The following is a 72,089-nucleotide window of genomic DNA, read 5'->3' on the forward strand; positions in this document are numbered from 1 at the left end:
GCTGGAGCTTCTTCTGTCATAGCTGCTTGCCTTGGAGATGGACATTGACGCTTAAAATACCTGATATTGAAGGAATATGGTCTCTCTCTGTCTCCCTCTCCCATTCTCTGTCGGTTTGTCTCTCTCTCTCTCTCTCTCTCTCTCTCTCTCTCTCTCTCTCTCTCTCTCTCTCTCTCTCTCTCTCTCTCTCTCTCTGCATGTGCTTTGAGATAATGCACTGTTCACCATCAGTGAGAGATTTTACTGGGCATAATTTACCTAATTCAATATAGAGAATTCTTAAATTCATCAGTTTCTATTAATATAACTTATAATGTATTATAGTTTGGTAGTACACATGGAAGATTGTTTGTAACTAGATTTAATGCGTAAAGTGGTTTACGTATTAACCTTTGGTTTATTTTACGTGAGAGTCAATATTTATTTAATTTTTAAGTATTCGCTTAGATTCCTCGTTTACTTAAAGGGTTTTAGAAGGGTTAAACACAAGTAAAATACTTCCTCATTAATTTCTTTTATTTTGAAAGAGAGATAACTGAACTATACAACAGTAATGTTCACACATGGAAATCGAGAATCATGGCTTTTCAATTTTACCTGTACCAAAGTATCCAAAGTAAAATTATATTGTATTTTGTAATAAAAGATGCATACTGTAACATTAATGTGGTAATAACAGGAGAGAGAGAGAGAGAGAGAGAGAGAGAGAGAGAGAGAGAGAGAGAGAGAGAGAGAGAGAGAGAGAGAGAGAGAGAGAGAGAGAGAGAGAGAGAGAGAGAGAGAGAGAGAGAGAGAGAGAGAGAGAGAGAGAGAGAGAGAGAGAGAGAAAGAGAGAGAGAGAAAGGGATGGAGCGTATAAGAGAGAGAATGTGAGAAAATTTACAGATTTTCTACTGCATTACATTTCACAATTCTATACAAACACGTCTGTTAAATATCAAATGCAAAATACGCGGGAAAAAGGTATTTGCGAAGAAATATTGTGGAAGTAAGAAAGTGGCAAGCTCTCCGAAAGCAAATATGAGACGGAATGAGCAAATTAGGTAGTACTATTGTTTCCTTATGTCATAAGCCTAGTTTGAGAACCCCTGCTGAAGCACGCAGAAAGCTCGAAAAAGTGATGTCAATGGCGCGTGATTGGATGAATGGATGGATGACACTTCTTGAAGGTGATGTTAACAAAGGTCACCTCAAGAAGGCCGGGAAGGTGGTGACGGGGGCTGTGTAGGCTCTAGGGCACACAGGTGTCCGGGAAGGTGGTGACGGGGGCTGTGTAGGCTCTAGGGCACACAGGAGGCCGGGAAGGTGGTGTCGGGGGCCGTGCAGGCTCTAGGGCACACAAGAGGCCGGGAAGGTGGTGTCGGGGGCCGTGCAGGCTCTAGGGCACACAAGAGGCCGGGAAGGTGGTGTCGGGGGCCGTGTAGGCTCTAGGGCACACAGGAGGCCGGGAAGGTGGTGACGGGGGCCGTGCAGGCTCTAGGGCACACAGGAGGCCGGGAAGGTGGTGTCGAGGGCCGTGCAGGCTCTAGGGCACACAGGAGGCCGGGAAGGTGGTGACGGGGGCCGTGTAGGCTCTAGGGCACACAGGAGGCCGGGAAGGTGGTGATGATAGAGTGTGGGTGACACTCCTGGTGAGTGGTATTCTTGCGATGTCCGAAGACCTGGCAGTCATACGCGAGCTGTTCAAGCAAAAAGAAACAGACACATTAACGTCGGAATTTTCTCATCCTGGAGATAATAATAAGACATTTTAGGCAATCAAGTTTTTCTTGCTACAATAATGCTCGTTAATATAATTTATTAATCAACGTTACTTGTATATATTACTTCAAAGTTGTGTTATATTTGAATTGGTTAATGAAATTAACAAAATGGGATATTTCTCAGCTCCTGTGAAATCCCTTAAGTGAGGTCAGTTATACTCACAGGCAGTGTGACGCTCCTGGTCGCCTTGCATGTGTCCTTGCACACTGGTGTGGCGTCTATCGTTCTGCATTTATAGTCTCCGTAAAACCGTTCGATGTATTGCCATGCCGTGCAGTCATATATAACTGAGTGAAGGAATAACATAATTGTCATTAGATACCAAATCAACATGTAGATAATACGTATTCACATCATATAAACCTAATAGTTTCTATAAAACCTGTGATAACACATAACATGATGTTTAATACCTAAGTCAATTAAATATCTGTATATCTACTGATCTTTTACAATGAATAAATATACTTAAGTAATTCCCTGAGTGTAACGGGCCACCCAGTGAGTGACTGAGTGATCACCCAGTCAATCTCTCAAGCTATGCAACTTACCATTGGGGTGGGAGACACCGGTGGGGACATGGGACTCGCGGGGACACACCTCCTGGAAGTTCTCCACCGCTCGCTTCTTAGCCCGAAGGCTGAACTGGGCGCAGCCATCACCTTTGGTTGTCCAGGCCAAGGCGAAGAGTTTGGGGTCGGTGTAGATGCATCCTTGAGGTCCTACCAGGTCACCGGTCCTCTCTCCGTCCATTCTCCCACACAGTCCGTCAACTGATCCTCGCGCCATGTACGGATACTGCAGAATATATATATTAATTAAGATAAATCTTGCCTAACGAGCTTACCTTCGTAAGCCAATAAATTAGTAGTTGGAAGGCTTTGATAATTCCCTGATAAAAATTTAACTCAAATCAATGAAGAACGAACATCGAATATATTTCATAATATATCATACCGATTACATAATCCCTTCCTGGAAAAAAAATGACGTTTTCATTGTCAAATCCCAAGAAAAACATTCGTTTGCATTATTTAGATCGATAATAGAACTTTTGAACAAAATTAATACCATTGATATGGTCTTTCATTTTGTTATAATCTATACACTGTTAAACAGGCTGGATATGTGAATAACTAAGTACAACAATAAAATGTATAAAGAAGCTTATACTGCCATTCCATTTTGCTCTGAGGGACTTCATGATGACAAAAAGCTTGGCCTTAGGTATGATGATTTAGTTTGGTGTTGGGCTTAAGGTCTGTCAACCTTTGCATGGTCATTAAGGCCACCATAATTGATTAATGACCAGCCAGCAAGAATACTTTAGTTCATAATCCTTGACTAATGTAAATTATATATATATATATATATATATATATATATATATATATATATATATATAAACTTACCAGGACTTCAATTTTATCGGAGACTTTAATAGATAATGTGGCGCTCTTCAACATGAAGTAACTGGCATCCTCCAGTACGATGAACCTAACGTTATCGTCTCCTCCTTCCGGACACGGCTCCCCATTCACCTGTTGGCAAGGTGGTAAGGTAAACAGAACATTTTATTTTTATATTACGTAAAAACCACTTGACACCATACAATATTACTGTCACATGTCAAGAATAAATTTCTAAGAAATCTACAGTATTTTAATTGACATTCATCGAATACTTACCAAAATCGTCTATTCTTTAAATGCATTAATATATTTATGCAAAAAAATAAAATACTAAATTCAATCCAATACTGCTTATCAAACTTACCAGTAGCTGTGATTTGGTGAATTCGTAGAGGTAACCTCCAAACTTCCAAACTATGCGCACCTCCCACTCCTCTGTAAACCGAGCCGAGACAACAGCATTTAGAGGCGCTTCCTCCTCAGACAAAGGATGGAAATAGCTGAGAGTCGTCCAGCAGTTGTCTGGGTGATATGGGAACTTCACACCATCATGCGTCCTCACCTGAAAAACAGTAAAAAAAACAATATAATCTGCCTTGTCTCTCCCATATGGTGACAGAATTTGCTGCTGTTCATTCCTCTTCAATAAACTAACACTCTCTTGTTTTAGGGAAAACTTTACTACCGTTACCTACAGTTTTAAGTTAAAGATGTTTAGAAATTCCTTTTTCTAAAGGAAGGTATGAGTAAAAGGAATTAAAAATGGGAATGCAGTCTTGAATTAGTGTACAAACCTTGGTAGTCTCGACAGTACATTGGAATGAAGTACGTCCTTGTACGAAGTTGTAGAAGAATACGTTACGTATTTCGGCTGGACCTAAAAATTCGTTTAGAATGACTGGTGGTGATAGACCTTTGGTAACAGAGACCAATTCTGGTCTTTCGTTCCTTATGGTCCACTTGTTGCAGTTTAAACATCTGGAAGAAGGACAGAAAAGTAATTATGAAATATGAAAACAATGCGCGGTTCCAATATAATATGTAGCAATTGAAGGAAATACTTTTAGGAGAAGAAACTGAGATATGATTAAAGTACAAAAATCCCTACAAGAATCAAGGTGGTCGCTCTACCGATCAGCGTAATTCAGTAATTGAAAGTAGATACATATATTGAATTTCATAATTTATCAACAGTTTATATCAATAGTATCTGTCATACGGCAATGTATGAAACTTAGGTACAATTTGATTTTGTAATATATCATAATTTTGTTATAACTTCTCAGAAGAAGCATTAAATTGTACCGGTGAATGAGAATAGAGGACCAGATTACCGTATCCTGTCGAGAGGGCAGCCACCTCCTACCTACCTTGAGGTGCTTCCGGGGCTCAGCGTCCCCGCGGCCCGGTCGTCGACCAGGCCACCTCACCCTCAGTTCACATGCAAGAACTATGCATTGCAAAGCAGGTCTGAGCAAAACGAATCATAAACTTAAAATTAATTTTGGAGACTTAAATTTCCATGTTTCCCAAGTGAACAAGAACTTAGACAATATATAATAGATTCGTTCCAGAATTAGTGACTTAACCATTTCGGTAATATTAAGTAATACTTATCGACAAGAACCTTGGTCTCTAAAACATACATACATGCACATATTCAAGTACACATACTTATTAATCATTTACGAATGCTTACTTAGTGGCATCAATATCAATGGTGTTCTCAGGGTTGATGACGGTGTGGTCGTAGGTTGTGAAGGGGTAGAGGCAGTGCCGTATGATGTCATCAATGTGATAAGTCAAGTTCTTCAGGATAACTGGATAATCCTGTGCCGGAAGGAAACAATAATGTTACTTAAAACTAGCATTTAGTTTAGAGAATAAACGGAACCACCTTGAAGTTGATCAGATCATTTAACACTCAGTTATGTTGCATATGCAATGATAGTCCCATACCTCAGTCCATTTTGCTGTGAAGTGGGCGTGGTCGTAGAGAGGAGAGGTGATGACATCTATGGGCAGGAGATTGGAGTCTGCGAGGTCACAGTCCTTGGCCACTTCCTCCCTCAGGCGACGGATGACCTCGTCGCTCACGTCTAAGGTGCCCTGAGTGATGATCCAGGCATAAGTGCAAGTTGTATTGCTAATGACAGGTAACACACACACACACATACAGAAGATTTAGGAAAACTATTAGAATAACTTGCAGGCGATGAGTCACAATAAGGTGGCTGAAGTATGTTGACCAGACCACACACTAGAAGTTGAAGGGACGACGACGTTTCGGTCCGTCCTGGACCATTCTCAAGTCGATTGTGCATATTAGAATATTAGAATAACTTATGATTCTGCAGAATAATGATTCTGCATATTAGAATAACTTGTTATTATGAAAACCGTAGAGTGGGAAATATATTAACGAAGGAATTAAAGGAGGCGTTAGAGAATTGTAGGCATTATTTATAATATTTAGCTCATCGCAAAAGATCAGCCCCAGACTTTAAAATTGTATACAAGAAAGAAGGAAAAAATTATCCACCTATCTAATGACCAGTATCTTTAGCACGTATCTCCTGTAAGTTACTAGTGACTGATCTGGAGCAGACTCGCAGAATACAGTGTGTGTGTGTGTGTGTGTGTGTGTGTGTGTGTGTGTGTGTGTGTGTGTGTGTGTGTGTGTGTGTGTGTGTGTGTGTGTGTACTCACCTAGTTGTGCTTGTGGGGTTGAGCTCTGGCTCTTTGGTCCCGCCTCTCAACCGTCAATCAACAGGTGTACAGGTTCCTGAGCCTATTGGGCTCTATCATATCTACACTTGAAACTGTGTATGGAGTCAGCCTTCACCACATCACTTCCTAATGCATTCCATTTGTCAACCACTCTGACACTAAAAAAGTTCTTTCTAATATCTCTGTGGCTCATTTGGGCACTCAGTTTCCACCTGTGTCCCCTAGTACGTGTGCCCCTTGTGTTAAATAAACTGTCTTTATCTACCCTATCAATCCCCTTCAGAATCTTGAATGTGGTGATCATGTCCCCCCTAACTCTTCTGTCTTCCAGCGAAGTGAGGTTTAATTCCCGTAGTCTCTCCTCGTAGCTCATACCTCTCAGCTCGGGTACTAGTCTGGTGGCAAACCTTTGAACCTTTTCCAGTTTAGTCTTATCCTTGACTAGATATGGACTCCATGCTGGGGCTGCATACTCCAGGATTGGCCTGACATATGTGGTATACAAAGTTCTGAATGATTCTTTACACAAGTTTCTGAATGCCGTTCGTATGTTGGCCAGCCTGGCATATGCCGCTGATGTTATCCGCTTGATATGTGCTGCAGGAGACAGGTCTGGCGTGATATCAACCCCCAAGTCTTTTTCCTTCTCTGACTCCTGAAGAATTTCCTCTCCCAGATGATACCTTGTACCTGGCCTCCTGCTCCCTACACCTATCTTCATTACATTACATTTGGTTGGGTTAAACTCTAACAACCATTTGTTCGACCATTCCTTCAGCTTGTCTAGGTCTTCTTGAAGCCTCAAACAGTCCTCTTCTGTTTTAATCCTTCTCATAATTTTAGCATCGTCCGCAAACATTGAGAGAAATGAATCGATACCCTCCGGGAGATCATTTACATATATCAGAAACAAGATAGGACCGAGTACAGAGCCCTGTGGGACTCCACTGGTGACTTCACGCCAATCAATGTGTGTGTGTGTGTGTGTGTGTGTGTGTGAGGGTACATAACAATAAATATACACACCTGCACTTCAAGAACTGGTGCAGATGAGCATGATTCCCCGTCGAAAACTGTGGCTTCGATGGTGGTGTGGAAATTGACGTTCAGCACTTCTTCAAGCGTTGGCATAGGAAGGAATGCTGGCTTCACAAGCTGAACGTTGAAGCATGTCTAAAGGAAAGTTGTAGAAATTGTTGATTAGAGATGCGAAATATCTGCCACAATTCAAAATGGAGTCATGCTTTGATTGTATAATTAATATTTGACTCTGAAAGGGTACAGAGTCTTGATACTGTACTTCATTTTCCTGTTGTGAAATATATGACTATGAGAAAGGAAGAACAATTAACAATAAATTGGAGTTATCACGAGGAACACGACAGAATAATACAGGCAAATTTCACAGTAGCTTGGAGACTTCACACAAAGGCAAGCTTAGGAAAAGGATCTTACAGCGTGAGGTTCTTCAAGAGTGCCCTCTGCGGGGTTCTTGATTAACGAGAGCTGGACCTTGGTGAAGATCTCGCCGGCGGTCTTGCTAATGACCCACGTTACCACCGACTCATAGCTCCTTTTCTTTGTGGCTGCCTGGAGCTCCACTCCCACGCTCACGGTCCTCACAATTCCACCTGTAACTGCAGCAGGGAGTTAGTCTTCACTCCTACATAAACATTTAACCTCCAGTTGGAGCAAGCCCATACAGTCCACAGGAATGCAGGTATATATAGGTATATATAGGTATATATATATATATATATATATATATATATATATATATATATATATATATATATATATATATATATATATATATATATATATATATATATAGGTATACATATATATATATATATATATATATATATATATATATATATATATATATATATATATATATATATATATATATATATATATATATATATATATATATATAGGTATACAGCCCTGAAGGGGAAGGGAACTATCAGTCATTAAGACTACATAGCACTTGAAAGGGCTCAGGATAAGGATTTGGGATGGGACGGGGGCAAGGAATGTTGTCCAACTACTTGGACGGTCAGGAATTGAACGCCAACCTGCATGAAGCGAGACCGTCGCTCCACCGTCCAGGCCAAGTGACAAGTGGTTGGGCATACATACAAACAGCCCAGAGTGCAAGTAGCGGTAAAAACCTCTTAATATTTCAAAAAATTCACCATAAACCACAGAGAATATTCATGTTTTCAATGTTAAAATCCACTTTAATTTATTTAAAAAAATAACAAGCAGGAAGACTCAAGATATATTCAGGGATGACAACACAGACAAGTGAAGACAAGATTCACCAGACAATATAATTATACAATCAATTAGAAAGAGATAACATGTAATAGTCACATTACAAATAATAAAAATGGTACGTGAGTATAGAAGAAAATGCATGCTTGCAAGAATCAGGCAGGTGATAACAAATAGTGGAATGGGTAAAATAAGGACTTAAAAAGGTATCACAGATAACAATGATCAGCTCAGGGATTTAGGAGAATATCTGCCCTTATTTGTACGAATTGCATCTAAATGCTAATTTATTGAAATGCATTAGAAATACTCTCTTCTAAAGGATTAGCAGCCTTGACAACTTAGATGGGTTAGTGTAGGGCCCAAAGTTCGAGTAAGGTACAAAAATACAATGAAAACAACAAGAGGAAAGAAGGAAAATGTAAAGAATACCACGAGTTATGGATTATTAATGCCAGTTACGGGACAAATCTTATTATTGTGAAACATATTCTTCTATTATAGAGTAGATAAATTTTTAGGGTCTATTTAATTATGATATGTTGCCTATAAAGAATATAGGATATCTAACGATAGAACGAAAAGCAGGCATATAGCTGAGCGAAAATGGTGCACACATCATGATCAGAGATAGTTAGAGAGAGAAGTATGACTTACCAGGCATCAGTTCCTCCTGTAATTTCACAATGCGCTGTCGCGATTGCGACTCTAGTTGTTGCTGCTGTCCAAACGAGTCTGTCTCGCCTTGACCAAGCTGTGGAAAGAACACCCGGGATTGTCAGTTACTAATCTCAGTTGTGTGTAAATACAGTTGTAGTGTTCCTCCAATAACTTATTTTGTAGTGTTCCTCCAATCACTTATTTTGTCCTGGTCATTTTTGAAGGCAATCATCTGGTTTTGATGTATACATCCCACTCCTCCAATGTGTTCTAACTTCTATAAGATTCTCTTAATAAGATCATTATCGAAGTCTTCTTTTAAGTCCGGGTTTATGTAATCTGACCAACCATGTCTTTCTTGCAGTATTTATTTATTACACCTATCACCTGACTTATCTTTATATGCTTAGTTTATTGACTCATCTCCTCACTCTACCTCAACTCATTTTTTTTTCCTTTCACATTTCTCCTGACTTAATTTTGAGTGTACCTGACCTCTCAGTGCTCTAAATCAGATGTTCCCTCATATCTTGTCTCATGGGCTATTCATGCCCATGCCACCTCTTGGGTGGCTTCATCTTCATCAACCAATATCTTGTTACTTTTAACTTGAGAATGAACTTTGTAGGCTCGAAATATTGAGAAAATTATAATAAGTACAATATATTATACAGTAATTTACTGGTTCCTTTAGTCGCCTTGAAAATATGACATTTGCAGAACTACTCTTCAATTAAACCAAAACGCAAGAACACTAGCCAGAGGGATAGAAGCCCTAATAAACACAGAATATGCAGTCCTATTCAGTGAAACATATCTAAAAGAACACCAGCATCAATATATATATATATATATATATATATATATATATATATATATATATATATATATATATATATATATATATATATATATATATATATATATATATATATATATATATATATATATGTCGTACTTAGTAGCCAGAACGCACTTCTCTGCCTACTATGCAAGGCCCGATTTGCCTAATAAGCCAAGTTTTCACGAATTAATTGTTTTTCGACTACCTAACCTAACCTAACCTAACTTTTTCGGCTACCTAACCTATAAAGATAGGTTAGGTTAGGTAGGGTTGGTTAGGTTCGGTCATATATCTACGTTAATTTTAACTCCAATAAAAAAAAATTGACCTCATACATAATGAAATGGGTAGCTTTATCATTTCATAAGAAAAAAATTAGAGAAAATATATTAATTCAGGAAAACTTGGCTTATTAGGCAAATCGGGCCTTGCATAGCAGGCCGAGAAGTGCGTTCTGGCTACTAGGTAGGACATACATATACATATATATATATATATATATATATATATATATATATATATATATATATATATATATATATATATATATATATATATATATATATATATATATATATATATAACTTGTGACAGGATCCTACTTGGAATTCTAAAGATCCTCCTCCAACATGTGACTGTGAAGCAAAGTCAAAATAGTCTGCCTCCTGTGTTTCTTGGGTTAACTGCTCCGAGGTTTGACCCTGCGTTTCATCTTCTAACTTCTCCAAGGTCACTGCAAGAATAATAGAGAAATGATGCATTTAAGTTGTCAAATCAGACTGAGCAATTCCTTGAGAAGTTTTCAGTAATCCAGAGAAAATTATATATATGTATATATATAAATATGTATATATATATATGTGTGAATATATATATATGTATATTATATTTTATTAAATATGACCGAAAAAGTAAGACTAATAATTCTAACTCGAATTTTGTCAATATTTCTTAAGTTTCTTTTCACTGTCGAAGGTAATTAAAAAATCAATTCTCCAAAATTCATTTTTATTTCTAGTCTGACGCGACGCTTGAACGCGTTTCGTAATAACTTATTACATTTTCAAAGACTTCAGTTAACACACACACAACTATAACCTGCAAACACTAAACAGAGTTCTTCTATGCTATAATTTTAAACAGCTTTCATCTTATATACCTGCATTTGGGTGAGGTGATACGTTACAACAGTTTTGGACGAGGTGAACAAAACTTCCAACACAAGACAGAACACGAAACAATGGGTATATATCGGGTAAATTAAAGGGAAGAATGGAAGTAACTGCAAAGGGCCTATTGGCCCATATTTCTTGATGCTTCTATATTGGTGCGGAGTCTTGAAGTGGGTAGAATATAGTTGTGCATTAATTGGCTGTTGATTGCTGGTGTTGACTTCTTGATGTGTAGTGCCTCGCAGATGTCAAGCCGCCTGCTATCGCTGTATCTATCGATGATTTCTGTGTTGTTTGTTAAGATTTCTCTGGTGATGGTCTGGTTGTGGGAAGAGATTATATGTTCCTTAATGGAGCCCTGTTGCTTATGCATCGTTAATCGCCTGGAAAGAGATGTTGTTGTCTTGCCTATATACTGAGTTCTTTGAGGCTTACAGTCCTCTAGTGGGCATTTGAAGGCATAGACGACATTGGTCTATTTTAAAGCGTTCTGCTTTGTGTCTGGAGAGTTTCTCATGAGTAGGTTGGCCGTTTTTTTAGTTTTATAGTAAATCGTCAATTGTAACTTCTGATTTTTGTCTATAGGGATAACCTTCCTATCAACAATATCTTTCAGGACCCTTTCCTCCGTTTTATGAGCTGTGGAAAAGAAGTTCCTGTAAAATAGTCTAATAGGGAGTAAATGTGTTGTGTTAGTTGTCTCTTCAGAGGTTGCATGGCGTTTCACCTTCCTTCTTTTGATGTCTTGAACGAAACCGTTGGAGAAGCAGTTATTGACTAGGACCTGCCTTACCCTACAGAGTTCTTCATCGACTTGCTTCCATCCTGAGCTATGACTGAGAGCACGGTCGACATAAGCGTTTACAACACTCCTCTTGTGCCTGTCTGGGCAGTCACTGTTGGCATTGAGGCACATTCCTATGTTTGTTTCCTTAGTGCAGACTGCAGTGTGGAAACTTCCGCTCCTTTCCATGACTGTTACATCTAGAAAGGGCAGCTTCCCATCCTTCTCCATCTCGTAAGTGAAACGCAACACAGAATTCTGCTCAAATGCCTCCTTCAGCTGCTGCAGATGTCTGACATCAGGTACCTGTGTAAAAATGTAGTCAACATACTTGCAGTATATGGCCGGTTTCAAGTTCATGTCAACTAAGACCTTCTGTTCGACGGTACCCATGTAGAAGTTTGCAAACAGGACACCTAGGGGAGAACCCATGGCGACCCCATCTACTTGCTTATACATGTGCCCATCCGGGCTCAAGAAGGGTGCCTCTTTAGTACAAGCTTGGAGTAGTTTCCTTAGAATGTTTTCTGGTATATCAAGAGGAATACAGGCCGGATCACGATACACTCTGTCCGCTATCATCCCGATTGTTTCATCCACAGGTACGTTGGTAAACAGTGATTCTACGTCCAACGAGGCCCTAATCCCTGCGGCCTGTGTTCCCCGCAGTAAGTCAACAAATTCCTTTGGAGAATTCATGCTAAAGGCACAAGGGACATAAGGGGTCTGCAAGCCGTCTAGTCGCTTTGCCAGTCTGTACGTGGGTGTGGATATCTGGCTGATGATTGGCGGAAGTGGGTTTCCAGGCTTGTGTGTCTTGACATTTCCATATGCATATCCAGGATTGTATTCCCCAATAATCTTTGGCCGGTGGAGTCCGGATTTCTTGGCGTTCACAGTTTCGATCAACTTGTTAACCTTTGCTTTCAATTCGGCTGTAGTGTCCTTGGTTACCCTTTGGAATTTAGTTTGGTCAGAGAGTATGAGGTTCATTTTCGCCAGATATTCGTCTTTTTTAAGAATGACGTATATTGGCGACTTGTCACCTCTCCTGACGACTATCTCCTTATTCTCACGAAGGCTCTTAGCTGCCGCTTTGAGCTCGGAGGACGGTATGGTGCTTCTGTAGTTGCCTCGATTCTTTCCTCCTTCTGTGATAAATTCTGCTTGTAAGGTGTCTTTGGTGGTGACCTTTTTTTGTGTCTCGAGGTCGAATATGTTCTCCAACAGGATCTCCAACTCCACTTTCCGTATATTATATTATATATATATAATATATATATATATATATATATATATATATATATATATATATATATATATATATATATATATATATATATATATATATATATATATATATATATATATATATGGTGTCTTCCAGTCTTCCCTTTAACTTACCCAATATTATACCCATTGTTTCGTGTTCTATCTTGTGTTGAAAGTTTGTTTTCACCTCATCCAAAACTGTTGTTACATATCACCTCACCCAAATGCAGGTATATAAAATGAAAGCTGTTTAAATTATAGCATAGTGTTTGCAGGTTATAGTTGAGTGTGTGTAAACTAAAGTCTTTGAAAATGTAATAAGTTATTACGAAACGCGTTAAAACGAAAGAAAATTCGTGTTAGAATTATTAATCTTACTTTTTCGGCAATATTTTGCCGGAAAAGTAAGATTAATAATATTTAATAATATATGTTTACAAGAAAGACTGCTACCAAAATATACTAATAATATATATATATATATAATATATATATATATATATATATATATATATATATATATATATATATATATATATATATATATATATATATATATATATATATATATATATATATATATATATATATATATATATATATATATGCATGCGATCAAGTTTGAATGGTCCAATATGCATCTGAAAACTCCACACCCCACAAGGATTCGAACCCAGACAGCCAGTAGCACTATGCACCTTGGCGTACCTGGTACCTTAACCACTCACCCACCGTGACAGTTAAAAGAAAAGTCATTGGTAGCCGAGGCTGTATCCCCAACGACCCAACAGCACTTGGTGGTAAGCTTGGGCATTGATATTTCATCGAATCACCTCATTTTGTGTGGCCACGTGAGCTACACAAATTTATGTTGCTCATCTATTTAGAGTGTCACTGGAACTGAAAATTTTCCCATTTTACATCCTCTGATTATTAACCAATATAGATGCATACTGTACACACTAATCATGCAGTGCTTACCATATGTGAAGGTGAAAGTGAAGCTCTTTGTGGTGCTGGCAGCCGGGTCATACAGAATGGTGTAGTCCCAAGCCTTGTACGCTGGGATCAGTGGATCAAAATCATCGCTGAAAATAACAAGTGAATTTTCTCATACAGAATTGATAATCGTTTCTGCCCGAAACGCTGTGCGTACTAGTGGCTTTACAAGAATGTAAATACTGTACTATCCAATGTTTTCTCACAAACCCAATGTACCTTCTTGTATATATATAAATAAATAAATAAAATAAATAAAAAAATAAAAAAAATATAGATATGCAAATAGAACAATATACGAAATAAATAAGTTTGATTAATATGCTATTAAAGTTGTGTTTTTCCCAATTTTGCACTCGGAATTGAAATACAAAATTTTGTTCGTTGAAATTGAAATACAAAAGTATGTAAGTGGCTCATTCCTTGATCAAAAGTATATATACAAACCCACCTAACTAATCGAGGTTTATGTTGATATGCTGCGAAAAACTATTTCCAATGTTGCATTCAAATTAAATAGCATTCATTGTACACACTAATATCCCAAGAGAAAATATAAATGTGAATTTAGTGAAAATATGGATTTAAGCTATTTTGAGTTGTTAGTATCGTTAACTGCCAAGTGTACTTTTTTTTCAACCTGAGAATAATTGGAGACACAAATTACCTCAAAAAGGTTGCCAGGTCTGGTTGGAATACAAAGTCTGCTGTCCAGTGGGTCTCAACGGAGAGGCCAGCGATAGCTGGAAGCACCTGATGCTTATGCTGTGAAGGAAAGAACAAATTTATGTAGAGAGAATTATAATGACTACAATTGCTCTGAGAGCATCGAAATTTCCTAATGTACATATGCCAAAAAATATAAAAGAAGCCGCACATTCGTGTGTAACATATTCTGAGAATCATAGGTTCTTACCACTAAGGTTTCTAGGGGAAAAGCGGTGATCTTCTTGTACTCAGCTTGTTGGGTGTGGACAGCGGTGGGGAAGGGGCCAGTCACCACAGTGAATGGGTAGTTGTGAGAGTTGAACAACTGAACCTGAGATGCAGAAGTGTATGATGGATGATGAAATCTTAATGTGAAATAACTATTATCATGGCTCAGAGAAAATCAATCAGGTATTAGTGCTGATATGGAACTGCAAGTTAGGAATTTATAAAATAGTTCCTGGAATTTGCATTGCTGTTGCTTAAGTGGATTTGTTAAAACTATTAGTTAATACTTCTTAAATTCTGCTAAATTCTAAAACGACAATAGGTAATAAATTTCAGACGTTAAGTGATACAAACGTCACTATCGTTCACTTAAACAGTTAAACAGTTCCTCATTGCTACATTTACACATTAACCAAATTAACCATTAACTTGATTAATGGGTTGTATAAATAACTAATTACATATCCCCAGATTATCTATCATATCATTTCACTCCCATTCTGGGAAACAGAAAGTTTAGTGTGCTGCGGTTGCCTCTCTCTCTCAACCATCACTGTATCATCTGCTGAAATGCTCATCTTACCTGGCTGCCGTCTTGAGGCTCGATGGTCACTTTCACTTCCGTGCGTTCATTATCTATTTTTGTGTGGACAGAAAGAGGGAAAATGAAGGAGGCTACATTATGTAGTCCAGCTCCAACGCCGAACTTTGTCGACCATGGCAGTAGCGTCTTGACCTCCAAGGTGCTTTCCAGGCTCACGCTGAAGAGGAAGATTAACATGCATACAGTATCAACAATGCCCCTCAAAACTTTTATTTACTAATATTTATTTTTTTCGTGTCTTACGAGAGATCGTAGTAGAATGGGTGGAAGAGTGAGGCCAAGAACGAGGTGGAAAGATGGTTAGAGAACATGAAGATGAGTAGAGAGTAAGAATGAAGGTGAAGATGGAAGCTAAACAGTGTTCTAGCCTGGACTGCAAAGAATAATCATCCATGAATAATAGTAGATTGTCATCATCTGTTCATCATCATCATCTCTCTTTCCACTTTAGCTTTTGAATTGGGTAGGGAGGCATCAATGAGGAGGAAAAAAGAGAAAACAAATGAGAAATGACATTCTTCTCCTTTCTTATATTCTTAAATTTTAACTCATATTCCTGGATGCGTAATATTCTCGAACCTATTCTTGCGAATTCGTTTATAGCAGCGAACAATGATTATCTTGTATGCATGTTGAAAGTTATGATAATTGAATACAATGTTATAAAGTATAAAGACTATTTTGTGTTCAATCCATACCCTTTAAATATCGGAAATAAGCTGTCTCTAAATAAAACTTATCAAACTTGCGAATCAAAAGAACATAACAAAGAAATGAATACATACTCAAAGATGACATTTACTAAGTCTTTTCGCTTAGTGGGGATCGACTGGGTCTCCGTCACCTTCCAGTCAAACCAGTACGCGACTTCTTCAGCGAACTGTGAATATAGATGGGAGAAAATATTTCCATAAGAACTTGTTTATATTTAATAAAATATATATTGTCTTACAGATATTATGTGTTATGTTATTATTATGATGTTCTCTTAGGTTTTTTGACCAGACCACACACTAGAAGGTGAAAGGACGTCGACGTTTCGGTCCATCCTGGACCATTCTCAAGTCGATTGTGGAACGACTTTATCAAGTCATTGTCATAATCGACTTGAGAATGGTCCAGGACGGACCGAAACGTCGTCGTCCCTTCACCTTCTAGTGTGTGGTCTGGTCAAACCACTTCAGCCACGTTATTGTGACTCATCGCTTCTCTTAGGTAAATACCGTGCTGTAAATTTATGTGCAATCAACATTATCAACAAAAGGTAACCAAACTAATGAACTTTATTCATTAACATCCGTTAATGAATAAAGTATTTTAATTTTAAAATCAATAGTAACTCAGGTTGCAAACTGTAGAAGTCAAAATAAGTAGCCTTTACCGTGACGTACATAATAATATATGAAGAATTCAATATTTCATTACAATGATACTCATGAATTAAGATCGACTTTTATACAAATATAATTCAAAGTTTTCTAATGTTGGACAAATTACAAAATTTTATTACAAAATTTCAGTTAGGATTGAAAAGTAATGTAACTGTGATTAAACTTATTCATTGCGCCACGATACACAGTAAACCACTCAAATAGTCAATATCTTAGTTTGCCTGAATACCAGCAGTAAGATATTACCAATAAGCACCTCACAAGACAGTAAAATGTCTTGTGAGTGAAGGAGATACTTAAGTCACGCCTCACAGGTTCAGTGGATGGTTTAGTGTTGGGCTTAATGCCTATAAAGCTTTGGAGGATTATTAAGGCCACAATATGTTCTTACTGACTAACCAGCATGAATACTATAATCCTGAACATAGTTAAATGACAAAATGAAACTCTCCTTTAGTATCAACAGAGATGTATACTGTATTTAATATACACAGATGCATACACCGAGAAGCGGAGGTATACACAGCTCTGTGCATATATCACTGTATTTAATGCGGAATGATGTATTCCTAAAGCAAAGACGTGAAATAATCTTTCAAGACCATATAGGTATTTTTATTTTTGTCAATATTTGAATTGATTATATAAAACCAATATTACTATTATTCATTAAGATAATTATATGAACAACAACTCACTTTGGTATAAAATTAAAATGCATTCCATATATATTGAGACTATTGGTGCTTTACATGTTGACTTCATCTGCGAAGTTATTGGTCTAATTCTCAAATCATGTCCAACTTTAATACTGAAAGGACTGTGAATATCTTATTTAAACTTTTAACTACATAATTATAAAACTGGCTGTAGCTATATGAAATACTTATTATTGACTAAAATATGAAAAATACAATGAAAATCATCTTCACCACATGAACGATTAAATGTTAGTTTTGTGAATATATTTAACTTAAAAAGTCTTAACTGCAAATCATCCTATAGCTATTCATTTACAAAAATATTTGCATTTTCATGTTTTCAGGGTCACAGATACTTCTGACGGGAGTAGACTCCAGTAATATTCTCTCTCACATCAGATATGTAATATGTGTCGCTTAAACATATGACACCGACGCCATACCTGAACCAAACTTGATGGTGAATTGGTAAATTATAATTGAATAATCGAGGAAATAGTAACCCGACAGACAAAGACACTAATGCAACAGATCGTTAAACTATCATAAGGCAATAATTAATGTTTCCATAATAAATAACGTCATAATTCTTCTTTTTTTATAAGTTTAAATTAAAGAGTGATAAATCTGCTTTAACAACAACTTAGAGATAAATAATTGTTATTATAAAAATTATTGTTATCAGTTTAGGAATAAAGATGACAGTTCTTGACTACTATTGACGTGAATTTGGTTTCGTTATTCACAATAAAATCTAAATATATGCGAGACGAGAAGTGCAAATGACTCCAGTGAGTGCGAGGGCCACTCACCGAAGTAGACTGATTTAGTTGAGCCAAAGAAGAGAACTTACATGTATCGTGAAGGGAAGACCGAGATCAGTAGGGAACACCTCCGAGTAGTCCACTTCGCGGTCGATGTGAGGAGTGCTCAACCCGATGTCTTCTTGCGTGAGAGCCGTCAGAATGTTCTCTGCCAACAAACAAACATTAGTTATCTATAGAATGAAAAATATAAACAGTCATATGAGTGAATTACTTACGTTGCAGTAGAGACAAAAACAGAGAGTCATTGCAAGTGGATAAAAGGTATTTTATAAGCTGTTGTTCTTCTACTGTTAAATAATCAAGTAGTTTTGTTTTAGATAATATAGAGATGCGTGTATACTTTATGTAGGGAAATTATATATACCGAATATCTTATCTTAATTATATTTTTTGCCCAATTACTTTGATTTTATTTACCAAACACAAGTGAGTCTCAAGCCCTACTGATGGTATATTCAGGTGGAAGAGAGTATAGGTTTTAATTCTTATGATATATACATGAGAATAAATGAATACATATACATATATATGCTTCGTTGTCTGAGCTGCCGATAATGCTATACAAATTAATTCCTAGCTAGACCAATGTTACCAAACTCTCAAAAAGAATCGCGTATTCAGAAAATTCTGATAAGAGTAAAAAAAATGGTCAAAACGAATGATCCAACAACATAATTGGGATTTTGACTTACTTTTACCATTAAAATGCTACAAAAACTAAAAAAAAAAATAGTTGTAAACATGGACAAGAGGCAGTGGTGTCCTTAATCAGGATCCCTAGAGCAAACTGAGAGCGTGCCAGAGTGAAAATATCGATGAAAGTCTGTAATAAAACATTTCATACCTGGGGAGTCGAGCACAGGAGGAACCAGACTAATGTAATCTGTCAGTAGTAAGTAGAAGCTCGAGTCTGATGGCTTCTCGGTGTGGATGAGACCCAGCTGATCCTGTCATGGCAGTATCAAAATAATAACAATTGTCATCCACACTTCTGTGGAAATAAGGATTCTATTCACCTGTACTGTATGGGTCTTGTACCGTGGACCCCACTCGTGTAAGGGGTCCACGATAATGCTCGTCGTAGCATTATCGACTCTGCTATGAGCAGTCTTAAAAAAGAAAAGATTCCAGAAGCAGTTTCCAGAAATTTCACATGAGTGGGGTACACGGTTCGAGACCCATGCAGCCCAGGTGAGTTGAATCAAAATAATATTCATAATGCTAAACCAAATGATTAGATATACATCAGAAACAATTGTCTTATGCATCAAATTCCTTAGTTTTATGGGCCGTTCAGAAGACGTGTGTGTACTAGTGTCCTGAAGGACAAAATGAACAGAAACGTGTCACCTGTTATCACTATCCAGAAGTTACAGTTCACCATCTACTGCAAGGTTAACAAGACCGCCAACTTGCCCAAGAAGATTTTTTTTTTCCAACAAATTATTTTCTTAACAATTTTCCTAATTTTCATTAACTTTTCTATCTTTCCACCCAACCAAACTATCCGCCATGATAGAGATGATTGTCTTCTATGTCATCAAATGTGCATTTAGGGACTGTCAGCCCCAAAGACAGCAAGCTGCCTAACAATGTCCCAACAAAATAGATACTTTCCAATATGACATAATTGCAACACAAAACTAGACCATCACCAAAGATATCCTGACTTGAGGAAACACCTCAGTTCACCTCATCTTATATGGTCACTAATACTGCAACTTCTGCTCATTTAGCTACTCACGTTACGTCCAATAAAAATCTTAAGTTATTCATCGAGAGCTAATTTTATGCTTCCTTCTTAAGTATATAAACCCTTAACAAACAGAGAAACTTTGTGCTAGAATCGTTAACTTATCCCTCTACGTAAAAAGGAGTTAATTGTAACATATACATATATATATATTTTAATATGTTTCCTTTCCAAAATTCACTTATTTTTACAACCAAACATTTTCGAATTATACTTACCACGATCTCATCAAACATTTCTTGGACGGTCTCTGCATCACTGCTCTTAGTTGTTTTAGCTTTACTCATGACGAAAGTTATGTAAGCTTTCTTTATAATTTTGTTTATTTCTTCTTGACCGAAGGTAGACTGGAAAGAAAATTGGCCACTTATATACAAGTTCAAGTTCAAGTATGTTTATTGAGATAAGCAATACATCTCAAAGGGATAGAGTAGCTTAGGCTATTTCTACCCCCCGGACACTTATATACAAATGTCCAGAGATTTCTCCATGAATTATGCCACCGTAAATTGTATAAGTCATGCACCTAGTAATGGGTGAAAGATATATTGATTAACAATAACAGAAATTATGAATTTAAATCACATGTGTTTACATATGAAGAAACAAACTCATAAATATATTCTCTCGCATGCGTTTGACATTGTTCAACCTACTTCCTACTTCACCCTCCCCACACACACACACACACACACACACACACACACACACACACACACACACACACACACACACACACACACACACACACACACACACACACTCTTTTACATACAAAGACACACTAAAAAGAAAAACTTTTTTAGAGTGAAGGTGGGTCGGGATTCGAACACACAAGAGGAGTACGTAAAGGACGCACACTCCAAACACATGTTCACTTGCAAACGCACTTCTAGATTATTAGAAATATGTTTGCAAATAAGTGCAAGGAATACAAGAGCTAAATCATGGAAATATTAGTGAATAAAGAAGGAGAGCAAACAGCTAAACGAGTACACAAACATTTGTATATACACAATTTATACTTTTATGTTGCCATAACTTACTTTGAATTCTGTGGCGAACCCAAGGAAGGTTTTAAATTGCAAGCGCAAGATGATCTTTGAGGGGAAGAGTCCTTTAGTGCTGGCAAACCACCCGAAGCTCAAGAAGTGTTGTGACTGTGAATAAAAGTCAAACAAATAAACACCTATTGCAAGTAATTTAACATACATAGTTTTTTTGCTGCAATCTAATATATGATGTCGCTATCTGGTTATGCAAAATCATCATCTATTTCAACATAATCATATTCGCCGGCTTTCCATGTGCCATTTACTGACTCTAGGATATTTTCTTAAGATTCTGTCGTCCTAAATTAATTAGATAATATCATCAGTCCTCTCTCTTTGCAAATTTAATATTTCTGAATACGTTTCATCATACCTTGCAGTTGTAGAGGTAATCGTTGAGGTAAACCATAGCGGAGTGAGTGAGGGAGACGTGGGGTGCAGGCTTGACTAGGTGAACCACTCGACTAGCAATTTTGGACCTGCAAAGCAACACATTATTTGCGTTTGTCTTCAATAGGCCTCTGTCCTGCACTGACATGAGAATCCTTTTCGGTTCTCAAGGATAATAAGGAAATATCTAGACTAATCTTTTCTTGTTTCACTATCTTTGTAATAATAGCTGTATGATGGAAGTCTCTGTTTGCCTACTTTCAGGCTATGTTTTCTCTTGGAGCTCCTTATTTATGACGAGAATGTATCTAAGAGAAACTTCCTGACACTGCAAATTCCTTGAGATGTTTAAAACATATCAGTGTTTGCTAAAGCTTTCTACATATCCGTCTTATTACCACATAACTGAAACACTTTCTTGCACGTACAAATTTTGATGAAATTTACTTTCTCTGCTTCCCTGATATTTTCCATGATAGATCTTACGAGTGAGACCCGACACTCGGAACATATAATTGTAAGCAGACTTACAGGGGATGGTTACAAAATTATGAAATTATTTCATTCACAAGTATAATTCCCACCAGTCTGGTATTCAGTATATCTTAGACAAATATGTTTATTCAGCTTTGAGTAATAACCTCCTTTCTAGTGTGTTAATGAGATCACATACATTATATTAAAAATATTCTACTGTGTTATTGTCTTCGGTGTTTGACTAAGAGTGCCCCCTGTATGGCTCTATACCGTGACTCAGATTCCTCCTGCACTGAGGCCCAGCGGTAATCTGTGATTGCCACACAGATATACACTCTGTGATAACTTGAGTGTTTATCTTAGAGATTGCCACTCTAAGATAAACACTCTAAAAGTATTAAGGTAGGCTGTCTTGACAAATAAGAAGTGCGAAAGGACTCACAAAGGATAATTGCTATTAGCGAGAGAGGTGAATGTGGAGGAGACGAAGGAGGCCACTTGAGAGGAAGGATCACGCCAGGTGGATATCGCTATCCGTTCCCACCATGCGAGGCTGGGTTCATAGGTCATCATAGCCAGGAAGGCAACGTTACGGACTTCGAAGTGTTCCGCGGTGTTCTCAAACACTGGTATCAGGAGGCTGAACACCTGAGGCACGAACATCTTTATTAAATCCCTAACGTATACAACCGATACTATAGAATTGCAATTTATATGGCTTAAAATTGGCATGAATGGCAGAAAACAGACCAGGAAACATTCATCATAAGATGAGGGAAATACTTACCGTACTCTTGGCTGTTTTAGGCAGGTAAATGCCGCTAATACCGAAGATGGCAGTGGTCCTCAGGACTTGAATACTGGTACTTGGCTTGTCGCCAACAACGAAATGCTTAAGAACATCAATGGTCTGAGGCAGGCCCAGGTTGGCAAGAGCTTGGATGTAAACCAGTTTTACCCAGAGAGGAGACTCATCATCCTGATGATGAAGGATTATTTCAGATTCTTAAGAGGGATACATATTTTTTCAGTTTGTTGCTTGTTAATGCATGCATGTTATTTCCAGCTTGACAATTTACAGAGTGAGGAAACCAAATTAAATCACTTTTGCAAGGAAGTCATGCAATGAACGAGATGAAAATCTATGAAAGAAACTTTATACCAATGTTTTTTTTCATAAGAATAAGTAAAGGAACATCTGTGAGTGCCATTTAGCTGCTTATTTAGTCCCTGTATTAGGAAGCCCAGTTACTCCTTATTACTGATGAACAACAACAGCGAGGATGACAGCTCACCTGAATACCTTGTACCAACGAAGGGAGGAAGTTTTCTATGATGCTATCAGGGGTACAGGTGTACTCAGGGTCACAGGTATTGTACCCAAACGTTTCCCACTTTTCAGACGAAATACACAATTGTTTGGCGAGTGAGGCTAAGTTTAGCAGCACTGATATCTTGAATTCCTGATCATCTTCAGTCCAGCTAAGTGCTTGTTCCAGGACCTTTAATAGCAATATACACATAAATTATAAATTTGTCTTTTTAAACGCATGGATAAATTATAATGTGACTAAAATGAGACTGAGATTTTACCCCCCAAAAATATATTAACAGTTCCTCGAGACTTACGATGATATCAGGAATGACAAGAGGACTCTTGACACTGAGGTGGAAATTTTCAACGAAAGTGTTCGTAAGTGCTTTGTTCGCTTTTCTAAATTCTGGGTCCTTGATTTTATCCAGCAGGTATCTTATAGCAGGTTCCGTGCCAGCTGTGACCAGCACTTCGTAGAAGATTTGTCTAAAAATACATAAAAATTTGTTACTACCAGGATGTATAATCAACAACCACATTCTTAAATGTCCTAATTTATAAATGTGAAAATAATTTCAAGTTTTCTGTATGAAGAAAACCAACAAATGTTGAGTCGTATGGACACTTTTATTCATCATCAACGAGTAAAACAAACTGTATTGTATTTTCTTGTATGTTTCTGAGTGTTTTATGCATATGTAGTCCTGAGTTTATAGATGATGAAATTAGTGCATATATAATCTAGGTTTCAATTTAAAAAAAATAATAAATCGTTTATTAATGAAGCCAGCCAAAGTGCTCGACCCTTTCTTTAGTTTGAAAAAGAAAGAAGAATTCAATATTATGAATTCAATAATGCTTCTATTTCATGAAAATTTAAAAAAAAATACTAAAACAAATAAATATCAATATGCAATTTAGATATCTTGATATTATAAATAAATACTCTCATTAAAAATTGAATGGATGTGTGTATAAAACTATATGTAAAGATTGTAATAAATTCTATGTTGAGCAAACAGGTAAACATCTTGAAGAGCGAATAGAAGAATACAAATATTGTATAAAAACAAGTCAAGAGTCCAATGCATTGTTTATTCACTTAAGAGAGTGTAATCATTCAATTGACTGGTGTTATTCATTCAAAATTGTGGAGTGTAAATCAGTTACTGAAAGAAACATTATTGAATCTTCATTTATACAATTTAGTGAATAAGATGATATTAAATCCAGGATTTTATAAATTAGATAGCTTTATATTTGGTAAGATTTGTGATAGATATAAAATTATGTAAAGAATAATAACTACGTGAAGTATGAAGGTCTTACAGTTTCTCAGCAGGCAGCTCCTCGCGTTCTATCTGGGAAGTTAAGGCTTGAATTTCCGGTTTGCTGAGGATAGACACCGCGTCCACCAAGATGCTCAGGTCCTTCACCAGCGGGTCCTTGCTGTACGGGAACGTTGTGGGTCTCTTGACCAACACTTTAAGGAGCTTGATTATCAGTACCTGGAATGAGTGAACCAATTATGGCTTCTCTTTTTCTACTATCCCTCTCCCCATCTCCCACTCTTTCTTTCTCTCTTCCTCTCTCTTTCCCTCTCTATTTTTTCTTCTCATATACTTTTTAACAGTAGTTGAATCCGTTCTAAAATGCACTTTAAAAGGTGTTGTGAGACTCTGTTTCTTGTCAGAAAACATCTTTCTGCAAAACTATTATATTAAAGGAAAGGAAATTAAAGGAAAAGTTTACATGGCTCTTTCTTCTCGCCTCACATTGGTTTTAATGTTTGTTTTTTCAGTACCATTCACATTTCAACAGAATTTTACGAACACTTCATCTCTAACTTCATCTACCTCGCCCTAGTTTTATCCATTCTTCGCACTGATTCCATTCACACTACAAGTTGATCTATCAATGATAGAACTTGATCACACTACAACTTGACCCATCCATGATCCAACATGTTCCAGCACACACACACAAACGTGATCAAACGCACATCCAATAAATGATCTTACACACTCACAAACTTGTTTTATCTCTCATCTCATCCTACTCTCTTGAATATTTTATCTAGCTTGCACTCACATCTATTGTTAATTCGACACGTAATCAAGCTTGTATATATTTATAATTAGCCTTGACTTCCATCCACTCCTCATCTTCGTCCCACCAACCTAGCACTGTGATTCTACCTAATCCTCACATAGATGCCAACTCACTTCCCAACCTCTTAACACCTTCATTCCACCCACATCTAATATTTAATACCACCTACTACGTACCTTGATTTCAGTGACACCTTGAGAAGTGATGGGAATTCCGGTGACCAACTGCTCCAGACTGGGGTGGACGTCGTGTCCAGGCTCTTGCTATAATGGATAAATGTCACATTAGATAAACTGGTTATGCTTTGATGATATGATGTAGTTGGCTTCTTTCCTGTTGTGTGTGTGTTTTATAAAGAATGTTAACAGCCCTCTCAATGTTTAAGATAAATTTGTTGTGTATATATCCACTTAAATGTTTATATTTATTTTATTATAATAATACATGATGAAGAAAACTAATGTTTAAATCTTGAATTAAAAATTTAGACATAAACAACACCACTGAGGTGATATACCACCATATATTTCTTTGTTGATAAATTACGCATGTAATAGTTATTTTATTTCATTTTTTTCAAACAGAGAATAACTCCTCTAGCTTACCTCAGAGACGGAGAATGTGTCAACTTCGTACACGAAGGACTCGTGCTTTTCGATCTCATAATTAATGGTAAACAAGTTTCGAATGCTCCTAACTGCTTTCAGCTCCAGTGTCTGCAGAACAGAAAATCGAGGGAGTCAATTGGTGAATGTTTTATGTTGTTCTACGTGTGGCAGAAGGAGGACGAGGTTAGAAGGTGAGAGGGAAAGGAAGAAACTAGAAGGGAATTAAGAGAGATAAAGGGAGAAACTAGAAGGGAATTAAGAGAGATAAAGGGAGAAACTAGAAGGGAATTAAGAGAGATAAAGGAAGGAACTAGAAGGGAATTAAGAGAGATAAAGGGAGAAACTAGAAGGGAATTAAGAGAGAGAAAGAGAGAGAGAGAGAGCTGTTATCCTACCTCAGGCTTCAGATCAACTGAGATAGGATAATAGCTCTTGCTTGCAGTTTTACCAGCTACTTCAATCGAGAATTTTAATGAATCCTAGTCTCAGAGAGAGAGAGAGAGAGAGAGAGAGAGAGAGAGAGAGAGAGAGAGAGAGAGAGAGAGAGAGAGAGAGAGAGAGAGAGAGAGAGAGAGAGAGAGAGAGAGAGAGAGAGAGAGAGAGAGAGAGAGAGAGAGAGAGAGAGAGAGAGAGAGAGAGATTTTACAAATATAATTAGGCTGACAGAAAACATAAAGATAATAAATTGCATAAATTCTGTTAAGTGATGAAAAGTGATTAGCCATATCAGTTCACCCCTCCAGTTTCTTCCTCGTATGGACCTCTACCTGCTGGTTAAGGAGAGTGTACATGTAGACTCATATGGAAAGTTTTTCATGAGACATAATGGAGCACAATTAATAAGGAATGTTTTCATTCGTGTGAGGTTGGTGATTGTGCCTGCGTTTATATTTTTAGTTTATTAGAGTGCTTTGAAAGATTTTTTTTTATATGAAGAAAGGTGCATTTTGGTGTAAGTTTACGATTAATTAATAAGGTGTGCCATGTTGACTCGTTGTTTGATTAAATTATGTGAATTAAGACGCTTGATGTTGCAATCAATGGCAAACCTTACAAAACAATTGTATGGAGAGAGGTTTGGATTGCGTGCTCTAGATTACCTCTATGCCTATACATGTGAGGAGGCAGTGGTAGAAACCTTGTAAATTATACCTTTCTTAAATGTTCAGCTTCTGAACAAACATTTTGTGAAGAGCCACAGGTACGATTACTTTTTCCAAATATTATTTGGAACATCGCTTGGCTTTTTACAGAACGGAAAATACACTATAGTAATGCTTATGACTAATGGTTTAAGAAAAACAAGTGAACTTTTCTACTTGAACAAGATAACAATAAATGTTCAGAAGAGACTAGCAAAACTGGTGATAAGCAGAGATGTAGTTGGATCAATCGCTGGTGAAATTTAGTTACGTCCAAGTAAACTAGGTGATTATGCAGTGTGATATAGAAATTTAATTGTAAATCTCAGTGTGGGTCTTGACAACTCAGATTAACCCCTAATCTTCTCACAGGGAAGAGGGGGGCTACATTTCAAACGGAGTGTTAATATTGCTTTCGAGAATGAACCAAGTCTTTTACCATCTCCTGTGGTAACACCCTGACTTGTGCCATAACAGAGAGACAGAGGACAAAAAGAAACAGAATATCAGTTAAAGATTCCTACTAGGGGAAATAATGACAAAACAGACATATAATCTACCAGGTTGGTGAAGGTGGACACATGTTCCTGCTTGCTGGTAAACAACGAGATGGAACCTTCGATGACAGCATATTCGATGCGGGCGCTCCTCTCATTACCCCGGATGAGGTAGGTCCCTATAGACGAGCGCTGAATTTTTTTGTCAATCTTCTTGTTGCCGTGGATCTGGAGGTTATAGTGGTACTAATTCAGTCTTTTTCTGACTTTTTCTTTTTAAACATCACATCATTATGATTAAAATATGTATTTATTTATTTGAAGTAAGTGCTTTGCTTCTCAGTATAGTTACTTGTAGGAACTCTGTACTTTAGCTATTTAGACAAGGTTAAGTGTTAGTTTGATAATTCGATACTTGCGTGTATATTTTCTTAGGCAAAAATATTAAACCTAAATAAATATCCGAAATAGGCTCGTAAATCAAGCAATTCTAGCCTTTAATCCTCACTAAAGAAACAGTAACGTTTTAGTACCAAAATAGATTCTCAATCAAACAAAACGGCAGTAATATTATCAACCGAACGTTGATAATATGTTGTTGTTGTATGTTGATGTATAATCATATAATCGTATGTTGACCAGACCACATGTGGTCTTTCCCTTCACTAGAAAGTGAAGGGACGACGATGTTTCGGTCCGTCCTGGACCATTCTGAAGTCGATTGTGTATGATGGTCCAGGACGGACCGAAACGTCGTCGTCCCTTCACTTTCTAGTGTGTGGTCTGGTCAACATATTTCAGCCACGTTATTGTGACTCATCGCCTGCATATAATCGTATAATCAAATTAAAGAAATTGCCTTACCTTCCATTTGACAAGATCCTCACAGGTGTCAAAAGCAACAGTGCGGGTCAGCCGCCAGAGGGTGTTAGCGATACGGTCAGGAGACGTCAATTTAGCTGGAGCTCCCTTCGTGCCTGTGGTCTTCGTGCCTGTGGTCTTCGTGCCTGTGGTTTTGGTGCCTGCGGTCTTGGTGGTCTTAGAAGTGTGCGTTTTTGATGTCTTTAACGGACCCTTTGATGATGTATAACTGGAAAAGTGAAACAATGTATGTACGGTTGGGGGTCAAGTTGAATTTGCATTTTGCATTCATTATCTCTGAGCATCAGTTATCCTTTTTTATGTTTAATTCCTTTTTTATTTGGAGGAAGAGAATATATAATTTTAATATTCGTTCTTATTCAGTTTTTAAATTTACTATTAGATTTTATATCTATTTCGTATCTAATGAGACGGGTGCATATGAGAGTGGACATCTCATGAATATTAGTATCATGGCTGGAGAACATCTCATGGGTGAAGCACATCTCATGGGTAAAGCACACCTCATGGATGAAGCACAACTCATGGGTGAAGAACAACTCATGTGTGAAGAACAACTCATGGCTGGAGAACATCTCATGGGTGAAGCAAAGTTATATAAAGTCTCACCTATCAGATTCTTGCTCATCACGCTGGATGTCCTCTTCTCTCTCATGGTCCTCCCGGGCTGCTTCCTCCTCATTCAGGCGTATCACAGAGTACCTGTCGAGGTGTGAGGGCAAGAATTAGTTATGTGAGTTGTGAGAATTAATTGGGAGGGGTTCGAGGGTTAGCTGTCATTTGATATTCAACTTGAAATAGCCTCTCATGCCCTAGGTTTATGATTAACAGAAGTAGTTGTTGTTTTTGATGATGTGGTAACATGCTAGCAAATACAGAAGTAACAAAAGACCTTAGAATATGGTTGATCTAGGAAGAAACTGAGTTTCGAGAGTTATGTATCAAAAAAGATATTATACTTTTGCGATTTATTCTCTCTATAGTTAGTTCTTACCAGGTCGTACACTCTCCGTGTATTAACGTCTCGTTCACGCTGTACGCTGGCAGCTTGAAGGAGTCTATACGTCGGCCGATGTTGGCCTGAAACATACAACAGATGATTGTTACATTTAACTATTTAGCATATTAAACATGGAAATCTTTCCGTTAGATTCGGTGGCCTTAGCATCCACACAGCCATCTATATTATTTTCAGTTCAAGGCTTATTAACATATCAATCGTGTTTATCAGCCAAAAAAAATATAAATATATTAATTTATTTCACTTATTAAATTACATAAGTATAATCATTTAGCTGACTTTTTCCCTTCAAGTTATCCAAGTCTATTAGCATGTAAAAGGTGAGGCCTCTGCCCACTTACACACCAGGAAGATCTTTGACACTCACCAGGAGAGGAGGAATACCGAAGGCCCTTGTGAGGGCTTTTCTAATGTTGGTGATCCATGCTGGTTCAATAGGGGTCACTATGTACTCTTCACCCTGAAAAGAAAAGTGTGACGGGTCATATCTGAAGTCCGAGTGATGTACAATCTTTTTATTTTGAAAATATATTTGTGTTTGATCATCTTAGTCTTTCTCTGTTGAAAGTCCATTTATCAAACAATCTTCACTTACTTTCTGTTGGCCAGGATGGACTTGGAAGGGCTTCTCCAGCAGTTCCTTGCCCTCCACTAGGGGCCGGTATTCAATAGGCAGCGGTGCTTGGGTGTCGCACTCAATCTCATCGTGATATTCCCCGACCTCGATGTTACTTAACTGTCAGGGTCAATGATAAAACTTATAAAGACGAGTATTCGTTATCAGAAAGGAATAAATGCCAAAAAAATAAATAAATAAAATGTTTTCGTAAATTGTTGGGGTGTATAATGTACGAAAATGTTGTAGATGATTGATTCTGATATAACTAATGTCTCGGGGAAAAAAATACATGAAAACCTTTGTACGAACTTTCCTTCAGTTTGGGAAAATTCCCACGAACATTGTTTAAACTTCCAAAGAAATGCTAATGCTTGTAAGGGACTGTATACGCCGCTCAGGCAATGTAAAAATGATTGATGGGTACAATTTCGTAGCAGGTCTACATGATAGTAACCGGTCGGCCGAGCGGACAGCACGCTGGACTTGTGATCCTGTGGTCCTGGGTTCGATCCTAGGCGCCGGCGAGAAACAATGGGCAGAGTTTCTTTCACCCTATGCCCCTGTTACCTAGCAGTAAAATAGGTACCTGGGTGTTAGTCAGCTGTCACGGGCTGCTTCCTGGGGATGGAGGCCTGGTCGAGGACCGGACCGCGGGAACACTAAAGCCCCGAAATCATCTCAAGATAACCTCAAGATAATATAATACAACTAATCAACAGGGAGAGAGTTCTAGGTACCCCTCAGCTGGATACTTGATATTATTAAAGATTTACACTCACAAACACGCAGCTTGTTGTCCCAGCATCTAATCCTACCGGCATTCGGTCCCTGTTACTTGAGCTGTGTGTAAAGTATGTTTAGAACACGACTAAGTGTTCTCATGATTTAGTATGTACGTTAGTATGTATGTTAACGTGTTCGGGCTAATGATACCTGGTTGATACCTGGTTGATGGGGTTCTGGGAGTTCTTCTACTCCCCAAGCCCGGCCCGAGGCCAGGCTTGACTTGTGAGTGTTTATTTACAATGGGCAGTATATATATATATATATATATATATATATATATATATATATATATATATATATATATATATATATATATATATATATATAGTCCACGCCCGCATGAAGGTGAATATCTGTCCATCATGCCAAAAGGGTTCTGACTTGATTACAATCACGAGGCTCATAGAAGGTTAAGTCTAAGTCCCCTCATAGAGAGGACTTAGACCAGTCCTAAGTATGGTCCCAAAATCAAAGTCACATCAATCCCCTAACGCCAAATGTTGCTTTATTAAATCATCAGTGAATCAGACTCCTTTAAAATAGATAAAAATATATAATTTTTGGGCTGTTTGCCAAACTGGACTGAAGATGTGAATTTAATCACAAATTCTTTATGTCATAAAACAACAATCACATTGGGAATCTCTTTGCTTTCTGACTAATGTTTTCACTACCAGATTTCTTTGTAGAATACATTACACCACAATGTTCTTTTGATTTTGATTTTCAATTTAAACTGTACACTAAGAATTATATTTCAGGCACGAAGCTTCTTTTATATCACCAGCTACTTACCTTGAAGAATATATCATAGGAGCTCGTTATCTGAATGGTGAGATCAGCCTGGATACCAGCTCCAGCGAAATTGTTGTTGATGGACGGAATACCGGAGGCAACTCTGGCACTGTACCTGTACTGGAACTCTAAGTTCGGGTGCAGACCCAAGCACGCTCCTGTCAACAGACGGAACACATTGGTAAAACACTATTACCATTATGGACACGTTGACAGACTTCGCTGTATTTATAATAATAATGGATTTCATTTATTAGATAACAAGGAAACATAACAATTTTATATGATATAACAATATTTAAAAAAAAAAGGGAAGGGAGTACCACCTCTGGCTGGAAGAAGGGGGACCCTTAGCCTCGGAGGAAACCACACATAACGCATTTCAAGGAATATTTAGGTCCCCTCCAATAAAGTTTCTGTGTGCCCAACTTCTTTATAGTATATAAAATAGTCATGAATGCTTGAAACTAACTCATGCCCTCCTAAATTGGCCGAAAACATTTTCATTAATATGAAAACCTTTATAATGATTCGTGGCAGTCTGACAGCAGCACAAGCATCTTTACCAGCGGCCAGAACACCCTGACATTATTGGCTTCATTCATAATATTTTGACGCTTCCTACACCACGATCAGTGGGAGTTCCTGAGCTCAGTGATGGTTATATAAACATCCAGACCATATTGGCAGTTACGTATGAAAACAGAAACTCACAAATGTCTTGACTGTAAAATGTTTTAATTAAAAACGTAATTCAGGGAAAACGAATCATATATTCATAATAATAAGTCTAACAGAGCTTCATGTAACAAGGACACTTTAAACAATTACAAGGGTTGTAACCGAGAATTTCCACTGCTCTTACTGAAGAGAAGAAGATGCCGGCTTCGTATTTATGATTTATGATTTTTAACAAATGTCCAATACCAGAATGCCTAGTAACGTGTTACGTATTTTTACCTCTACTCCTCTCCATATACATTGAGATTCTTCATGACCATAATTAATTCAGCAATGAAATTACAGAGTTATGTTGAGTTATGCGTTACTACCACAGTTAATAGCTGCCTAATATGAAGGAATAAGTGTTCTACAAAAGTTGTGTTAACCTGAGCACTTTATTTACAGTTATTATTATTATCTCGTTGTAAATTTTAACACCCATGGGTATTCCTATATTTTAAGGGTCCAGGAACTGTAGGCACACCTGCTCAAACTGAATGGTGTGGACAGGAGTGTGATGGTAGCAAGATGCTGTGGGTGCTGACGCTGTAACTTGAGACTAGTGCTAGTGATGTCAGTACATGTAAGACTTCTCGGGGAATCAGGCAGGCATGTTAAGACAAGCCTTTTATGAACGTTGTAAGGTCGGATAATGAGTCACTTAGAAAAGTGCCAGATAAAGACAGTGAAGCCAGTGAAGCCAGAGATTGCTAAAGAAAGCCAGACAGGTTAGAAAAGCCTACGTGAGGGAGGTAGGGCAAGTGAGATCAGAAAGAAAAAGAGAAACCACAATATGCCAGAGAGAGCCAGAGACAGCAGTGGGAGCCATAAAGAACGAAAAGAGTCAGGGAGGCTGGAGAGAGCCAGAGACAGCAGTGGGAGCCATAAAGAACGAAAAGAGTCAGGGAGGCTGGAGAGAGCCAGAGAGATAATAGAGAGCTGAAGAGACCAAAGAAAGCCAGAGTGAACAGAAAAAAATATTATAAAACAAGAGAGACCAAAGAGGCTTGTCATCGAGTAACCACAACCTATCATCCCAAGAAAGTTTAGAGGATGAAGCATGAAGCAGAGACTGTGAGAAAGTCTCTTCCCGTGATTAGTTTTCTGTACAGCGAGAAATAGAACTTCATGAAAATGCAAAAATGTCAATAGATATAATGAAATAAAAGTTAAAAAAACGAGAACAGAACAATTGACAACACACTAGAGAGGTACACTTGGCAGACACTGGTCAATATCTGAGACACTAGCATGACTATTTTGTAAAAATATCTATCCATCGAGCACTCAATATTTTTTTTAATGAGACAAACCAACAGAAGTGTTTTGGGGAACTCTGATATAAATGTAGAGTAAAGACTATAATTTGCAGATAACGTTCCTTCTTCATGGACTGAATCAAATCTTTGATTACACCTTAGGAGACTTCTGTGTGCAATCACGAGAACGGGAGATATGCAAGCCGTACGATGGTCTCGAACCCGCGGCTGTGAACTCCTCAGGCACACGCACCCCTTACACACTATCCCGCCAAACACACGACGTGACTACGACGTAGCAACAACGTTGGAACAAGTTTTAACATCTAACGAGTTGTGACAACCAATACAGCAAGATGTAACAACGTTCTTAAACGTCATAAAAACGTTATACCAAGATGTAACAACTTCATTACAAGTTGTAACATTCGGAAAATAGGGCCAGTTAAGATTGGCGTTTGTAGGGAATACTTACCTAAGAGCGTCAGAAGGATCACCACCTTCATGGTGTCGACGACAGAGGTCTTACTTCAGCCAAAACTAAGGTGTTGGAGGGAGGGCCAAGTGTGCCGCAGGGAGCAGCAGCAGCAGCAGAGTGAGACGAGCATCCTTGCCCGGGGTCCTAATATACTCGTGCCAAGGTCGAGGACGTTGACACCAGTGTCAATTTATTCCTTTTAGTTTATTATAATTATTATGGGACCCATACTTATCCTGTGTGTGTGGGGTGACACGAAGATTACAATCACATTATAGGTTTATGCATTGGTCTCTAATGACTTTTAAGCTAAGAAATTAAAATTTGAGGTGAAGTAGTAACTTCAAATTTCCCCAGTGCCAAATGCTCACTAGAGTTGTTTATTCATCTTTCCAATAATTGATTTTGTAATTTGCCACTTTCCTTCTGCACGAGTAGATTTCTCACACTTCTATTCCCTTCATACTACCCTAAAATACAAAATATCTGCTTGGCACACTTATATTTGTATAGGAACCTACCAAATGAACTAAACTAACGAGCAATAAAGCCTGCGTGAGGATATCAGAGATGACATATACAAGTATGGAAAAGTTCTCTTCACAAAGTCACTCTGTATGTGAAAAGGAGTACTCATGTTATGGGCAACTTTGCCTTAACTTTCTATTCTAAAGATATTTAGTGACGTTCAGAGCACAGACGAAAAAGGCTGATATGAAATGAAAAGAACAGGCATTTAAATTCAGACTTGGAAAATCACTACACTATAATCACTACCACTCCATGACCCCTCATGGAGTCAGGGGTTATAGAGTGACCCCTGACACTCCAGGGGTCAGATATTATATATAATATATATATAATATATATATAATATATATATATTATATATATATATATATATATATATATATATATATATATATAATATATATATATAATATATATATATATATATTATATATATAATATATATATATTATATATATATATTATATATATATAATATATATATATATTATATATATATACATATTATATATATATATTATATATATATATATATATATATATATATATATATTATATATATTTATATTATATATATATTATATATATATATTATATATATATATTATATATATATATTATATGTATATATATATATTATATATATATAATATATATATATAAAATATATATATATATTATATATATATATATATATATATATATATATATATATATATATATATATATATATATATATATATATATATATATATATATATATTAAACATAGGAAGGGAGTACCACCTCTAGCTGGAAGAAGGGGGACCCTTAGCCTCGGAGGAAACCACGCATAACGCATTAGAGGGAATGTTTAGATCCCCTCCAATACAGTTTCTGTGTGCTTTTCTCCTACCACCCCCTTCCTTGAATATTTTTTGTGCTTTATTATGCATTTGATGGTTACAAGATATACATGGGTTGATACAAAAATAATAATGCAAAAAGGTGCTTAAAGGTTATGGATCTCTTGAAGAACACAACAATGGGAAACATTGATGAATGTCACAGACGGGTTCGATCATTGTTGCAAGTCAAACACTTCTTCGAATTCCTCTGAAGTTGGACTAGTGCCCAAGACGCAACAGGCATTTCCCCTCTGAATCGCAACACTGAGGCGCTGGAACAAGAAACTTTTTGCTCTCTGGTCTTTTGTAGCGCTGATCAATTTGTCCCCCAATTCCTTCAGGAACTTCAATGCACATTTTCCCCACGAACCGAGGGTCTCCGAGCCGATCGGAACAAAGCTGTAGCAGTGTGCTAGACCTCTGTATTTAATAATTTTCTGCGATTCCCTGAAAGAAGCAGCACCACCGCTTTCACGTGTGCTGTAGTGGAGGTAGGTACTGGCCAGTGTGGCAGCGCACGTGTAGTCCCATACCACTTGCTTACCATCCTTCCAAGGTAGCAAGGTGACCCCATCAGGGCGCTTCTGAGGGTCGTTAGGTCTGGATAAGTGTGGTTCTCTTTGTGCCGGGCAGCGGGCTGTGGCGTGGCTCCTCTTGATGATGTCGTTGACTTCTTCATGTCTTGCAATTTTACCCTGTGATTTACGACATACCAGACCATGACGACCATATTGGTCTGCCATCGCAGTTCCGCAGATGCACCTATGTTCGGTGAGGATGGGGGCGGCAAGGCGAAGGGCAACTCCAATGCGGAGAGCGTGACTGAGGCGAGTTCCCAGGGATGCATTGGGCACAGCAAATAAAAAATCCCCGGCGTGGGGTGCTGTTACCGCTAGGAGGCGGGCTTTGTTTTCAGCATCAGCGAGACATATATATATTATATAAATATATATATTATATATATATATATATATATATATATATATATATATATATATATATATATATATATATATATATATATATATATATATATATATATATATATATATATATATATATATATATATATACCTCCACCACAACACACGCGAACACACGATGGGGCCGCACTGCTTCTTTCAGGAGAAGGCAGAAAATAATAAATTACTTAGGTCTGGCACACTGCTACAGCTTTGTTCCGATTGGTGCGGAGAACCTCGGATCGTGGGGAAAATATACATTGAAGTTCCTGAAGGAATTGGGGGACAAATTGCTCGCCGCTACAAAAGGCCAGAGATCGAAAAGTTTCTTAGTCCTGCGCCTCAGTGTCGCAATTCAGATGGGAAATGCCAGATGCATCTTGGGCACGAGTCCAACTTCGGAGGAATTCGAAGAAGTGTTTGACGTGCAACAGCGATCAAATCTGTCCGTGATCTTTATCAATGTTTCCCATTGGCATGATTTTCATTTTACTTGTATTGTGTTGCGTATGTGTTAAGGCCACATTTTGTAATAATATATTATAATATATATATTGTAATATATATACAATATACATATATATTATACATGTTATATTCTATATATATATATATATATATATATATATATATATATATATATATATATATATATATATATATATATATATATATATATATATATATATATATATATATATATATATATATATATATATATATATATATATATATATATATATATATATATATATATATATATATATATATATATAAAGCTAGACAACTGTTGTGGGATGTATTGCGGAGGGTCTTTGTAGTTGGCCAAGTCCATATGATAGATAAAATTACCAGTGAGTCATTACACTAGACAACGGGTAGTGGTCCAAGAGCTAAAAGCTCATTCTTCAGGAACAATAAGGTGATTACAAATAGGTGAAAACACACACTCTCCACATGTCCATACACAAAGAACATACACACAGACACACACACGCGCGCGAATTAAAAACCCAGTGGGTGACGTCGAACCGAAGCGGGTGGCAACGTGGTGCGTTGTCGCCAGGCAGCTGCCCCACCACGCCCGGCTGCCCCATCAACAGTGTGGCTCTGTACTGTTGCTCGTCTTGGTAGCACTCCCTTCAGGCTACACTGAATCCTCGTCTACCAAACGAAGATATTCAAATTACAAAGTCCTCCGTTACATTTAAGATGGAACCACTGACACAATTGTTTTCCTCCATTGGAAGTAAATATTGATAGAGGGAGGACCATTTATTCCTCTCAAAGAGAGAAAGGCCGGTTAATATCATCGCACTGCATCACAAGGGAGTTAGTTTACTTAATTTATTATGCACCCATACCCGTCCTCTGAGCGGTAGTTTAAAAGGTTAGAGGGGCACGTAGGGGTTCTAGAGTTAAACAACCAAAATTCATTTAGCTTAGCAAGTTAGTCGAGAGGGAATTACAGTTTAATGATTTATTATGTCAAGAGTGGGTTCAAGGACGACCACGAGCACAGTCTCCAAGCCAGGAAAATCCCACAGGCGATGAGCCAGCTTCTTAATCTGATATCCTTATCATGCACACCACTCCGTCCTGTGGGCGGCGGTGGCAGAGAAATGTACCATTTCTTCCTTCCCTAGAAACAGGCAGACGGAACCATCTCTTACATGTTCAAAAAATGTAGAGAGGAAAAAATGTAGAGAGAAAATCTAGTCCTCCTTTAGAATGAGGGGAACTGAACATTCTTCTGACGATACTTATGACCTTTTAATTATTTTATTCACTCATGTATATTGAAAGATCCTAATAGTCCATCCTAAATTACAGGGTGGTAGACCTACCTTACGTCTCACGTATGGCAAATCATCCTGTTGAATGAAGATATTAGGGAAACCTATCGAATATTTGACCTTGCTTTGTAATCCTTCATGGAGCCAAGGATAGTGGCCAAGTACTGTGTAGCTAATTATGTAAATATTTAGAAAATCGTTCAGTTCCACAGGGAGAGATGGCACAGCCTCATCGTCTCTCCAGAGAAGGAGACCTACCGTCCTGCAGCCAGGTAAGGGACATCTTTCCTGCAGTACTACTTTCCCCCAAGAATCTGCTACAAGTAACAGGTATAATCAGGCAATAACAACGTGAGAAGGAACTGAGGAAGGAGGATGGAAGAACAAATCTATGAATCACTACACTGGTGCAGTGTAGCGGCAGTTGACAATCCCTTACAATATTTACAGAACGGCAGGGAGAGATGGTCGAGGGAGAGAGTTTGTAACAGCAAGAATTCGTCTTGGATACAAGACTTGGAGATCTGGGATGGAAGCAGCAGCTGAGCAGCGTAGATTCAGAATCTGTGGTGCGAGAGATGAACACAGCCTAGCCTAGACCACTACCTGAGAGATTGTGACCAGAATTAAGACATTAGAAATATCAGTACAATAATAAATCATACATTATTTGAATTAGGAAAACACTGTTTTTGATTTATAGATATACTTAAAACATTCCCCCACTTTGCACCCGCAGGAGTACGTAAGCTCAGTGATTGGTAAATGTTAATCAATTTTCTTTGATAAACTGTTCACTTTAGACATTCAAGTCCAAGTTGCATTTGGGTACAAGAGACAGGGATTGGACAATGTAAGACAACATATTCAAAAGGACCATTATAATTTTCTGAAACAATTATATCCGTAAATTAGCTTTCAAATCTATGTTTACCAATAATAATACAAGTGGAAACTATTTTAATGCTGAAAACCTTTACCATTAAATCTCAGATCAGATTTCGTTTACGTTTTTAAGTGTTCGAGCTGAGACGTGAGATAAATCTCACGATACCTTAATCATCGTTTCAGTGAGCGTACATGTGTTACTGCACAGGTAAGTCCCCAGGTGCTTAATGCCACAGTGAAGCCTCGAGTCTCCCTCACAACAACACCGATATCACTGAACTGACTGACAATTGTTATCGACAGGATCTTAACAACTTGGAATCCACTCACATCACCAAAATGAGACCCCGAGTTAAATTGCTCGGTTCTCGACTCATTTGTTCACCCATTTATTATCGTCTTCTCTTCACATACGTAGTTAGGTTATATTTTCAAATATGAACATATTTTATCTGGATATCTTGTATATCTTATTGATATATTGCCTTTCCTTTAATTAACACAGATTTTTTCACATATTAAATTTTTTTAGTTGATGTTTATGTACTTTTTAATGAATAAGTGTTCTCTTACTGAAAAATAAATAGAAGAATATTTTTTTTCTGATACTAACAAAGCTAGAGTTAATTAATGATACTGTTAGCTAAGAGCAGTTATCCTACATTAGCTCACTTCTATAGCCGGCCTTATTATTTGCTCTTGGGTTGTTTCAGTGCTTGTTTGATGTGCATCTTCCCAGCCCGTTGACGACAGCTTGTCACTGACATATCACCAGACGTTATATCACCAGTCTGGACTGTGGGAGTTGAGTCAAGGTCATAGCTAGGGGTCAAATGGTATGTGTTTGCTTTTGTTTTTGTATATATATGTGTGTACTCACCTAGTTGTACTCACCTAGTTGTGTTTACGGGGGTTGAGCTCTGGCTCTTTGGTCCCGCCTCTCAACCGTCAATCAACAGGTGTACAGATTCCTGAGCCTATCGGTCTCTATCATATCTACACTTGAAACTGTGTATGGAGTCAGCCTCCACCACATCACCCCCTAATGCATTCCATTTGTCAACCACTCTGACACTAAAAAAGTTCTTTTTAATATCTCTGTGGCTCATTTGGGCACTCAGTTTCCACCTGTGTCCCCTTGTATGTGTTCCCCTTGTGTTAAATAGACTGTCTTTATCTACCCTATGAAGTGTGAGTGTGTGTGTGTGTTTGTATTTACTTTTTGTATCTAATCGATGTATTTTGTATTTAATTTGTATTTAATCGAGCTATTAGCTCTTGGACCTCCGCCTTTCTAACCAATTATTTTTCTTCGATTATCTCTAAGATATATATTTCTCTTACACACACACACACACACACACACACACACACACACACACACAGAGGAAGCACTCCCGTAGCAGCTGTTCAACTCCCGGGTACCTATTTACTTCTAGGTGAACAGGCGAATCAGCATGAAAGAAACTCTTTCCGTTTGTTTCTGCCTCTGCCGGGGATCGAACTTGGGCCTTTACTACTACGATCCTAGAGCACTGTTTACTCAGCCGCCAGGCCCCGCGGCCTCTCGTGTGTACTCACTTAGTTGTGCTTGCGAGGGTTGAGCTCTGGCTCTTTGATCCCGCCTCTCAACCGTCAATCAACTGGTGTACAGATTGCTGAGCCTATTGGGTTCTATCATATCTGCATATAAAACTGTGTATGGAGTCTACCTCCACCACATCACTGCCTAATGCATTCCATCCGTTTACTACTCTGACACTGAAAAAGTTCCTTCTAACGTCCCTGTGGCTCATGTGGGTACTCAGTTTCCAGCTGTGTCCCCTTGTTCGCGTCCCACCAGTGTTGAATAGTTTATCCTTGTTTATTCGGTCGATTCCCCTGAGGATTTTGTAGGTTGTGATCATGTCTCCCCTTACTCTTCTGTCTTCTAGTGTCGTAAGGTGCATTTCCCGCAGCCTTTCCTCGCAACTCATGCCTCTTAATTCTGGGACTAGTCTAGTGGCATACGTTTGGACTTTTTCCAGCTTCGTCTTGTGCTTGACAAGATACGGGCTCCATGCTGGGGCCGCATACTCCATGATTGGTCTTACATATGTGGTGTACAAGATTCTGAATGATTCTTTACACAGGTTCCTGAACGCTGTTCTGATGTTAGCCAGCCTCGCATATGCCGCAGACGTTATTCTCTTTATGTGGGCTTCAGGAGACAGGTTTGGTGTGATATCAACTCCTACATCTTTCTCTCTGTCCGTTTCATTAAGTACTTCATCTCTTATTCTATATCCTGTGTCTGGCCTCCTGTGTGTGTGTGTGTGTCCCTCTAGCAATTACACCGATAATTGTCTCCTGAGAGAAACTAGATTTTATGTGACATAATAACACATCGAATCACGAAACATTTTACTCCGACATTACTGTTCCGGTGTACGTACCATCAACTATGTGAGTTATCGGTGCACACACCACCACCAGCCAAGACACGCCTCCCGGCCGCACCAGTTGTACCTAAGTTTCGTGGGATTGTTGCTTCACTCACACAGCCCTTGTTGATGAGGCGTCACATGTTTATTGATGTGTGTGAGAGGGGGGAGGGAACTATCAAGAGAAAGCGCCAAGCCATTACGACTACATAGCACTGGGAAGGGGTCAGGATAAGGATTGGGGATGGGACGAGGGGGGGAGGGGTAAGGAATGGTCCCTAACCACTTGGACGGTCGGGGATTGAACGCCGACCTGCATGAAGCGAGACAAATTATCAAATTATATAATTCAACCAAATTATCGCTGACAAATGCTTTGCATATTTGTAAACACGGGTTTCTTTTTTGGGAGTGAAATTATCGTTGATATGTAGCTATATGTCAACAATAATTTATAGTTACGTTATTGTGACATTGTTTGTATGGGGACACGTCTTCACCATCGCATTCAAGTCTAAAATGTCTTCTTTGAAATCGCCTTGATAAACTGAAATGCTCGTTTTATCTCGTTTCTTTTTCCATATGTTGTTGAATATGACCCAAAAAGTAAGATTAATAATTCTAACACGAATTTTTTCGATATTTCGTATGTTTTTCTTCACTGTCGGTGGTAATGAAAATATCAATTCTCCAAAATTCATTTTTATTGATAGTGTGACGCTTAGAAGCATTTCGTGAGGGCTTCTTACATTCTCAAAGACTTCTTTACACTTAACACTACACTTATGAACTACAATTTTATGATATAATTGATGCACTGTGTATGAAACATTTGATATAACCCCTTGCTTTCTATTGGTTTGGGTGAGGTGGGTACATGAGAATGGAAGTAACTGCAGAGGGCCTATTGGCCCATACGATGCATTGAAGTGGGTAGAATATAGTTGTGCATTAATTGGCTGTCGATTGCTGGTATTGACTTTTTGATGTGTAGTGCCTCTCTGATGTCGAGCCGCCTGCTATCGCTGAACCTATCGATAGGTACATAAATCATCAGGTACACATTGTAATATCTCGACCGCGCACCCCGCTACCACCACTGAAATAACCGTGCAATCTCCGCTCCTTCTATGGTAATAACGGATGCTCTACCGATCATATAAGATGTTTAAACACTCGGGCCGTCATACGAGGACGTAAACCAGTAGACAGAGGAGAGAGAGAGAGAGAGAGAGAGAGAGAGAGAGAGAGAGAGAGAGAGAGAGAGAGAGAGAGAGAGAGAGAGAGAGAGAGAGAGAGAGAGAGAGAGAGTGAGAGAGAGAGAGAGAGACAGAGAGACAGAGAGAGAGAGAGAGAGAGAGAGAGAGAGAGAGAGAGAGAGAGAGAGAGAGAGAGAGAGAGAGAGAGAGAGAGAGAGAGAGAGAGACAGACAGAGAGAGAGAGAGAGAGAGAGAGAGAGAGAGAGAGAGAGAGAGAGAGAGAGAGAGAGAGAGAGATGAAGGAAGAGTGAGGCAGAGCGAGGACGAGAGCAAGTGAGGGCGAGGGAGAGTGAGAAACTAGTGAGGGAGAGTGAAATAGAAAGATAGAAATATTCGTAGTCACAGCCTTCGTATGAGTTACCAAGTAATGCTGCCACCACCCTGTGACAGGGGACAGAAGTGAGGTTCGTAGGTCTTGCAGATGGTATAAACCTACCAGGACAGGTGTAGGGGACAATTGAACGGTACAAGAATCCTGGCCTGTCACTCGAATTATCCTGACCACTTGGAGGTTGGTTAGGTAGTCGAAAAACAATTAATTCATAAAAACTTGGCTTATTAGGCAAATCGGGCCTTGCATAGTAGGCTGAGAAGTGGGTTCTGGCTACTAGGTACGACATATATATATATATATATATATATATATATATATATATATATATATATATATATATATATATATATATATATATATATATATATATATATATATATATATAATTATTTCTTGATTTTTTTATAGTAAACAAATCGTGAAGGAGAGAAATAAAATATGACATATATAACATTTATTATATAACGATATTATTGCCAAATATCACACAGTGATGTAATTCAAATCCGTTTGATAATTATAATATACAGGGCACATGGGAGAAGTATTTGCGAAGAAACGTTGTGACAGCCGGTGGATAAAATGTCTTAAATACAAGGAGAAATGTGCATATTAGGAAATTTAGAAGTGCAAAAATTACACTATCATTCTAACCTATTTCCCTAGGTCTGACATATGCATTCATAGGGCTAACATGTGAATCCAAATGACTAATTTACTACATATAAATTATAAATTTATACATATAAATCAGTCCTAGTAAAGTTTTGGTTATATTTTTATCTTATTCCTCAGGCCATCAGCAAAATAAATATAGGAAACGTGAAAAGTTTGTGAGAGCACAAGGCCACATTTTGTACACGTAATCAGAGGCCGGATATTGGATGAATCAATAGATAACGCTTCTTGGCAATATTGTGTATAAGTAGTGACCGGACCATGCAGGCTCTAGGGCACACAGGAGGCCGGGAAGGTGGTGACCATAGCATGTTGGTAGCACTCCTGCTGGGTAGTGGTATTTCTTATCTCCTGGAAGAGCTGACAGTCATACTGGATCTGGAAAATAAAAAGTCGGTTCAGTAAAGACAATCTTTTCTATTTCTGTATATATATGTATGTATATATGTATGTACATATTCTCACGCTAGCAGCGGTGCACTTCTGGCAGCATCTTTTATCGGGTATTCCCAGACAAGCTTCTCTGTGCCTTACTAAGTTGTACATTAAACATATAACCTCAAGATAACCTCAAGATAACCTCAAGATCTCAAGATATATGTATGAGAGAAAAGAAAAAATATCTGCGTTCATCCCACCCAAACTCTGAGGCTCTCACCAGCCCTCTGGAGCCCCCATACCATTACGTCCCTCACTGAGGGAAAGACCTCAGAATATAAACATAGCGTCCCCTTCTGTCTGTCTGTCTCTCTCCGTTTTTCTCTTTCTGTATATCTGTCTTCCTGTCTCTTTCTCTCTGTGCCGCGTCGACCCGGGTCCTAGAGATGTTTGCGACTCGTTGAAGGGACGTGTGAGTATGGGAGCAGGGAGGGAGGGAGGGAGTGGGTGGTAACTTATGGTACTGTGTGGACCTGGGTGGTTGTGGGGCGAGTGGATGACTTGTCAAGAGTTAGATCATTAAAATGTGTTTACTCTGCTTAAAGCACAGATTAATTTGTAGAATTTAGGTGTTAATTTTAATATCATCAGTGCATAATGTTATACGATATAAAGCAAAAAGATCAAGAAATAAAACATGTAAAAATTAAGAGTAAGTCTAGAATGAAAGAGTAAAATTTGTGATGGGTGGATTTTATTTAATTTTTGGGTGAATATCAGTCTTCGAATAGACTGATATTCTAATTTATAGTTATAGACAGATATACTTAAGTATTTATTAAATACCAATTATTACATAGTTATGAGGAAAGCTATACTCACAAGCTTCATGGTGGAGCCAGCTTCCTTGCATGTCTCCTTGCACGCTGGTGTTGGGACAGTTGCCTTGCAACTGTACCCTCCAGTAAACCTCTCTATGTATTGCCATTCCGTGCAGTCATATACAACTGGGGTGAAGGAATAACGTAGTTGTCATTTCATACCAGATAATTATGCATAACATTCATGTCCATACTGCACATATTTGAACCTATTGAATAATCTTTTACACAAGAAACATCATTAATTGCTCCCATTAAAATTCTGAATATAAACTGTTCTTGTGCAAAGACAATCGGAAGACCACCCAGTCAATCTCTCAAGCTATGCAACTTACCATTGGGGTGGGAGACACTGGTGGGGACATGGGACTCGCGGGGACACACCTCCTGGAAGTTCTCCACCGCTCGCTTTTTAGCCCGAAGGCTGAACTGGGCGCAGCCATCACCTTTGGTTGTCCAGGCCAAGGCGAAGAGTTTGGGGTCGGTGTAGATGCATCCTTGAGGGCCCACCAGGTCACCGGTCCTCTCTCCGTCCATTCTCCCACACAGTCCGTCAACTCCTCTGAGTGCATTGTTTGAGTGCTGAAGATAATATTCTCGTTAGACAATTATTGTTAATAAATTCCCACTTATTATGTAATTCAGGGGTGTTATATACATCCGAATTAATAGGAGAAAATGTCTGTCTGTCTGTTTAAGGTTGGAAACCAGTTGGTTGTGGTTAGCCTCATATAACCTTACATGGGGGGATTGTGATTGTATTGCGAGTGTCATAGAGGAGTTGGGGGTCGACTCCCATGCTCATATTCAAATAGGATTTGCTCCTATGGCGAAAACCGACGAATCATGAATTCTGAATTATGAGTTTGCCCACTGATTGTACAACTCATTAGCTACGATTGGCTACTGAACAGCTTAGTGTGATCGGATATATGGCATGATAAGTAAAACAGTCAGGTAATCATCAGAGGGTGAAGTTAGTTGTTAATTATTCGGTGTGAATTAAAGTTGAAAGAAAACATCTTTAGATGTTCTATGTATTGCAAACATCTAAAGATTTGAAATGTAGAATTTCGCAACATATATATTCTGTAAGACATGGCCAATTGTCTAATGCTTTGTTTGTTCATCTATCAGAAGATGCTCACCAAATTAATTGGGAGATGGCTTCTCCAATTGTAAAAGCACTTATAAGAGAAACATAATAGAATCTGCTTTGATACAGATTACAAAAGAAAGTAATTTGAACATTAGCAGTGGTATATATAACTTGATCCGTTTTTAATCGATCAATTAAAGGGCGATTTGAGTAGGATCATTGGAACACATTTGACTCACTAATTCATTGTAAATATTTACTATCTTATGCTATTATTATCCATGTGTGGGTCTGTTGGTGGGTATGAATAGGAGCTGTATCGTATGGGCCAATAGGCCTTCTGCAGTTCTTGTGCGGCTCATATTTGTGTCCACCTAATTCCATTCATTTGTTATTGAACCTCACCTCACTCCACCATTCTCTCAAGCCTATATATGTCCAATACTTGAATTGTAAAACCACTCCTTCTGAAGATGTATTAATATACGAAAGTACTTAAGGAAATTCCTGTTTAAATTTTCCTGCGTAGTCTGACACTGTCACATTTTTAATCACGTGTTTATTTTTCGTGATTTACACACACACACACACACACACACACACACACACACACACACACACACACACACACACACACACACACACACACACACACACACACACACACACACACACACACACACACATATATATATATATATATATATATATATATATATATATATATATATATATATATATATATATATATATATATATATATATATATATATATATATATATATATATATATAAACATTTACTCCTAGCATCCAAATTTCACATTTTGGATGCTAGGAGTTATATATAAACCCCTCTTCTTCTACTTCCGCAGTAACCCTGATCCTCTCTTCAACCAGTCAACTCTAACTTCTCTCCTGCCTCAATCTCTCTCACCTTCTCTTCCATCTCAGTCACATTCAACTTCTCTTCTATCACAAACACTCTCAGCACCACTTATTTTACAATTATTTAGCTTCTCTTTCTCTACAAGTACCTAGGGCCCCTCTGTACATTGTCGTATACAACTGAGGGATACTTACAATAACTTCAATCTTGTCTGATATTTTAATAATAATTCCAATGTAATTGATAATAGACAAACTGGCATCCTCTTGTTCGATGAACGTAATCAACTCGTTTCCTGCTTCGTATGGTTCGCCATTCACCTGTTGGAGAAAGATGAAGGGTCATGAGATATTAAATTATATACAAAAATATTTAGTATTTGGGTTTATTTGTATATTGCGTTTCAATTAGAGTCAGTTTAATGCCACTTGGCCACTTAAAAATGTAAATATCTAAAGTTTTATTATACATATATATATATATATATATATATATATATATATATATATATATATATATATATATATATATATATATATATATATATATATATATATATATATATATATATATATATATATATATATATATATATATATATGACACGTGATAAAAACTTTCATAAATATGAACAGAAAAGTAATTAAATTTTTTCGAGCTATGCTGCCTAATTTTTCACTGTTATTTGTACACAAATGATTTAAACATCAATTAATAATGAAGAACTGAACGCTAAAAGAACTCTTAAATTGCCTCCTGAACCTACTTGCAACTGGGATTTGGTTATTTCGTAGAGGTAACCCGCCCACTTCCACACGAAGCGAACCTCCCACTGGTCGGTGTAGCGAGCCATCAGAACTGCCTCAGTCTTGTTTTCACCCATATTTTTCTCAGGGAGACCAACAGAGAGTGTCGTCCAGCACCTATCTGGGTGGTAAGGGAATTCCACCCCGTCATGTGTCCTCACCTGAAGGACACATATAATATATATATATATATATATATATATATATATATATATATATATATATATATATATATATATATATATATATATATATATATATATATATATATATATATATATATATATATATACGACACACACACACACACAGGTATATGTGTGTGTGTGTGTCGTACCTAGTAGCCAGAACGCACTTCTTGGCCTAGTATGCAAGGCCTGATAAAATTGTTTCCAATTAGTTTATTTGAATTATTTTTATTATATTATATTTTTATTATTTTATTAAGACCATAATTTATTGACTTAGTTGTGTTAGTTTAGGTTAGGTAAAGATAGGTTAGGTTAGGTTAGGAAGGGTTGGTTAGGTTCGGTCATATATCTTCGTTAGTTTTAACTCAAATTTAAACAAATTAAGTTATACATAATGAAATGAACAGATTTACCATTTCATAAGAAAAAATGTGAAAAAATTGTAAATTCAGGAAAACTTAGGTTATTAGGCAAATAGGGCCTTGCATAGTAGGCCAAATACGACGTTCTGGCTACTAAGTACAACATATATATATACCAATATTTTTAAGTCTCAGAATTGGTGACAACCTTGTGGTACAAGGTAATGCATGCTACAAGTGTTCCTGCATAGGGTACAGGAGTTTATACTATTTCTACAAGTGTCGGCTTCCCTTAAGACTGTTGTTAAAACGGAAGTAAAGATGTATACTCAAGCCAGTTTACTCACCTTAGTCGTCTCAACAACGCATGTGAATGATGTGCGTCCATGTATGAAGTTGTAACTGAATATTTGACGTATTTCCGCTGGCCCTATAAACTCCTGGAGAATGGCAGGTGGCGACAGTTCTTTGGTAATGGCGACCATTTGTGGTCTCACGACTCTTACGGTCCACTTGTTGCTGTTTAAGCATCTACGTAAAGGAAAAATTCAGATATACTGATGTTTCTTCTTTTCTATTTCAAAATATTGAACTGTAACACACACACACACACACACACACACATACACACACACACACACACACACACACACACACACACACACACACACACACACACACACACACACACACACACACACACACACACACACACACACACACACATATATATACATATATATATATATATATATATATATATATATATATATATATATATATATATATTAACCGTAAGCTTACTTAGTGGCATCAATATCTATGGTGTGTTGAGGGTTGGTGGCGGTGTGGTCGTAGGATGTGAGGGGGAAGAGCGCGTGCTGTATGATGTCATCAATACGATAACTGAGGTTCTTCAAGAAAACTGGATAGTCCTGTTCCAGAAACAGATTAAGATGCAATATGAAACCGGCAGAATTTTCTCAGAATACAGAGAATCACCAATATAATCCTATTATTTAACACAGATTTTTCAGGTGATCTACAGAATGGTGACACTGGATTATTGTTATCGAATTTTTACTTCAATGATTGGATAATCCTAATTTCCAAAGCTTTAGCATGATGACTGAACTCTAATCTTTACTAGAGAGGAAATCCCTCAAGCTGCAAGGCTCAATAATCTCAATTTGGAGCAAATCCCTCCAAATTTAACCATCATCTTCCCTTGTGAAGATGATGGCAAGTTAATTTTGGCGGAAAACGAAGGACAGATAATCACAAGAAAAATTCACAACACTGAACTTGGATGAGTTAGAAAACTTATCCAATCATGTCATACAGATGAGTTAGAAAAATCACTTTCTCACTGATGAAGATTTCATCTTAGAGAAGTAGTCAGCCTCATCAGTTGTCATATAGATCCATATGTTAAACTTTCAAGGCAGTTCAAGAGCTTACAGCACTTAGACGCATCTCACACAATTCTCTGAAGACGTTGATACTCGATGAATACAATCATCCGACCATATGGAGGCTTCAGCACACAGTTGACTTCAACTACATCCAGTAAATAACATTATTGCAATATAGAATAATGTGAAAATTATTCCAAATTTAAACTAATAATAAACCCGATAAAGATTACACTTATAGTCAAGCTTGTGCCTAACTGATCTCGGATTATAGCGTTAACCTGTAATTTCGTAGGAAAATAGTACAAGGTTACATGCGAAAATTTGGCTAAATAAAACACTTACAATTATCTTTCCTTCACCTTCATTCAAACACCACAGAATTGCAGTGAGTTTCCCAAATAGCATCATTCTTAATCTTAGTTTAAAAAAAATATGAGAGAGAGAGAGAGAGAAAGAGAGAGAGAGAGAGAGAGAGAGAGAGAGAGAGAGAGAGAGAGAGAGAGAGAGAGAGAGAGAGAGAGAGAGAGAGAGAGAGAGAGAGAGAGAGAGAGAGAGAGAGAGAGAGAGAGAGAGGAGACAATGTTGGGTAGCATGTAGCAACTTACACTGGAATGTTTAATATCTACAATGTATAGTCCCATACCTCAGTCCATTTTGCTGTGAAGTGGGCGTGGTCGTAGAGAGGAGAGGTGATGACATCTATGGTCAGGAGATTGGAGTCTGCGAGGTCACAGTCCTTGGCCACTTCCTCCCTCAGGCGACGGATGACCTCGTCGCTCACGTCTAAGGTGCCCTGAGTGATGATCCAGGCATAAGTGCAAGTTGTATTGCTAATGGCAGATAGTAGGTTGTCGAGGCAAACTCAATATAAAACTTTAAAGCATATTTGATAGAGAAATACATTAAAATTTATTGAATTAGAGAACAGGCGGCAAGAAAAGCGGAGTCCAAAGGCTAGAGCTCAGTTCAGCTGGCAAAAACAGGTGAGTACACACACATACACACCTGCACTTCAAGAACAGGTGTTGATGAGCATGATACACCATCATAAATTTCTGCTTCAATGGAGGATTGCAAATTTGCAGATAACACTTCCTCAACAGTTGCAAGAGGAAGGAATCTTGGCTTCAGCACTTGAACATTGAAGCAAGTCTGAAAGAAATATGAACCGTAGATTTTTTATATATATATATATATATATATATATATATATATATATATATATATATATATATATATATATATATATATATATATGTCGTACCTAGTAGCCAGAACGCACTTCTCAGCCTACTATGCAAGGCCCGATTTGCCCTCCTATATATATATATATATATATATATATATATATATATATATATATATATATATATATATATATATATATATATATATATATATATATATGAGTGTAATATATATATATGCTTCTAATCAAAATTGAGCTAAGATCTATAGTGTGTGTTGTATAGACCTTTTATACGGCACAGATGTTTGATGCGACACATGAGAATCAAAATATGTCACAATACAATATTTGTATGATCACCAAAAACACACACGATAATATATCAAATATTGAAGAGTAGCCGAAGGAGCTCCAGACACAGGGAAGGTTAGCGTATGAACCTTACCATGTGAGGCTCTTCAAAAGTGCCCGCAGAGGGGTTTTTAATTAGCGATAGTTGGACTTTGGTGGAGATCTGGCTGGTGGATTTGCTGACGGCCCACGTTACTATGACCTCGTAGCTCCTGGCGAGGGAACCATCGAGCTCCACGCCCACGCTGATGCTCTGTACGATTCCACCTGTAACTGTACCTAACAGTTAGCTACAAGGCCGATTTTGCTTCTGGTGAGAAGAAAGATAGAGACTTACAACTTACAAAGCTAGATGTAAGTCCTATAAAATAGCTCAGACAAGATAATAAAATTATATACGGAGCCTACTTTAATTAGTATTATTAAAATTGGCAAACAACTGTCAATAAATTTACACAACGAAATAAAATAGGTCACACAGCACGATGAAATAACTCCATAATTGTATGAAAGCGGCCACACAAGGATAAATAATATCAATCAACATAAGAAAAGTGGCCAAATTCACCGGATAAGAAGTATACTCAGTTGAACGAATAGTGCCCCTCGGCCCCCCCCCCCCCCCCCCGCACACACACACCGGATAAACGGAACACTGCAGTACGAACTGGGAATTACACACCAGGATGAGACAGGCTAAATCGCAGGACAGAGATGGAGAGTGACTTACCAGGCATAAATTCCTCTTGTAATTTTAATATGCGCTGTCGAGACTGAGTACCAGGCTGCTGCCCAAACGCTTCGGTTTCTTCTTGACCAAACTGTTGAAGAAACACCCGGGAATTATAGTTTTTTTTATTAAATAAGCTAAGAGTCATTATAGTTGTCCCATGTGTGTGTGTATGTGTGTGCTTGTGTGTGTGTGTGTGTGTGTGTGTGTGTGTGTGTGTGTGTGTGTGTGTGTGTGTGTGTGTGTGTGTGTGTGTGTGTGTGTGTGTGTGTGTGTGTGTGTGTGTGTGTGTTTGAGAGAGAGTGCATTTACTATTTGTATATACTGCACGAGCTACAGGCAGCGTCTGGGATGCTCCTGGACGTAGGTTCGAATCCTCGTCACGGCCCTTGTGGATTTGTTCACTGTACGAGCTGTTAGCTCACGGACACAGTCTTTCTAACCCCCTGTTGTCTAGTGTACTGAGTCTCGACCAATCGAACAGCTGGATGATCGGTCGATACAACTTTTTGATAGCCCTCCTTTGACCCAGAGACAATATATCCGGTGTAAGTAACCAACTACCACATGATCTATAGTTGGTCCCATCCTTTCCGCCTATCTTTTCTCCGCTCTGTTCCGACATCGTCTCCTCTTTCTCACGCTCTCTCTTTCTCTCCCTCTCTCAGAACATTTATTATTAAGAAGCATTGAAAATAAATATTTGTACAGAAACACATTTCCGATTTTATACTACATGAAATTCACAGGGGCTCAGTTCAGATGACAAAATTATTAAAGGTGGTAATGGGAATGATACCGAAAGACCTATGACACTCCCACACCCTCTTACTCCTTTGTCATCCAGAAAAGTTAGGTGAGGCTAGCCTGAAACATCAGGCCTCGGCTGACAGACAGATAAAGAAACAAACAGATAAACTCTTTTACAGATATTAATATTGTGTTATATGTATTTAAGTTTTCTTGAAAAATGGACAAAAGAAAATATAAATATGCAACTGGATCCTACCTGGAATTGCAAATCTCCACTATTTGATGTCTGTGAAAAGTCGACATTGTCGGCCACTCCCTGTGTTTCTTGGTCAAACTGCTCCAAGTTTTCACCTTGCACTTCATCCTCTGACTTCTCCAACTTCACTGGAAAAAAATAAAAAGAAGAATTGTGTTTTGTTCATTAAATTCATTGTATCAAGAATTTACCTTATTAACGGAATGTATAACTGAAGGTTAGCGCGTGTAGTTGTAATTCTGACTCGTTTCTAGACATAAGACTAAGTATCCTATCAGCTTTGATTTAATGTATTGATAGTATACCTTATTGATTTTAGGCCCATACTAATCTTCATCCTAAAGTCTCTTCCTCATTTTGATTTACCAATATTTGTATCATTGGGAAGATACAGACGTGTATTGATGACCAGACCACACACTAGAAGTTGAAGGGACGACGACGTTTCGGTCCGTCCTGGACCATTCTCAAGTCGATTGTCGACTTGAGAATGGTCCAGGAAGGACCGAAACGTCGTCATCCCTTCAACTTCTAGTGTGTGGTCTGGTCAACATACTTCAGCCACGTTATTGTGACTCCTCGCCTGCATACAGACGTGTGGTATTTTAATGAACAATTATTTAGTCTTCCTATCTATCTTTCGATATTTTTTTTACCTTTTTCATCGGGAAAAGGTAACAAAAGGTGCCTTCCTATTCCATGAGAATGGAATAGGAAGTTCTTAACAGAAAAATAAATTGTAAATAAAATACAACAGAATCCATCTGGTTCAACTGCTAACAGCAACCAGGGTCACTTTATCGGTAGTGTACGCAGCAACCAGGGATGTTTATGTCTTTAAACATATTTAAAAATCAAATTTTATGATGTTTAATATGTCTTCCTATTCCATGAGAATGGAATAGGGAGACATATTAGAAATGTTGTAACTAAAAGGCAGAACTGCCTAACAAGCCGAATTTTCTTGAAATATTTAATATGTTAATAATTTTCTGTTATTGAATTTTTAATTAAGTTTTTCGTTTAATTCTATGTATGATTTATTTTAAGTCAACATGAACAGAGCGTGTTTCTATTCTAACCTAATTTAACTAAGTTATTAATTAATATCTTTAGTATATCATATTAATATTGTTGAACCTGTTAGGAAATAATAATTTATTAAATTACGAAAATCATTCCGCCTGTTAAGTAAATCGAACCTTGATTACTAAGCCAAGCAATGTGATTCTTGCTATACATGTGTACATGTATACACATACATGTGTATGTGTATGTGGGTACGTGTGAGGTGTATGTACTCAGTTGTGTGTGCATGTGTATGTGTGTGTGTCTTCACCTATTTGTACTCATCTATTTGTGCTTGCGGGGGTTGAGCTCTGGCTCTTTGGTCCCGCCTCTCAATTGTCAATCAACTGGTGTACAGATTCCTGAGCCTACTGGGCTCTATCATATCTACATTTGAAACTGTGTATGGAGTCAGCCTCCACTGCCTGACTTTGATTGTTGCCACCGAAGGAGGCTAGTTTATTGTGCACCCCATACTCATCCTGTGAGCGGTAGCGCAAAGGCACAGAAGGTCTTTATCAGATCTCATCTTAGATTATTACACAAACAATTTCATCACTGCCTAATGCATTCCATCCGTTAACTACTCTGACACTGAAAAAGTTCCTTCTAACGTACCTGTGGCTCATGTGGATACTCAGTTTCCACCTGTGTCCCCTTTTTCGCTTACCACCAGTGTTGAAAAGTTTATCCTTGTTTACCCGGTCGATTCCCTGAGGATTTTGTAGGTTGTGATCATGTCTCCCCTTACTCTTCTGTCTTCCAGTGTCGTAAGGTGCATTTCCCGCAGCCTTTCCTCGTTTCCTGTGTGTGTTGACACAGCTCAACCCCCGCAAGCACAAATAGGTGAGTACACAACTAGGAATTGTGTGACACAACTAGGTGAGTACAACTAGGTGAGTACACATGCACACACACAAACATATCCCCAGGAAGCAGCCCGTAGCAGCTGTCTAACTCTCAGGTACCTATTTACTGCTAGGTGAACAGGTGGATCAGGGTGAACGAAACTTTGTTGATTTGTTTCCGCCTCCGCCGGGAACCAAACCTAGGTCATTAAGACTACGACCCCAGAGCGCTGACCACTCTGCCGCGAGGCCCCTATATCTCATTAGGCGAGGCCCCCTTAGTGTGTGTGTGAAGTGTATGTATATATGTCTGTGTTTATGTGAGGTGTATGTAATGTGTGAATGCATTTTTTTTACAATATAGCCAGAAAGTAGACCTCCAGTTGTTACCATGTGTAAAGGTAAGATTGATAGTCTTGGTTGTAGAAGTCATCGGGTCCCACACCAGACTGTAGTTCCAACTCTTGTAGGCTGGAGTGAACGGATCGACATCATCGCTGAAGATAACAGATATGTTTCTTCTTCAAATATGCAACAGCATAAACTATTACAATATACAAGGGGGTGGTAGGAGAAGACAATATGTGCAAACACACGTGGGAGCTCGACAAGGGTCCAATATATATGTACACAATATATTGTTTACGCTTAAGAAATATTTCAATATGAAATGCAGATTGGAATTATGTTTGTTATAAAACCTCTCGAGTCCTAGCAGTCATTATTTACCTGAAAATGGTGGTTGGATGCGGAAAGTCTGCTGACCAGTAGGTCTCAACCGAGAGACCGATGAGAGATGGTAGTGCGTGACCACGTCGCTGCTGAGGTCAGAAGTTAGGAAGTAAATGAAGTATTAGTAACACATTATTGCTGAGCTGAGAGCATTAGTCTGATAATGCCCGAAACGCATTGCGTAATAGTGGCTTTAGGCATTGTATGTACTAGCTCTATCTATATATCAATCCATTAATGTAACATCACTTGTATGTATATACCTTACCTGAATAAACATATTTATTTTTAACATATAATATCCTGTTATCAAGTTTACAAACGTCAAGAGATATACTGGGTAAGAAGCAGGTTATGTTTGTGTTTCTGCCGTGCTCTGAGAATTAAGAACACTGAGTCTTACCACGAAATTTTCCAAGGGAACGGCGCTGATCTTCTTGTACTCAGAGTGTTGGGTGTGGACAGCGGTGGGGAAGGGGCCAGTCATCACAGTGAATGGGTAGTTGTGAGAGTTGAGCAACTGGACCTGGAATACACAAGTATGTGATTATTTTAATGAAACGATTTATGACGAAAAAAAAATAAAGTTTACTTCTGGTGTAATAACATTGGTCTGAAATACATTTGTTGAAAAAAAATACGTAATTTATGTTGATTTACAACTACAATACTGGAATGGATCTTGCAGTTTCGGGAATGTATTTTAAGAATACTCTTAAAATACACAACTGAATTTCATGTGCGAGAAAAATATATAATAAAATAGTCAAGAATTGCATATACCTTGATATCCTAGTTCCTGGATTTATTCAGTATAACTTGACCAGAATCTTTAGTATGAATAATTTGTTATAATGTCGTTTACGCAATATAAACATCCTTCCATTTAGTTACTAGAAGTCTTATTGGACAATAACGTGCCTGGAAATTAGCCAGTTAACGCACAATCTGAAAATAATGGACGGGCCAACGTTTCGGTGCTTCCTGGAATATTGTCAAATCGTGTAATAAACTTGATAATAGTCCACGACGGTCCGAAACATCCCCATAACCTTCATTTACAGGTTTATGGGTTGGGTGTCTGGAGTCTTATCAAGCGATGTCGTTAGCATTCTTAACTGACACGAAACGTGTGTTAGTGGTTCGTATATCTCACCGTGCTATTGTGTAGAGGTTCAAAGTAAAGTAGTATCATGTTTTCCGGAAGATCACCGAAGGGAATGTGAAAAGGGAGGACCAATGAGAATGCATTATGGAGACCAGCTCCCACGGCGGACTTCTGTGACCATGGCAAAAGCGTCTTGGTCTCCAGTGTGTTGTCCTCGCTGTAGCTGAGGGTTGAAGTGGAACGAATGAATATGCGCAGAATATGATACCATTGCTTGAAATATATCCGGCATATCGGTAAATTATTGAATAGAATAATTATCCAAAATGGATAACGTATCCAAAAGTGCCTGAATTAATATCATTCAAGCTATTTAAGGATAGGATTAGGAGGAAGGATTGCAATTGCAGTTACCTAATAACTCTCATCATAAATAATATTTATACATATATGTTTTCCCTGAAAATCATATTTTGCAGACAATACTCTTTTTACAGATTGATATATATATTTATTTGAATACGATTGATATATATATTAATAATTTATAGGTAGAACCTGACATATAGAACTATTAGCAGTACCTTTCACTTGGTTCTGTATAGAAACTTTATCTTGCTCTTTGTCAAATTCTACACACACACGTATTCGAGCCAATTTTCTCCACTATTTTTAGTAATTTATGTGAATTATCAATGAAGCTTAACTTTATTGAAAATTGGGTCTTCCCTGCAATGTTAGTGAACAAAAATACCTTACCACTTACTCACTGTGGAATCTGACTGAAATTAGATTTTGTACTCTAATAAAACAATATTTATTCTTTAAATTAAGCCATTGAAAACAGAGCCACAATATTAAGCGAGTTAATGAAACTTAGGCAAGCTTGAAGACCTTACTCAATGGTAAGATATGAGTTGTATTGCAATACACCGGATATCAACTTCATGTCTGCATCAGTTTGTTCAATCCACAAGGCGTTTTGTTCAGTGTACTGTAAATAAAACAGAGAAAATCAATAAACATTAATGTGTTACATTTATCAAACAGATAATACGTAAGAATATATGGTTAAAGTTTTCAATTTATAATAGTAAATTGAACATGCTGAAAGAAAAATGACTTAATTTAACAGGATCACAATTCCATATTGCAAAGACAAAGCATACAGCATAATGCTCCATCCAGAGTGTGGAATGCTCTTTAGATAGTGATACTGATGGTACTCAAAAAGACAAATTTAAATACGATGCAATATACATATAAGCTTGCGTTCATATATAATGCATCACGTTTTCTCCTGAAGGACCAATTTTGTCATCATTTATGATACAATTAGAGATTGCAAAAATAGAGAATAATGTAATTAGGATAGAACTTATTCATATTGAAACTCTTTGTCCAGAGAAAATATATGTTTTCATTTTGTGGATGATCTGGTTCATACACGTGTGTATGGAACGGATCATCATAGCGAAAGAGACGAGAACACAGTGGACAGTGAATGGAGGAAATGCTCTAGAAACATTTTGGTTGACTGTGCTTCATTGTTACCGCCGAAGGCGGCTAGTTTATTGTGCACCCCATACTCATCCTGTGAGCGGTAGCGCAAAAGCATTACAGAGGGCACAAAAGGTCTTTATCAGACCTCATCTTAGATTATTACATAAACAATTTCTTCAATCCTTCACACCTTCACACAATGTCAGCTAGTTACAGAGAAAGTGCTATTACAAGAGCTACATATTTACAGTAAGTCATCATACATTAATGGTAGGTCTTATCGCTAACACATAATAGTTTGGCCAATGGGGATATTACAGAGTCATAGGGGAGCTTCTGTTTATTATTAGTCCTCACAATACACTACTTGTTTCTGAATCTCATATGTCGTTCATCTACTGGAAGCAAAATGTGGGTACAGTGCAAGGATTTCAGGTAATTTATCCATGGTAATGGCTCATAATAATATTTGTATTCTATCTAATAAATACACACTCATTGGAAACAATTCACAGAAGGCTGTAATTTTTACTGATGAATTTTTACTCTAATTTTTATGTGAATCATTTATATATAAAAAAAAATTCACGAAATATTTACGTTATCGAAACACGATTAATACAGCTTTTAACGACCTTATTGAGGAGTAATTCACTTAACTTAAAAGTATAATTTAAAAACTCCTTCATCGTGACTTTGACTCTTTGAAGGTTGAACTCATCAGTGTGGGTGATCATTCTGGAGGTTGAGTTCATCAGTGAGGTGATCATTCTTATGCGCCTAAGAAATGCTAATTTCCCACCAAATTCAACTCGAACATCTCTCCCAAGACTACTAAGCGAAAAATTGTAACATATCATCCCAGTTAAGCTAGATAGTTAAAATAAATAGCTAGATAGCTAGATAGCTCGTTAAGATAGATAGCTTTCCCACACACCACGTCAAGGGGCCTCGTAACAAATGGCAGAAACAAGAGGCATAAACAAATGGGCAAAGTTTCTTTCACCCTGAATGCCCCTGTTACCTAGCAGTAAATAGGTACCTGGGAGTTAGTCAGCTGTCACGGGCTGGTTCCTGGGGGTGGAGGCCTGGTCGAGGACCGGGCCGCGGGGACACTAAAAAGCCCCGAAATCATCTCAAGATAACCTGTCGCAGGTAAGGGCCAAACTGTAACTCCCACGAACTCACCTGAATCATGAAGGGAAGACCAAGGTCGGTAGGCAGCACCTCAATGTATTCCACGTCCCGCTTCATGTTGGGGACCGACGATGCCACCAGGGAATCTAGAGTAAAGAGAAACGGAACAAGGTTTTATGCGTGTAGCAAAGAGTAACTGGACCCGTATTCACGAAGCAGTTACGCAAGTACTTACGATTGTGTTCATCTTTCCTCAATCTTTGACGGCTTTAGTTACATATATTAAACAGTTTACAAGCATGAAGACTTCCTAATGAACTGTTGTTATTGATGAAAACAGCCTCCTGGTGCTTCGTAGCTCATTAACAGTTTAATAATTGTAAACAAACCCGCCAAGGACTGAGAAAAGATGTACAGGTTCGTAAGTACTTGCGTAACTGCTTCGTGAATCTGGTCCCTGGTCCCTAGTGAAGCCAGTTCAGGTTTTACATATAGCTTCCATGCAGTCTGGAACAGGTAATGGAGTTTCCCACCATAGGCTGAAGCTTCACATGCACGAGAAAATCCCATACTAACGTGATACATTAATGAAAAATCAAAGCCTGGACTAGCTTCATTGGTTCCCTCAAGACGTCGTGTGGATTCACTGGGATTACAGGTTGTATAACTTACACTCTGTTGTGATCCACGTGTAAAGTGGGGGGCTCGGGAGTACCCAAGTCGAGGGTTCGAATCCCCTGCATTGCTCCAATTGATTTTCGGAATAAACTACTGATGTTGAGTATTAACTGAGGTGTGTCTTACTAGTTTTGGTTCGCTGCAAGTTTGCTTGTTATTTATTTGAACCTAATTTTATGTTGTGTGTGTGTGTGTGTGTGTGTGTGTGTGTGTGTGTGTGTGTGTGTGTGTGTGTGTGTGTGTGTGTGTGTGTGTGTGTGTGTGTGTGTGTGTGTGTGTGTGTGTGTGTTTACTAGTTGTGTTTTTACGGGGGTTGAGCTTTGCTCTTTCGGCCCGCCTCTCAACTGTCAATCAACTGTTTACTAACTACTTTTTTTTTTTTTCCACACCACACACACACACACACACACCCCAGGAAGCAGCCCGTGACAGCTGACTAACTCCCAGGTACCTATTTACTGCTAGGTAACAGGCGCATTCAGGGTGAAAGAAACTTTGCCCATTTGTTTCTGCCTCGTGCGGGAAGTGTGTGTGTGTGTGTGTGTGCGCGCGTGTGTGTGTGTGCGCGCGTGTGTGTGTGTGGGGGGGGGGGGAGTGAAGTACATACTTAAGTAACTGTTGCTTTGATGTAGATAAAGGGATATTGAATCCCTATACTTGGCATAGAATCGGATATCTGAAGGCTCCTCGTGATATATGAAGTCCAGTTGTTCCTATTATGATAACAGAAAATTATACAAATTAATACAAATGATAATATTAATACATAAATTAATTATAAAAATATAAACAATTATTTACAATTATAATACAAACAAATTATATTTGTATATATATATTTTTTTTTATTTAATTATGCAACATATATTGCAAGCAAGAATATACATTTTTCTGTACAGAGATTTGTAACAGGGAAATGTTTACGATACCGATAAAAATTTAGCTTTGACATGGCAAGAGTACTTGTTACTATATTTTGTGAAAACCTTATTATGTTACTATTATTTTTTGTAGTTCTGTGAATTGTTGAATAAAATGCACAGTCGAAGCATTGGTAACTAATACTCCCTAACTTTCCTGATGTCTTTGGAGAGGGAATCCCTCTCTAAGAGGGAATCCCTCTCTAAAAGGGAATCTTGGAATGGGATTCCAAGATTCCCTTCCCTCTACTGGACCAAATTCGCTGCCATCAACTATGAACTAGATATAGAACTCATTGGACACACTTTCGGTGATTTCGTAAGTTTTTAAACAGAAAAGAGGATGATCAAGGGGATAGTCTTGGGGACACGGCTTGAGCTAACTTCGTGCTTGTCAAAAACTCTCTGAATCACCTCTGCATCATGACATTATAGATTCATAATAAAAGGAGGGAAAATGGCGATAGACAGATGAATGCATCTATTTTGAGAATGTTATAATTATTTAAAATCCAGTTTAATTGGAGCCTTTTGGTATGAGATGTTGGGAATTTATGCACATTTTGTAATGAATGATAATATTTTTGGTTTCAACTATTTAATGAGTTCTAACATTACATCCAGACCTGTAGATTCATCTTACCATGATTTCAGTAAACATTTCTTGAACAATTTCAATTTCACTGCTTTGAATCGTCCCGTTTAAGCGAACGGCTATCGTTCTCATAAAATTATTTACACCTTCTTCGTGAATGATCGCCTGGAAGTGGAAAAGGGCATGTTAGAAATGCACGTTCTTGGATTGATTTCCGCTGCATCTAATATACTTTCCGTATTTTTTTAATATAAACGGAGGTCGTGGTTTCCAGAAACTTGTACAGAATGTATATATTGTACATAAGAATTATTATTATTATTATTATTATTATTATTATTATTATTATTATTATTATTATTATTATTATTATTATTATTATTAATATTATTATTATTACTATTATTATTATTATTATTACTATTATTATTATTATACACAAAAAAACACATACTTCACTCAGGTCAAGTCACTCAGGCACAACAGGGTACACTGCTACGAATACACACAAGCAAGGACCCATCCACACACACACACATACACACACTCATTTGCTGTATGGCTATACATAGACATCTTGATAAACCTACTCTGATCTCTCTGGTGAATCCGAGCAAGGTGTTTATCTGCAGGTGCAGGAGGAGCTTAGAGGGGAAGACGCCCTTCACACTGCTCAGCCACCCGAAGGAAAGGCGGGTCTTCGACTGTGCATAAATATCACACACAAAAAATATATATTGAAAAGTTTTATCTATAACTTTTTGTCGTATCACAACAATATCTTTGTGTATAAAACTCATCATATACATATCAGATGACTTTCTAGCTGCCACTTACATTTTTATTGGGTAAGTCAAATAAATCTTTTAAGGAAATAATCTTACTAAAGAATTGTAGTGGTTATCATTATGGGAAAGGAATTTTATCCAGCAGTGGTATAGGTGTTGATTGAGGTAAGTCATCTTACCTTACAGTTGTAGAGGTAATCGTTGAGGTAAGTCATCTTACCTTGCAGTTGTAGAGGTAATCGTTGAGGTAACTCATGGCAGAGTGCATGAGGGAGAGGTGAGCTGGTGGCTTGGTCAAGGGTACCACAAGTGCAGCATTTCTGGACCTGCGAAATATATATACTCAACATATATATTTGTCGAATATAAGATATATCGATATAAACAGATTTATATATGTTATTTATAGATTCTCCATCTCTGTGTCGGCCAGATAACGTAAGCCTGATAGTTGATCAATATTAATCATGTATAGCGATCTGTTCACTTAAAACAGTTAAACAGCTTCCAGCTTCGTCCGGATACAAGTGAAAGGATCAACAATCCAGCAGTTTTCCAATTGTGGGGTGCTATACTTGCTGCTATGTAGATATTATGTGCTATAAATGCTGCTATGTAGATATAATGTGCTATAATTGCTACTATGTAGATATTATGTGCTATACTTGCTGCTATGTAGATATTATGTGCTATAATTGCTGCTATGTAGATATAATGTGCTATAATTGTTGCTATGTAGATATAATGTGCTATACTTGCTGCTATGTAGGTATTATGTGATATAATTGCTGCTATGTAGATATAATGTGCTATAATTGCTCCTATGTCGATATAATGTGCTATACTTGCTGCTATGTCGATATAATGTGCTATACTTGCTGTTATGTCGATATAATGCGCTATACTTGCTGCTATGTCAATATATTGTGCTATACCTGCTGCTATGTCAATATATTGTGCTATACTTGCTAATATGTCAATATATTTCGCTATATTTGCTCCTATGTCAATATATTGTGTTATACTTGCTGCTATATCAATATATTTTTTTAGCAGGATGAGTGACGCTCATCCATATGTTAAATGAGACACTGACATTACGATTAGCCACGGAATTAGTGACCAGGTAATATTTAAATACATCAGTCTTTTTTTTTTTGCAGGGATATTCCTTCGCGGGCCCTAAGCCTCTGGCTGGCCCACTAAGTGTTGCTTGTTTCTGTTTTACTTGGGCGGAGTATGAGTATTTATGACTCGTAAGGTCGCTTCAGTAAGATTTTGCCATATGTGTTTAACAACTTCTTCTGCTCTGTTGAATCTAAGTTGAAATCTTAATGGGTTTGTAACTGTGCACTGTGTTAGATAATATTCCAGTGGTCTGTCGGGCATTTCTCCACAGTGCTGACATTTTTCTCTCATCTTCCGGAACCTGTAAGCCTATTTCCCATGCACATGGGTATCCAAGCCTGATGCGATGTAAATGTACTTCTGTTACTCTACTGTTCCCTTTCATGAAACTAAGTGGTTCGTAGTTGGTTGAATTCTTGTACCAACCCGCAGATCCTGATGTTGCAACTGCTGTGTTGTGGTCACTGTACGTCTTTTGCATTGCTCTGTTTCTAATTACTTTCTTAATCTGTGATAGACTCTGTGGTATGTAAATGTCTACATTTCTTCTCTTAGTTGCAAGTTTTGCAGCTTCGTCTGCAATGTCATTTCCTATTATTCCCACATGAAATAATACATCAGCTGCCTCTTTGTTAGCTGGTTGTGAATTATTACAATGGTTGGCAATTTCTGGAAATTCAGACCATGATCCAGATATTCACTTACATTCAGAACCGACAAAGGAACCATGACTAAGGAGGTATGAAGACCAAACCACACACCAGAAAATGTGGAGACGACAACGTTTGGGTTCGTCATTATCAAATGCCTCTAAAGAGGTATTTACATTGTAATTAGTCCGAACCTCGAGAAATAATGGGAGAATCTTAATCTAGCTTCATTCCTTGGCTTTGAGTACTCACGAGGGATATTTGGCATTAGCGAGAGAGGTGATTGTGGAAGAGACGTAGTTGGCCACTTGGGATGAGGGATCATGCCAGGTAGAGACAGCCATCCGCTCCCACCATGTGAGGCTGGGTTCATAGGTGCTCATGGCCAGAAAAGCAGTCATGCGGATTTCGTAGTGTTCCCCGGTGTTCTCAAACACTGGCATCAGGAGGCTGAACACCTGAAGCACGAACGACACATTTATCTCTTCCCTCGAACATCAAAAACAACATGAACACATTTTGCCTATGTTAATCTGGTGTGTTTTACCAGACTGCTTTCATTATTAATTTTATGCTAATAAAAATAGATTATTGCATGATGAAAATGGCGTATGAACTCTAATTTCTTTCAAATAACACTTTAGCACAAATTTCCATAAAAAGAGGGAATTTCTTACCTCATTGTGGGCCGCTTTTTGAAGATACACCGTAGTGAGGCTAAGGATAGCATTCATCCTCAGGACCAGACTCCTTTCTTTGTCTCCAAGAACGAAATGCTTGAGAATGTTGATGATCTGAGGAGCGCCCAGATTGGCAAGTGCTTGGATGTACACCAGTCTTCTCCATACAGGTGATTCCTCATCCTGATGAGAAGGAAATGTTTTAGAACTTTGAGAAATTTGTCCATTCGGGAATCTGGTAAAACAGGCTCTTTATACGCCACCTTGGTAGTTGCAAAGCACTTTCAAGGTGATTTGCAAGATCTTGAAAGACAACTTGAACCAGTTCTTGGAATCTTACGTTAAAGTTTGTTACAGTTATTGCTTATGAGTAAAAAAGCGAGCAAGATGACTCACCTGAACGCCTTGAATCAGTGCTGGAAGGAAGTTGTCAAAGACGATATCTGGGGAACAGGTATACTGAGGATCACAGGCGTAGTTCCCGAAAGATTCCCACTTGTCAGAGAACAGACACAATTGCTTGGCCAGCGAAGCCAAGTTCCCCAACGCAGAGATCTTCAAGAGTTGATCGTCTTCATCCCAAGTAAGTGATTGTTCCAGATCCTTGACGAGTAATACACAATGAGTTGTAAATTAAATCTGTTTTATAAATTCACAGGACAATTTATAAATGAAACGAAATCAATTTTAATTTCATCAAAATATATTCACAACCAACGAAAACTTACGATTAATTCGGAAATGAGCTGAGCGTCTTTGACAGAGGTTGCAAAGGAGTCTAAGAAACTGTGCATAACTTCGAAATGGTCTTTTTTGAATTCTGGTTCCCTGAACTTATCCAGTAGGAATCTTACAGCAGGCTCAGTGCCGGCTGTGATCAGCACCTCGAAGAATATATCTCTAAAATATATGCAGATAATGCAGTTAGCGGAAATGTGAATATCATTTACATACTCACGTGTGTGTGTGTGTTTGTGTGTGTGTGTGTGGGTGTGTGTGTGTGTGTGTGTGTTTGTGTGTGTGTGTGTGTGTGTGTGTGTGTGTGTGTGTGTGTGTGTGTGTGTGTGTGTGTGTGTGTGTGTGTGTGTGTGTGTGTGTGTGTGTGTGTGTGTTTACTAGTTGTGTTTTTACGGGGGTTGAGCTTTGCTCTTTCGGCCCGCCTCTCAACTGTCAATCAACTGTTTACTAACTACTTTTTTTTTTTTTTTTTTTTTCCCACACCACACACACACACACACACCCCAGGAAGCAGCCCGTGACAGCTGACTAACTCCCAGGTACCTATTTACTGCTAGGTAACAGGGGCATTCAGGGTGAAAAAAACTTTGCCCATTTGTTTCTGCCTCGTGCGGGAATCGAACCCGCGCCACAGAATTACGAATCCTGCGCGCTATCCACCAGGCTACGAGGCCCCTATGTGTGTGTGTGTGTGTGTGTGTGTGTGTGTGTGTGTGTGTGTGTGTGTGTGTGTGTGTGTGTGTGTGTGTGTGTGTGTGTGTGTGTGTGTGTGTGTGTGTGTGTCTGTGTGTGTGTCTTTATTTATTACACACACATCCCCAGTATTTGTGTGTCTGTGTGTATATGAGTGTTTGAGTGAATATGTGTGTGCCTTTGTCTATTCCTGTGTGTGGGTGTATGTGTGCGCATGTGCATGCTCATGTTCGTGCTTATGAATTCATGTATGTTTCTCGTGCACATGCCAAAGAGGTTTGTTTTTTGTCTCTTAATAATGAATATGTTTTTATTACAAAATACAGTCAGAGACAACTGTACTCGTGTTTGTAGTGCTAATAAACAAATGTTTTAAAATTAAAATCATGCAAATAAGAACTTGAATCACTTTAAAAAATCTACATGAGTGCTCTCAAAATCCATAATATATTTATGTTTATTATGACGTATCTAAATGTCCTTGAAACTATCTCAAGATTTATTACGTACATAACTTCTATCTCAATATCATTCATCACTATTTACATTAATAATGACTTACATTTTTCTAATGTACAGGTCGTCTGGGTCTATCTTGGAATACACTTCATCGATCTCTGGTCGACTGAGAACAGATGCAGCCTCCACCAGGAGGCTCATGTCGCTAACCAGCAGGTCGTTGCTGAACGGACGAGTGGTTAGTCTTATGGCTATTTCATCGATGCGGCTGATGATCAGGTTCTGAAATGAGGAAAGTAATGATGGCTACAAACTCACTCACTCACTCTCTCTCTCTCTCTCTCCTTCTCTCTCTCTCTCTCTCTCTCTCTCTCTCTCTCTCTCTCTCTCTCTCTCTCTCTCTCTCTCTCTCTCTCTCTCTCTCTCTCTCTCTCTCTCTCTCTCTCTCTCTCTCTATCTCTCTCTCTCTCTGCATCTTTCATGAATATATATATATATATATATATATATATATATATATATATATATATATATATATATATATATATATATATATATATGTCGTACCTAGTAGCCAGAACGCACTTCTCAGCCTATTATGCAAGGCGTGATTTGCCTAATAAGCCAAGTTTTCATGAATTAATTGTTTTTCGACTACCTAACCTACCTAACCTAACCTAACCTAACCTAACTTTCTCGGTTACCTAACCTAAGCTAACCTATAAAGATAGGTTAGGTTAGGTTAGGTAGGGTTGGTTAGGTTTGGTCATATATCTACGTTAATTTTAACTCCAATAAAAAAAAATTGACCTCATACATAATGAAATGGGTAGCTTTATCATTTCATAAGACAAAAATTAGAGAAAATATAATAATTCAGGAAAACTTGGCTTATTAGGCAAATCGGGCCTTGCATAGTAGGCTGAGAAGTGCGTTCTGGCTACTAGGTACGACATATATATATATGTATATATATATATATATATATATATATATATATATATATATATATATATATATATATATATATATATATATATATATATATATATATATATATATATATATACAAATAACCAAAATCTCTTCACCCCCCTGAGATATATTTCCTCTTTCCTCACCCTCTTTTATTATCGCTATTCCATTTAAATATCTCTATGATATCACCAAGTCCAGACCTTGATTTCGGTGATTCTTTCAGTAGTGAAGACTATTCCCGTGATCTTCTCCTCCACACTGCGGTGTACCTTCCGGTGTGGCCCTTCCTGGAATTGCTCGGTGACGTTCAGCATAAATAGGTTATATTTTGAGAACAAATGTTAATTATTTCAATTAAAAAAGTAGCAGAATCTCAGGCATAAATTAAAAGTAAAATATTAGAACTTAACAGTAAAATGAATCAAGTAAGGAGGACTAATGATATATATTTTTCGCCTGGCACATTAAATTAGTAGAAATACTTCCTTTTAATTTTTATTTAGTGGCACTTCTCAACCATTTTCCACAATACAAATCAAGTTTTTATTTTACCGAAGTATATGATAGAAGATCGACTTGGTAGTTGAGTGACCGGTGCTTCTGGCTCTCATAGTCAATGGTAAACAGTTTCTGAATGCGTCGAACTGCTCTCAACTCCAGCGTCTATGGAACATAAGATGGTGGGAACCACTAAATGAATATATAGACGAGGAATCTCAATAACGAGGCTGAAGTATGTTGACCAAGCCACAAACTAGAAAGTGAAGGGACGACGACGTTTCGGTCCGTCCTGGACCATTATCAAGTCGATCTCACAATCGACTTGAGAATGGTCCAGGGAGGACCGAAAAGTCGTCGTCCCTTCACTTTTTAGTGTGTGGTTTGGTTAACAATAAATGAATATTTTATGGTGTTTTCTGTGTAAGAGAGTTACCGTGAGGAGGAGGGATGCCGTGTAAGAAAGGAAGACAAGGTAGGGGTAAGGAGAGAGGAAAACGGGAAGGTAGACATAGGAGAACAGTAGAGAGGCAGAATGAGAAGATGGCTGGGTGTAAAGAGGGAGGAAAAAAAAAGACGAATGAAGAGAGGCGAAGAGGATTGAAGACTGAAGAGAGAAAGAAGGGACGGGGAGAGTTGGAGAAAAGAGATAACTGGAGAGGAGAAGAGAATAAAACAAATATTATTCATATTGAAATTAATTAAAGTTGATTGTTACAAATATATGCAAATAATATAGATGAGTAATATAGTTAAATGCTGAAGGAAAACCATAAATTAAAATGACATAAAATGTTCATGTTAGAGGAAGATAAAGTATCAAGAGATGCTGTATATAAATTACCAGATTAGTGAAGGTGGAGATATGTTCAGAGGACAGCTGGCCGGTAAACACACTGATGGAGCCCTCGATGAGAGCATATTCTATACGAACGTCTGTCTGGTCGCCTCGAAGCAGGTAGGTCCCGACGGAAGTGCGTTCGATATATGAATCCGTCTTCTTGTTGCCGTGTATCTGGAGGTGACGGTATGTCTTAAGTTTCTAATCTAAACTTTTCTCTGCAATTTTTCGTATTCGATTAAATCAGGCGCTGTACCTATCCCGTGTCAATGGTAATGTAACTCTTGCCGTCACGTGAACATCATTGATTCTGACAAGGTGAGATTTTCTCATAGTAACCAATATCTACAGTTGGGTTAAGTTAGCCAAAAATACGTTTAATAAGGCTAGATTTATTGTTTAAACAATGCGTAATTATTTTATTAAACAGACTTCGGCAGACGTACGTTTCATTTTAGCCTTTCATTTGATTTACTATATCAAATTTGCATCAAATTGCATAAAAATATTTCTTTCAAATTTAAGTTCGATTAAAACTGTGTTTCAGTGAAACAATGGAATGGTGATAAACTCACTGGCCGGTCGCTGTGTAATAAACATGATACATTGTAATTAGTCTATCATAACTGCTGAAAAAAGACAATGACGGAATAATAACGGAAGCAAAAAGACATCTTACTTAAAGGAAAACATATGAAATTAAATGCTAGAACTAATCACTTTATATTGTATAGAAATTGATGACAAATCAAATTTTACCTTCCATTGGACAAGATTTTCACAGGAATCAAAGTCGACAGTTCGAGTCATTCTCCAGAGGGTGTTGTCAATACGGTCAGGAACCGAGAGCTTGGCAGGACCAGTCTGCGATCCTGTCGTTTTGGTTCCGGTCGTCTTACTAGTCTTGGAACTGTGGCTTTTTGAACTCTTCGACGGATCTTTTAATGCCGTATAACTGACAATGGAACAAAATGTTCAATTTAGTTTGTAGTCACTTTGTTTTTCGGTTAGAAAGGGATTTCTATTGAGGAGAAAGTCACCAAATTAACTTTTCCAATGACTATATCATAGCATTAGTCCAGAAAGGTAGTATAATATGATGTTCTCAATAATACTTGATCATGAAGAACTCCTTTGAAATTACACAAAATGCCACAGAAAAAAAGGATTAATATCATTAATACTTTTACATGCCCATTTGAGAAGTATGAACCCCCAACGATCTCAATATAAAGACAAGACGACAACATCTCCCTTTCAGTGCGATTAATAATATACAAACAGGAAGGCTCAATCAATAATCTCATCATTTCTGCACATAAACCATACCATCGAATGAAATATCCTGAGTAAAAACACCAATATAATAGATACATAAAATTACAATTGTATCCATATCCATAGCCCAACAAATCAAGCATTCTCATGCAGCTATCAACAGTAAACTTTCAAATAACCACAGCTAACTATCTAGCAGACGAATACAGAACATCCAGCTCCCATTGTAGCTGACAGAGCACATCTCAGGAGAGCAGTATGGTAATTACAAGCCTCACCTTTCAAAGTCTTCTTGGTCACGTTGGACGTCTTCCTCCATCGCTGCCTCCCTGAGACGGTCCTCCTGGGCTGCTTGCTCCTTATTCAGGTGGATCATAGAGTACCTGTCGGCATGAGAGGTCCGTGAGACGTTGCTAGTGGCTTTGACAGCTGCGAGAACTAGGACTTCAAGACTCGAGGGATGGTAGTAGAAGCAGTAACAGTAGGAGGAAGTGACGACTGACGGGATATGGTGACATACAAGGTTGAGTGGCTTAAAAAGCAATTTGTAAGAAGGACGTAAAAATATATGTAAATAGATCTATATATTTATCTATCTCTCTTTACTTCTGTGTAGCTTACCAGCTCAAACAATCTCCATGTATCATCGTCTCGTTCACGCTGAAGGTAGTCTGCTTGAAGGCGTTCACACGTCCCCCGGTATGTCCCTGGAACAGAAGTTAGAGGATAAAGAAATTGTTGAATTAGTTTGTAAATGTGTCATTTTAATGCTCTATTTTCATTATTCTGTTCGATCTTTGACATTAAGCTCCCGCAAGATCCTCGCCCCTTACCAACAGGGGTGGAACACCGAAAACTCTAATGAGGGCTTTTTTAATGTTGGTGATCCAGGCTGGTTCCTGAGGCAGCTTCACGTATTCCTCTCCCTGGAAAGAAGGGATTGTGTTATTGGTCATTCTTGCAATACGGTCGAGTTGCTGGTTTTCCCTAAATGTATAAGGATGTCCTCTGTCTTTCATGGTCGATCTGTTTCTCTGTGTTTTTCTCTATCGGTCAGTATATATGTCTGTCCGTATGCCTGCCTGTCAGTGTAACTGTCGGGTTGGTTTTCTGTCTGTCTGTCTGTCTGACCGTCTGTCTGTCTGTCTGTCTGTCTGTCTGTCTGTCTGTCTGTCTGTCTGTCTGTCTGTCTGTCTGTCTGTCTGTCTGTCTGTCTGTCTGTCTGTCTCTCTCTCTCTCTCTCTCTCTCTCTCTCTCTCTCTCTCTCTCTCTCTCTCTCTCTCTCTCTCTCTCTCTCTCTCTCTCTCTCTCTCTCTCTCTGTCTCTCTCTCTCTCTGTCTGTCTCTCTCTCTCTGTCTCTCTGTCTCTCTCTCTCTCTCTCTCTCTCTCTCTCTCTCTCTCTATCTATCTCTCTCTCTCTC

The 72,089-nt window shown here is 37.9% G+C and overlaps 2 protein-coding genes across 2 annotated transcripts in view; both read right to left on the minus strand.

The window, feature by feature from the left end:
- Positions 1-502: 502 nt before the first annotated feature.
- LOC123768629 (hemolymph clottable protein) lies at positions 503-34,420 on the minus strand. The gene is made up of 37 exons (XM_045759253.2): positions 34,286-34,420; positions 31,829-31,986; positions 30,224-30,364; positions 29,996-30,088; positions 29,602-29,687; positions 29,217-29,309; positions 28,590-28,815; positions 27,789-27,953; positions 26,084-26,194; positions 25,655-25,741; positions 24,696-24,874; positions 23,681-23,852; positions 23,347-23,553; positions 22,839-23,030; positions 22,494-22,699; positions 21,558-21,663; positions 21,179-21,292; positions 20,351-20,479; positions 19,224-19,326; positions 18,406-18,524; positions 16,246-16,340; positions 15,440-15,617; positions 14,837-14,959; positions 14,588-14,685; positions 13,903-14,009; positions 10,296-10,426; positions 8,847-8,943; positions 7,362-7,543; positions 6,933-7,079; positions 5,136-5,285; positions 4,876-5,006; positions 3,971-4,154; positions 3,541-3,738; positions 3,177-3,305; positions 2,316-2,562; positions 1,927-2,051; positions 503-1,679 (listed from the first exon to the last, which is right to left on the minus strand). The coding sequence occupies exons 1-37, from the start codon at positions 34,314-34,316 to the stop codon at positions 1,575-1,577; spliced, it is 5,145 nt and encodes a 1,714-aa protein (XP_045615209.2). The 5' UTR covers positions 34,317-34,420; the 3' UTR covers positions 503-1,574.
- Positions 34,421-43,807: 9,387 nt separating this feature from the next.
- The window catches only part of LOC123768630 (hemolymph clottable protein), a 32,165-nt gene continuing 3,883 nt past the window's right edge, over positions 43,808-72,089 (minus strand). Inside the window, exons 4-37 of the mRNA XM_045759254.2 lie at positions 71,502-71,594; positions 71,290-71,375; positions 70,947-71,051; positions 70,150-70,345; positions 69,394-69,564; positions 68,604-68,714; positions 68,252-68,338; positions 67,177-67,355; positions 65,912-66,083; positions 65,580-65,786; positions 65,181-65,366; positions 64,756-64,961; positions 62,946-63,051; positions 62,528-62,641; positions 61,986-62,102; positions 61,030-61,135; positions 59,796-59,890; positions 58,004-58,098; positions 57,153-57,327; positions 56,400-56,522; positions 55,994-56,085; positions 55,655-55,761; positions 53,349-53,476; positions 52,340-52,430; positions 51,704-51,882; positions 51,075-51,221; positions 50,713-50,862; positions 49,456-49,586; positions 48,999-49,182; positions 48,059-48,259; positions 47,487-47,612; positions 45,641-45,887; positions 45,307-45,431; positions 43,808-44,424 (exon numbers count right to left, since the gene is read on the minus strand). Coding sequence (XP_045615210.1) covers positions 44,317-44,424; positions 45,307-45,431; positions 45,641-45,887; positions 47,487-47,612; positions 48,059-48,259; positions 48,999-49,182; positions 49,456-49,586; positions 50,713-50,862; positions 51,075-51,221; positions 51,704-51,882; positions 52,340-52,430; positions 53,349-53,476; positions 55,655-55,761; positions 55,994-56,085; positions 56,400-56,522; positions 57,153-57,327; positions 58,004-58,098; positions 59,796-59,890; positions 61,030-61,135; positions 61,986-62,102; positions 62,528-62,641; positions 62,946-63,051; positions 64,756-64,961; positions 65,181-65,366; positions 65,580-65,786; positions 65,912-66,083; positions 67,177-67,355; positions 68,252-68,338; positions 68,604-68,714; positions 69,394-69,564; positions 70,150-70,345; positions 70,947-71,051; positions 71,290-71,375; positions 71,502-71,594 — 4,746 coding nt within the window. The 3' untranslated portion in view covers positions 43,808-44,316. The remainder of the gene's footprint in view (positions 44,425-45,306; positions 45,432-45,640; positions 45,888-47,486; positions 47,613-48,058; positions 48,260-48,998; positions 49,183-49,455; positions 49,587-50,712; positions 50,863-51,074; positions 51,222-51,703; positions 51,883-52,339; positions 52,431-53,348; positions 53,477-55,654; positions 55,762-55,993; positions 56,086-56,399; positions 56,523-57,152; positions 57,328-58,003; positions 58,099-59,795; positions 59,891-61,029; positions 61,136-61,985; positions 62,103-62,527; positions 62,642-62,945; positions 63,052-64,755; positions 64,962-65,180; positions 65,367-65,579; positions 65,787-65,911; positions 66,084-67,176; positions 67,356-68,251; positions 68,339-68,603; positions 68,715-69,393; positions 69,565-70,149; positions 70,346-70,946; positions 71,052-71,289; positions 71,376-71,501; positions 71,595-72,089) is intronic.

This window comes from Procambarus clarkii, chromosome 83 (assembly GCF_040958095.1).
Source record: "Procambarus clarkii isolate CNS0578487 chromosome 83, FALCON_Pclarkii_2.0, whole genome shotgun sequence".
Classification (NCBI taxonomy): Eukaryota; Metazoa; Arthropoda; class Malacostraca; order Decapoda; family Cambaridae; genus Procambarus; species Procambarus clarkii.

Excerpts from the sequence above, each read along its gene's own strand:
- LOC123768629 (XM_045759253.2), bottom strand. The coding sequence starts at position 34,316 with ATGAAGGTGGTGATCCTTCTGACGCTCTTAG. Across the intron at positions 20,480-21,178 it reads GGTTCGCCACAGAATTCAAA|TCTACCTTCGGTCAAGAAGA; the intron begins GTAAGTTATGGC and ends TTTTCTTTCCAG. Across the intron at positions 14,010-14,587 it reads GACCTGGCAACCTTTTTGAG|CGATGATTTTGATCCACTGA; the intron begins GTAATTTGTGTC and ends TGTTATTTTCAG.